At 40.8% G+C, this 72,089-nt stretch overlaps 2 long non-coding RNA genes across 2 annotated transcripts; one reads left to right on the top strand and one right to left on the bottom strand.

Moving 5' to 3' along the window:
- Positions 1-2,139: 2,139 nt before the first annotated feature.
- On the bottom strand, positions 2,140-27,018 carry LOC311437641. Its single transcript, XR_014693602.1, has 6 exons — positions 26,932-27,018; positions 25,163-25,492; positions 20,347-20,425; positions 16,816-17,487; positions 14,925-14,963; positions 2,140-2,285 (listed from the first exon to the last, which is right to left on the bottom strand). It is a non-coding gene; the product is annotated as an uncharacterized lncRNA (long non-coding RNA).
- A 5,910-nt stretch (positions 27,019-32,928) lies between these two features.
- Positions 32,929-46,626, top strand: LOC311437642. Its single transcript, XR_014693603.1, has 5 exons — positions 32,929-33,011; positions 35,926-36,003; positions 36,413-36,557; positions 44,681-44,847; positions 45,062-46,626. It is a non-coding gene; the product is annotated as an uncharacterized lncRNA (long non-coding RNA).
- Positions 46,627-72,089: the final 25,463 nt, after the last annotated feature.

The raw sequence follows: 72,089 nt of genomic DNA, 5'->3' as shown, positions 1-72,089 counted from the left end.
CAGTTTGGCCACAACCACCCCATGCAGTGTTACGGGCTTGGGGCAGAGTGGCTGGGAAGCTGCGCAGAGGAAAGGATCTGGGGGTGCTGATGGATGCTCGCCTGAACATAAGCCAGCAGTGAGCCCAGCAGTGAGCCCAGGTGGCCAAGAGGTCAGCGGCATCCTGGCTGTGTCAGGAATGGTGCAGCCAGCAGGAGCAGGGAGGTGATCGTCCCCCTGTGCTCTGCTCTGGTGAGGCCACACCTTGAGTACTGTATTCAGCTTTGGGCCCCTCACTACAAGAAGAACATTGAGGCCTTGGAGCACACCCAGAGAAGGGCTATGAAGGTGGTAAATGGCCTGAAGCACAAGTCCTGTAGGGAGCAGCTGAGGGAACTGGGGGTGTTTAGTCTGGAGGAGGCTCAGGGGAGACCTTACTGCTCTCTGCAACTACCTTAAAGAAAGATGTGGGGAGCCAGGGGTTGGCCTCATCTCACAGATAACCAGTGATAAGACTAGAGGGAATGGCCTCAAGGTGTGCCAGGGGAGGCTTACGTTGGAAATTAGGAGACATTTCTTCTCAGAAAGAGCAGTCAGGTGTTGGGACAGGTTGCCCAGGGAGGTGGTGGAGTCACCGCCCTGGGGGTGCTTGAGGAAAGGTTGTATGTAGTACTTAGGGACATGGTTTAGTGGGTGACGTTGGTAGTAGGGGGATGGTTGGACCAGATGGTCTTGGAGGTCTTTTCCAATTTTAATGATTCTGTGATTGCTGTGCTTTGGAAATGGGACAATTTCTAGTGCTCTCCAGGAAGGAAGAGTTCCAGGCTCTCACTTCATTCAGCAACCACCATCTCTTGGAACTTCTGCTCACCCTCATATGGCAACCACCATGGTTGGTTTTGGAGACCTATTCTGATCCTGCTGCAAATTCTGCTGCTTCCATTGCCATCCAGCAATGGGAACTCAATCAGGGAAGCTGCAATGCTCCCAGTCACAGAGTAGCAGGAGCAAAGGCTGCTTTACACCATTTGTCCTTAAGACTTGGTAAGATGAGAGAGAATAGGAAGAGAACCTTGTTGCCTACCCAGCTCCTAACTGAAGCACATCCTCAGATCTCAACCATTAGAAAAAAAAAATCCACTATTATCCCATGTCCTCCACAGGCACAGGCATCACTTCCAGGTGCAAGATCACTACAAGAGTCTGTCTAAAGCAACTTGATTCGTGGCTGTCAGACTTCTCAGGAAAGCATCTGTATCAAATGGCTTTATCAGAGCCTTCAGTTTGCCTAACCTGTTATTTTCCACACACACAGCAGCCTGCGCCAGTTAAAATTAAAGGAAGTCTCACAGCATATCACACCAGCTGCTATTCAGATCCAAACAGATCAGCTCCCCTCACACAGTATCACACCACAGTGTCCATGCAAAGCATGATTTTGAAGGCATACTATACAGCTGACATGTTGACCTTTCCCTGAACACAGTACAGTGCTTTTCTCTCTCACCCTGCCCAACTTAAAAATAAATCCTACAGAAGATGCAGTGAGTTTGGTGGGCTTTATTTCTATCACTCTTTCCATTCAAATCTCAGTGTGATAAAGTAACTATACCTTTTCCCAGTTCTACATGTGGGCTTAGGATGAGAAGCAGAGCTTCTGTTAAGCTCATTTATCCTATTCCTTCTCCTTTTGCTCAGAGGAGTTCTTAGTGGAATGTAGCTATTTGGAGGTCAAATCAATTATTGTAGTCTAGGATGCCATTTCTAGACTGGAAGTGAGAGCACTTTCAGTTTAACAAGGCTTAATAGAGGTTGTTAAGGGTATCTGACATTTTTTGACCTTTGCTCTTCCATCTCAGAGTTTGAATAGGTCTGATTTAATTAGACAAAATCAGTATAAGAATGAATGCAAGTGCAGAGGCTCAGAAGAAAACAAGCATAGGGAAAAAAATAAAAAATAAAATCACTACTTCAGTAACTTCAGACTGCAGCCAAACAAATCATGGTTCACACTGATGAGGACACAGAGCCAAGAGGAGAACTTTAACTGGTTAGAAAGCATGAAGAAGATCATGCTAGCACGATGGTTTTGAGAACATTGACAACCCTCACCGCAAATTTACCTCCTGGAATTAAGGTTAAGCAAAGTCTAAAAGTGGATCCAGTCTATGCATTTATTTATTTATTCCCAAATACAGTCAGTCCTTGGAAGCGTCCATACAGTAGTGCAAAAGTTTTTTCTCTGCTTGGCCATCTCCTCTGCCTGTGCTCGGGGATTATTTTCCTTCTGAAGGTGTAAGCATTTCCTTTGAGGGGAAGAAAGGACAGAAATCCAAATAGTCAGAAGTTCCCAGACTAGCAGAAAGCCTTGGGGTCCCACACATGATCTCTGTTTGGATAGGAGGCAGAAAGACAGGCACTGACATTAGGTTAAGATGCATTTTCGGAAGTTCATGATTCGTGCAACTCCCTGAGTAACTGACTGGTAACTGACTGAGTATCAGCTGGGGTGGAGGGGTTCAAAAACCATGTTATTTTCTTACTGTTCCTTATTGGAGTATTAAGTGGGTAGTTTACTCCCAAATGCCACATTTAGCTCCCGCATAGAACTGGTGCACTCTGTCATGACCCTAACTTTTATTATTTTCACCTGCCCTTCTTCCACACATTATTGCTACTTCTATTGTCTCATGTCCTAAAAATAAAGGGACTCTGACATTAGAAATAAAACTAAAAAAAATAATCCTTTCTCTGCACCTCCGGAAATATATATATATATCATAAATAGAGCTTCCAAAGTTTTATAATGTCAAAGCTATGATAGGAAAATTATACCGTAGTCCAGGTCTAGGTTATTCTAACAAACGTTAACAAGACATTGCAACTGGTAAAGTCAACACAGCAGCAGCCCACATTCTACCATTAAATAGCTTATTTATCTGTATTACTGTCAATACATTCTTATTCAGAGCAACGTTCATTCTGTAATATTAAGGTCAATATCTTGGGAAAGAAAAATAAATGATAGAGGACTCGGTTCTAATATTATTTTCAACAGTTTTCTGGAAATCATTACATCATTTTGGGCTATAGGCTTGAATTGTCTAACCTAATGACAGTTCTGTCTCTCAGACCTAAGCTGTAGGTGTGCTCACGTAACATGAATCATTCAGGATATATTGCAGCAAAGTTGTGCAGGTGGGGACAGATGAACATATAGATCCACATTGTAACTGGAGGCAAAAAAAAATAAACAATGAACTGGTAATACTGAAAAAAAAGAAAATGTATTAGAAAATATGAATTTCAGTTTGGTAAAGAGGTGGGTTTTTGGAATGAGCAGAATACAGCACACAGCATGAGTTAGTGTATCAGACACTTCATAACGTTTTCACAAGATTCTTCTTCACAGATGCCCAGGACAAAAGTCAGACTGCAGACTGTCAGTGACAGTTGTAATGAGATGTCTACTGCACAGATGAGGGAAATAAGAGTGAAAAATAAACAGAGGAGCTTGGCAACGGATCATATATTTGTAAGCCAAATAATAGCCTTTGGGCCACTAACAAAAAAAAAAAAAAAAAAAAAAAAGGGGGGGGAGTTTGTATTGGGCGAGGGCTCTGCAAGCAATGTGGTTAAACTAAAAGAAAATTCAAACACCTTTCGCCTGGTTTTGTGCCAAGAACCAAAAATACCTGCAGCTCTTTTTTTATGAAGCCACATATAGGCCAGATTTATTCCAATGGGATGACAACTCAGTCCACATTTTTTGAAAGAAAGTAAAATAGGGACTTGGCCTTGATGTTTGCCAGGAACAAAACTGAGTTTTAGACAGATCCTTCCTTACCTCTTCTGAAGAAACATCAAGGTTTTGCTGCCAGCAAATTACAGCTCAGGGACCTGGGACTTTGTTTGGCCCACACAGAAGAAGTGCACTAAAGCTACTGAAACCAAATATTTGTTTTTTTACAACATTCATAGGAAGCCTGGACTCTTCAAAGGAAGCATAGGTCTCAGATGCATCTCCAGCACTATTTGAAAATTCAGCATTGCTCAATACCAACAATTGCTGAGTATTCAGTTTGATATGCTAAAGAATTAATTGTCATCCATGACTAACTCCTGAAACCTCATGCCTGAGACCAAGTTTCTCCTGTGGTTTTTTTGATGCTTTGTCTGAATATTTTCACTGTTTTCCTATTGTAGCAATGAATACAGTACTAATATTTTTCATTTCCCAAGACACTGCATCAGAGCCACACAGTAAATACAGACCTTAATTCACATTTATTCTCATGGGCCTCAAGAGAGAAGGTTTTTCAATTCAGGGGGATTTGACAGTCCAGCAGGAATACCTAATAGAAATTTTGGTTTAATAGCTTCCATAGCTCTAAGGCATCTTGCAGTAGTTTATTTGTGTTTACCACAAGCTCACTCATTAGCCAAACCCTCTGGCCATCAACCAAATTATTCCGCACTCTTGGGAAATATGGACATTCACTTCCATTTAATCTTTAGATGGAAATTAATGAACTCATTTCAGCAATGGAACTCTTAAACCACTGCTTATTTCCTCCAGAAAGGCCAAAATACAAATATTGAACCATAAAATAATCTGAAATTTGTGATGTTATGTCCCTCCTGGAGCAAAGGAGCAAAGTAAAGCCTCCTTCTATGTGTCTCAGGGAAGAATCTCAGACTCACAGAATGGCTGAGGCTGGCAGGGACCTCTGGGGGTCATCTGGTCCAGCCCCCTGCTCAAGTAGAGCCACCTATGGCAGGTTGCCCAGGATCACGTCCATGTGGCTTTTGAATATCTCCAAAAGGTGAGAGATTCCACCACCTCTCTGGCCAACCTATGCCAGTGCTCAGTCATCCTCATAGTAAAGACATGTTTCCTGATGTTCAGACAGAACCTCCAGTCTTCCAGTTTGTGCCCAGTACCTCTTGTCCTGTCACTGGGCACCACTGAAAAGAGCCTGGCTCCACCCATTGAACCCTCCCTTTGGATATGTACATACATTAACAAGATCCCCCTCAAACTTTCTTATTTCTAGGCTGATCAGTCCCCGCTCTCTCAGCCAGATCACAGGTTTTCATGTTCTGAAGCATCCCGAGAATCAGTCACACAGAATACAAGTGGAAGATCAAAATAATAAGCTTTAAAAATAAATTAAACTCCACCTTCAGGCCATAACTTCAGACCAAACACCTCCTTTTATCCATGCACACACTATATATACCCATATAACAGTGGCTGTTGAAGCAAAAAGGCCTTTCTCAAACTTCTTGCAATTGCTTATACTCCTAAGAAACTATAGAATTAGAACTCAGTATTTTGAAAATGCTGGCATTTCATGGCTTGACCAGAGAGTCATCTAGCATCCCTAGATCTGCAAGCCAGTCATTTTGACACCTGAAGTGTTTCTGTCCTCTTGAGGTAGGCAGTATCTCCAGCTGGAGATTTGCACTTTGGACTTCTAGTTTACACACAGAACTACCAAAATACTGACTGTCGGGACCTCCAGGTACAACCTTGGAAGGAAAAAGGCAACAAAACATTCTGTATCCTGAGAGATATCATAAATTGGCTTTTAAGCCACTTAATGCCATTTGTGATTATATAATAAAAGGGTAAAATAATTATACCATCCTTTCTTCTACTGCAGGATTTAGCCCTTTGGCATATTTATACATACAAGCTGTGTCCAAGATAGCCAGCAAGCAACTGGCAAACAAAGATGATATCTTCTACATAATTAAGTTCATTATGTACATGTACAGAACTCCAGTGTCGTCACTTTTCCTACATGTCTGTGCTTTCTCAATCTAGATGAACATTTTATACTGGTGTTACCCTTACCAAAAGCTATTCAACTCACCTGGAGTCACACCTAATCTTGATTTTGCTCTCGCCCTTCCTGAGAAACAAGATTTCCTCCTTCGAGCTTCACAAATAGCAACTGTAGGCCAACTTTGCAACACCCACCAACGCAGCATCAAAGGAGATAAGTGTCTATTGAAATATTTACAACTCAACTTCCATGCCACAACACAAGACCAATTTTTAAGAAACTTCCTTCTTCTATGTGAAGAAGATAAACACCTATTTGATGGAAAACATACCTAAGCTTTTCTGTGAGGTATGAAATGGGAGTGTGAATGATTCAGAACTCTAACTTCAGAGCTGTAATAAAGGCAATGGTAAGAATACAGAGCTAACAATTTCAGTCAGCAAACTCCATCTCTTGATAGAAACGCACCAACAGGCTAATGGCTGCTTTGTCTAGAGAGCTAAATTTGCTAGGACTTCAAAAACAAGGTCCCACTCATCCCTGCAGAGAAAGCAGAGAGAAATTTGTACCAACTCCATTCACACTATAGACAAAGTGCACCAGTTCTTAAGCATGTTGCTCTGGGACCTTTCAGTAACCCTTACATAAACATCTACTTATTTATTAAACTACTGCAGGAAAGTTTTGCAATCTAGTTCTTTAATTCTTGTCTATACCAGAGAGTCAGGACTTGCTGAGACAGGTAATGAGATAGACCAACATGAACGACCTGCTTGGGAGACATGTACAAGTACTCCACTGGAGGAATTTTGAAGGCACATTTAGTGAGGTGAAGAGTATCCTCTCTGTCAGCCAGCATATTACATGCAGAGTGCCTGCATTTGTCTTGAAAACACATCATCCCTCAACGTTGCCATCAACACTGCAGCTACATCCAGATTCTCTGGAACTGGGTTCCAGAAGATCACCTATGTTGACAGTTTTGCTTAGTGTCAGATTAAGGCCATGTATGCACTCCTCAGCTCAGATGTTGTGGATATGGCCCACAGTGTGTTAAGCAAATAAGGCCTATATACCTCCAAAAAGTTGAGGATGAGCTTAGGTGTCCTTGGCATAAAAAAAGCAATATTCCAGTCAGCTTTCCCTTCAGTGGGGGGCATAAAATCCTTTGCTGTACTGTACCAGCTTCAGAACCAGTTTTATAAAGTAAAGCCAGGATTAACAGCATGAATAATTGCTATTTCCAGTTACTTTTCAATTTTCTGTGCTGCGTATATCTAGCTAAACTAGTATACTCAGTTCTCTGGAAGAAGAACAGAACAATTTTCACCTACTGGAATGACTGAAAAGGGTAAAATGCAAGTCAAGATAATCTGGAACCTCATAAAAAATGCCCAGAGGCATATACTTGTTTCCACACCCTTATGCTTCTTTTGCCTCTCCTCCTTTGGCACTCACAATTTAAGCCTTCAAGTTTACTCTACCTTCTTTGCTGCTAAATAAGCATTGTTTAGGAAAAAGTAATTTTGACATCTTCCTAGACTTATGCACCCATCCTGGGAAAACAATTATATCAAATCAAATCAAATCCCCTAATGATAACAGGGCTACCTACCTGGGACAAGAACCCAGTTTTTAAATACAGTAATTTTATCAGCAATGGAAGAAATCTGAGAGTGATGCACTCTTTTATATTTAAAAAAAAAAAAAAAAAAAAAAAAAAAAAAAGGTAAAAAGTAGTCATTGCATTGGTCAGACTAAACCAGAGTTCTAGTACAGCTTTCAGAAGTGCCTTAGACAAATGTCAATGTGTTTTAGGGACAAAAAGTTTTAAATTTAGCTTGGGTATCACAGAAAGGCGCAGCTTCCTAGTGACAACAAGTAATTCCACAGTAGATATCAATCCCTATGTTTAAGGCTCAGAACATATCTGACTACTGAATGGATAAGAAGCAGCCAGGTATTTGCATCAGGCAAGGAAACAGAGATTATATAATACTTATACAGTATTTAACAGACAGAACATTAACATTTGCAAAATAGTATGGTCATATATCATCTTATTAATGTGTACAGAAAAATAGGCTGCTGCTCCTCAGACATCTGGCATGCTTCAAGACAGCCATGAAAAGTTCTAAAGATCCTAGTGGAATGAGATAACAACCCCAGAAGAAAGAGGATACTACTTATACATGAAAGAGATTTCAAAAGTCTCCATATGGAAGCTACTTACCTTTAACTCTGTCCAGTCGTTGGGAAGCCTTCTAGCTAGAAAGGGGTTTGGACAATATCTGAGGAAAAAAGCTGCTTGATTTTACAAGAGCAAATGCAGTGAAGAAGGTATGAGAAAGGTGGTGATGAAAGGAGGGGTATGTGCGTGTCAGAAAAACAGGGACTGACAACTCAGATCACCTTATATAAAAATTAGTGCGTGATATCACTAGAACCTTGTCCAAGAAAGCATCTCAATGCTGGCCTCAAAGATGCCTTCTCATATGGAGCAGCTACCATTTTAGAGCTTCTCAGAGCAGGACCCCAAGGTAGAAAAAGAAAAACAAGGTAAGGAAAGAGACTGAAGCTCCATGAGAAAGGAGATGAATGTTAGAAAAGCACTTTTAGAAGTGGAAAAACTGAGTACCATCTCAGAAATAGGATCAGGAAACTAATTCACCTGAGGAGAGCCTTCCTAAAGATTCCTCTTGATGCTGCTGCATCCTCTTGTTGAAGGATTTTCAGATAAGGCATTTTTCTTTTATTCCTCTCACTAAAGCATTAATTGAGAGGTATGATGTTGAGGCAACGAGATAGTGTATGTTGGCTTATTAGCATCCATGATAATCACACATAAGGGCAATTTTTGAAGCCCAGTTTCAACAGTTCTGCACTATAAAGAGCTGATATAGAACCTTAGAGTACAAATAACAGAAGCAAAAAAAATCCCTCAGGGATAAGGAAGAAAAGAGATCAAGATAATGAGTACTTATCATCCAGAGAATTGTTTATGCTAAGCCATTTATGCTACAAATGTTGATTAAGCATTTCAAGCAAAAGCAGCAGAGGGAACTCATTCTCAGCCATGGACTGCAAAAGTGAGCAGAGGAGGGTTTAGGGCAGCCCCCCTTCTTCCCTCAGGTGAGAAGGGAGATTGGAGGAGATATGGTGCAGATGCAGTGTAAACAAGTACTTTGGATTAGGCACAGAACTGTGCAATCACTCAGAGTGATTTATTTGCTGAGAAACACAGGAGGTGCAAGAGTTCAAGTCCCTTAAGCATGGGCGATGCATGCACAGAAGCTTGTAGAAGCTTTACTTTTTGTGCCTCAAAATTCTTCCTAGCATTTACTACTCTACTGAAAGAATACTACTGGGTTTCCAGAATAGAGCTACTGTTGCAGAGTAAGGAGGAATCCTTTCTTCATTAAGAGAAGTTCATATAATACCATTCCCTTACAGATAATTCAAGAATCCCACAGATGGTCCAGAATATTTTTATTGTGCATTCCCTAACTAGATTGTTCCAGTGCTTCTACCACAGCTCTGCTTTTGTCCCTCTTCTTCACAGTGCTGAACAGTTCTGTTTTCTGATGTATAATATGTCCACAACTTGATAAAGTGAGATGTATAAGTTTAAATAACACTTTTGGAAGTTAATAAAAACATTTCAAGTAAGGGGCAAGAATCTAATTAAATGCATTTCCCAGAGGTAGGTGTTTCTAAATATTTATTTCCTTAAAACATCAGACAGTTTTGTATGACTCGTGACAGTAGTATATACAGGAAATATGATGTTAAGGAAATACTGCATGGTTAATTAAAGAAATATCATAGATGTTCACCTCACTGGAGGAGGTTGAAGACTTGACTGGAGGAAGCAAGGAAGGCTGATTCTCCACACAGAAGAGAGCATCCAGTCCAGCCAGCCAATTTTTGAGAACACAAATACACACACACAAAAAAAAAAAAAAAAGAAAAAAAAAGAAACAAGAAAAAAAAAAAACACTACACAAGGATGTTAACAAGGACTCGGATTTTCTAGTGAAACAGTTACAGCAGGGGCTGCCAAATGCAAGGGTCCCATACCACACAGCAGAACCTCTCCCTGCTGACCTCAGGCAAACCCAGAGAAGGAGAAGCCATATCAGTCCTTCTCCTAAGCTAATCCTTTGATTTCTTCCAAAGATTTATCCAAAAAGGACAATTAATGCTAATTGCAGGGTTTGATTTTTGAAATGAAGTGCACTAGCTTCTGTGTCTACAAAACTGGCCCTTATTAAATGCTAAAATAAAGAAATGAAAGACTCCAGATTTTATTACTCATCCTGAGCCATTAAATACATCACGTTGTTTTTAGAATTGTTTTTAAATATTGATTCAAATTATTTTTAAAATAGCAGTGCTCTAATGCTAATGAACATCTATCAGGGTTCACAAAGACAAGCAGAAAAAAAATGCAAGAGAAATACATTGCTCACTTTGAGAAGACTTGCGTTTATAAAATGTTTTGGATTGCTCTAAGCCAGTAATCAAAACATGAAATATGATCATTCTTTAAAACAAGAGAAGTCTCAAAGTCGAATCAACTACTAACTTTTATTTGTATGACATTTTCAAATACAACATTTTATTTACTTATTCTAATTCTATACCACACCTTCATTCCCTTTTTATTTATGCAACATTCATAAACATTTTGCCTCATTCTCTGACAGCATATTTTCTGTTTCCTCCCTTCTGATGGAGGTCTCATGTATTAATCTTTACTCTGCACTGTGCAACACCTCTAGACTCAGCTACAGCCTCGTGGGGCCACCCAGGGCTAGGATTTGGTATATCCTGGCCATAGACTTTAAGTGTTCCTGCAGGTAGTAACAGTGGGTAAATAGTGGGTAAATAGTGGGTAAATAGTGGGTAAATAGTGGGTAAATAGTGGGTAAATAGTGGGTAAATAGTGGGTAAATAGTGGGTATTGCTATTCCTCCTACTTATTATTTGCATTGTGGTAGCTTCCAAATACCTCAGTCAGGCAGAAGCATCCTATTGTGGTAAACACTAAGGACACGTGATGAAGAGATGCTCCTGAGTTTAAAAAAAAAAAAAGTCTGTGGTGTAAGATTGTGATGGGAGTAAGAGTCATGCTTAAATAAGTCAGAATCCACAGACTTGCCTTCAGTCAAAGATACAAGAAAAGTACAGTAGGTGGTACTACATAGAGTTGGAAGAGTCTGATGGGGGGGGGGTATCCACTCAATAAAAGTTGTGCTGCAACAACAAGTTTTCCAAGTCCACTATACGAGAGAAAGAAGAAAAAAAAAATTAAGAAGGCCTGCACTGAATTTATTATAATACTTCAATTCAGTCTCTTGCCCTAAAAAAAGAATAACCTAATAACCTGTTGATTGGACCTTTCTGTGGACAGTTTGTTTCCAATAGTCCAAGCTCCATTTAAACTAAACACATTACCTAAATCGTGTACTAGGCAAAACAGCAGCTGATGTCAATGGAATTAAACTGAAGTAGTACTGGATTAAATGATACCAGAAACAGATCCATGAATTACACTGCATTTTCTTTTGTCACACACTCCTCAAATGATTCTGTCCACCGGCTGCCAATGCCAAACCTGGCATTTGAGTGCTGTGGATCCAACAGAAGTGAGCCGAACTAGCCCTGAGACAGCCCAAACCCAAAACAGGGTTGGGCCAGATCCTGACATGACTATGCATCTTAGCTGGACATGGAGACTCAGACATCCCTTCATACATAGCATCTCTTCATTTGGAAAATGAAGAAGGAAAACAGACAGAACACTTCTTTACATGTTTTTCCCCTTATCATAGCCATTTTAGATGGTACTTAAGCATACAACCCTTTGTCGTTCTTCCCTTTTTATACAGAATGTTCACCATAAAAAAAAGTAAGCAGTTTTAACGACTGACACCTGAGCATTCATTTCACATGTTCGGAGCTGAGGGGTGCGATCATGTTTATGCATTTGCATGAGTCACTTTGAAATACTGAGAGAGCAAACAGGAATTTTTCCAGTTACTCAGAACAGCAAGAAATGCAATGGACAATACTGCTTCAGTGATATAAGAAAGCCGTTCAGCTTCAGCTGAATTCCATTCATTTCTGAAGGTATGATTCTTGGGAACCTCTCTTTGTACAACAATCTCATTTACAAGGTTTCCTCAATAATATTAATTTCTGGGTTTGCACACGCATTCAGGCTCAAAAGCAAACTTATTCTGTTCTTAATGTGGCCCTCATTTTTCTCCTCCCTACAAGCTCTTTAGCACATCCCTAAATATCCACATTTACACCCAGTTCCTTGGCTGGTCTTTCACAGCTTTTGCACTTACACCAAGTGAAGGCAACACAGATGGAAAACTTGACTGCTGATTTGAGAACATGTTCACACCAGCACCTTTATGTGACAAGAGGGACAAAAGCCAACATTAAAAAAAATGACTGGTCCATTTCAGTCATTGGAATGCTTCCACAGCCTCTTGACTACCTCCCATACTTCCCTGTAGATGAAATTCATTCCTCTCCCTAACCCTGGCAACTGCCTTGCCTCCTTCATCTTGCATAAGTTCAGATCGCCTTGAGCTGCTTCTGTTTTGCAGCTTTCCTGCAAGAGTACACATAAATCATGGAGACAGCAAGGGTCAGATTTGTACCTTTTTCCCACCCCCAAGAAAGTGGTTTGCTTTTCAGATTTTTACTCACAGCTGCAAGAGGCCAACCTAATCCTGCTTTTCATCTCAGTTCTCTAAATGCATGCAAAAAAAAACAACAGAAGTCTAAGGCTGGCATTTTTGCATAGTCCAGTCTTCTGCGTGATATTCACTACTGCACGCATTCTCAGTTTCTTTTCTGTTTTCTTTTTCCCCATGCTGTACACCTGACCCTTGACCAGATCATTTCTCCAACATTATAAAACCTTTATATGTAATGTATCTAGTCCTTTCAAATCAATCTTCAATCATGCCCAAAGGGTCACTAATGCTATATTTTTAAATGTTACTTCTTCTCTGCTATCTATTTTATTATTATCAAGTTTCAGAAGCCAGTCCATGAACTTAGATAACTTTGTTACTCCCCAACATGATTAATGAGGTGATCTTAAATACTGATAGCTCAACACCAACATTTTGAAAAATTGTTTATATTACAGAGCAACAAAGCAATTTGTAATCTCCATAGAAAGAAACTCCAAAATGGGCTTCATCCAGAGATGTTTTCTCCAGTTAGGTCTTTGTTTATCCTGATGATGATGAAAGCAGACCCTTCACTCAAGTTGCATGCTGTAGACTTCCAACATGGAGTGCTTTATGTCCACTGGTTTCAGTAAATAAACACAGAATATTTTACTATTAAGTGAAGATGCTCTTTGGATTTAGCTTCTGTATTTATAAAATAAGCTTCCAAATGAAGCAATTTTCCTGGAAGAGTTCAAGATGCAGGACCATTCCTTTTCTAAACATAGTGAGATACTGTACAAGTCAAAGCTGGTTTATTATTAATGGGTTGTAATGTAATGAAGCCAAAGACAAGTTGATTGCATTGAAGTCTGCTTTTAACAGCTACCATCCTAATAGTGACAGCACACTGTACAACACTGAGTCATATTTCCTCCTCCAGCTATTCATATTTTACTAAATATATACGCAAATTTCTTTGCACAAAGAGGGAATTATGCTGGAACTTCACCTGTCCAATGTTTTAAAAGAATAGAGTCAGCAGGTCTAAAAAGCTAGGGTTAAGAGCATTTAATAGCTTCATTTTCTGTTTTGTGTTGCAGTTTCTTTGCTTGCATCTTTCCAGGTCAGGCTATGACCAGAAATAGAAATTCACATACCATAAAAATTAGATATTTACAGCAATTCCAACTATATCAAAAGCAGCAAGCACCAAAACTACAGTGAGAGACTCTCTTGTGAGCATCTCAGCTCCAAGACCTTGGGCAGTTCACATAAGGTTTACCAAGGCCTCTGGATATAAATTTTAATGCCTCTATGATGGTGCACTGTCAAATATGTGCATGACCCTAAGTTGTTCAGCAGTCATTTCCGATTCTTTTTGCTGGGAGAAGTTACACAGACAGTCCAGTTTCATGGTGCCAACCCACAGTTTCCCAGGAGCTTCCCAGGAGAAATTCTGCCTCTCCAATCTGGCACCCAGGCCAGACTCACCTTTATCCTTGCCCAAGAATTTGGGGGACAACAGTGCCAGGATGCCTGAACAGTCAAATTTCCAAAGAACTTGCAAATTACCAAGTTCTTTGGCACTCAATTCTTCCCTTTTGTGAACAGCTATGGTACCTGTCCCACCTAGCTGCCTCACCTCTTCCCCTCTCCCCCAGCACTGCTACTATCAAACAATCTTGTGAGATAAGAAAGCTGGGAGACACAGATAGAAGGAATTGGACTTAGATCTACAAAGGGAATTAAGGTATTTAAGTGACACCTGAGCAGCCTCGGAGTTTCTCAGGAGTTTCACACATTTCCATGAAACTTTAAGTAAATTTCTCAGATACAAACATTTATGCATGCAAACTTTTGTAGAAGGAATTTGCATGCCTCCTTTTACTCCTTCCAGCACAGATACTGCATGAAAGTCCCAGCAATCAAAGAAAGGAAATACAGTATATATGTGTTGATCTTCACTGTCCAGACTGTTTTGGGAAGTAAAAAATCCTTATTAGAATATGCACATCTATTCCCACCAACAGAAATAGCATTTTCCAAATTTGAAATATCTGTTTATGAAAGATTGTACAAGCTCATCAGAGGAGAAATGGATGAGAGGTGAAGTGAACAGGAGTTTAGTGATGTTCATTGTCCTAATTACAGTGAATAATGTTTTGGCAGAGTGACTAGAGTTCTGATTGTTCCAGGAACTTCTAACAATCAACAGACTATTATCCCACTTAGTCATACCAAAGACCTGATCTTCCAGTCCAGCGAAGCACGTAGGATGGGCTTAACTTTAAACACTTGAACAGTCTAATTGACTTGTTTGGCATGACTGCGGTGCTGAGGAATGAAGCTGAGACTTGGGTGCAGGTGCTCCTGCATAATGCAAACACTCCAACCTCCATTTCTTTTTCCCCAGGCCTCTGTGGTATACTCCCTGCTGCACACTTACCTGAGCTATCAGCCTGTGGGGACACTCGTCAGGGTTAATCTGAAGAAGAGGGAGGCAGCTTCAGTTGGCAGCAGCATGTAAGAAAACAGACACCCAGCAAAGGCTATGGAAGACTCCCAGCACTTTGGTTCTAGGGGACTGCCTGTCATTTGTTAATACATTTCAACCTCCAAGATTTCTATCGATAACTTGACTATTTAGCAGTTACCTTTCCACGTCTACATTTGGATGAAGGGATGTGACTGCAGTCACAAGCATCATCTCCAGGTGGCAATAATGCAGCTCACTCAATGCAAGCGCTCAGCTGCAAGTCACCAGTAAACATCAACCACTGCAGACCAGGCTGTCCTTATGTGACTCCCTCTCAAGCACTGTAGTCAGCCTCATTTCCTTGAACAGAGCTGGCGGGACACGCTGCCACTCATGGGACTAGTATGTCTTCGTTTGAAATTTCACAATTTACTTATGGTTACTTGCCCAAGAGCACAGTGGAGCAAGGAACCACAAGAACCCATCACTTAGGAATGGTCAGAGAAGGTTGGGAGAGGTAGAGCACTGGCGTTATTTGCAGTACTCATAAAGCTGATAGATAGATGAAAGTAGACTCATAAGGTTCACCCCACGCTTTTGCTTGCACTGAGAACCTGTAGTCAAATGCAAGCTTCACGAAAGGGTAGAAAAACTAAAAAAAAAAAATCCAAGTCTTCACAAAAAAAGTTCCCTACCCCCTCTCACAACTTCCTTCAATTGATGGGTCTTTTAGGGCAGAGAAAGCTAACAAGGAATAAACCTAGAATTGGAAATCAAATAATCCTATTTAATTTTATAGTTGTTGACACAACTTGTTACATGTGTTTCGTACCAGAATAAATGAAATCACAGTCATCTGATTTCCAAATTACCATATCTATTGTTTCAGAAATACAGGGTGTAAATAATTGCAGTGCAATCGCCTATGTCTGGACCTCTCTCATCCGGAACCGTTATCAGGATTAGCATAAATTACAGTGCCATCTAATAATGAAATCACAGAACACTGATTGTGCCAACTATTTAAACCTGTAATTATTGCTCATTAGAAACGTGTTTCATGTTATTTGCCCCTTACAGGCCCAAAGTTGTTGTCAAAAGGCTCCTGCAAAGGATTCTATAGAGAAAAGCATAGAAAATTTTTAGGTGATAGGCATGAATTTCATCTGCAAAGTCTGTCTGCATGTAAGAAACATGCTCTGGACACCATTCATTCACCCCTGAAATATGTTTGTATCTGCTACCAGAAAGAAGATGCCATAGGTGAGAACAGGAAACCTCCAATATAATTCAGATATGTACTAACAGTATGTGGTTTTCTACATAAGTGGACAGTGATTAGCTCACAGCATTCATTCTTGTAGTACAACTAGTCATCATGCAGCTGACAGACTCCAAAGGAAATAAGCTCCTGACCTAGCCAGAAGGAAGGCTCTCAGCAGATCTTATCATAGCTGGATAAGGCTCAGGTGGGGTAAGCAGCTACCCACATCAAAGGCAATAAAGGACAGATGCCAGAAGCAAAATAAAAATAACTATCACCTTTGCATGCTCCTCTGTTAAGGATTTGCCAAAGACAGTTGTTTAGGATTCATCTGCACCTCTGTAGATCAAGCTCTTTAAAAGATGAGCTGGCTAAAACAGCACTCAAATAAGTGCTCTTTAGGTCTAATAGATATTTTAATAATTTTTCCTTAACAGAGGGAAAGTGATTAATTTTTTGCCATCTTCCTCCGACCACATACGCAAAAACTTTTGCTACAGAGTGGAGGGGGGGGGAAAAAGTAATTTCTACCACTTCAAAAAGCAAGAAAGATAGAAAAATAAAAGAGAGAAGTCTAATACATTTGGAAAAACTCACCTTGATGTAGAGATAGCAGCTGATATCCATCAGCCTATCCATTTCCCTGATAAGTTCTTCCAATAGTTGATTCAAATCAGAGTTTAAATTTTCATTCCTGTGATGAGGTGGTTCAGCAGATAGACACACAAGAAACCCAACTACTAAAGTGCACATCCCTCCTAAGAGACATGGGTCCTAAATACAGCTGCAGATACTGTTAAAGCTAGCATACTCCCAGAAGTTTAGCTTATATTAACTCTTCACAAAGTTATAGAAGTCAATCCCCACCCCAGGATCCCAAAGACTCAAAGTCTATCCTTTCTCAAACCAAGAGGTCCTTATATTACTTACTATGGCTCCTGGGGCAGGGAGATTCTCTGGCCTCCTGATAATGGAGTGATCCTGCCCAGCTGTCAGGCATTTGCACCACTACGTATCTGTGTGATAATGTTCTGACGCAAGGTCAGCAAACCTAACCACTGTATGGGGTGTTTAACTAATTGGTTCTTTATCCTTTATTTTCTATCGGCTCTAAGGTATTACAAAACCTTGCCAGAGATTGCAATTTGACAGGAGTTAACTATAAAACAATTGTTGACACTAGGTTCAGGTGAAAAATAAAGAATGAAACTTTATCCTTAAGTGATATGAAAGCAGTTCTTCTTTCTGCATCCCAAAACCAAGCAGGTTCTAAAATAAAAATAAATAAATAAAATAAATAAAAATAATTTTAAAAAATCTCTTAAATGGGTGGGAAATTATGCATCCAGTAAACCAGCCACAACTCTTCTGTTAGAAGTTTACAAATAAAGTTAAATAAACTAGGCAAAGCTAATATAAGCCTCTCTGTCCCATTATGCTACCTGCAGGCATTTACCCTCTGACAGAGCTTTGCATGCCTGAATATTGCCTTGCTTATGACTGTAGTCTACGGTATTACTACTACAAGTACTACGATATTTCCACATATTTGGAAGTCAGTGTCTGATGGAAGTAACATGTTGACTTGAAGTAAAAAAAAAAATGTATTAGAAAGTTCTGATGTATGACTCAGCTCAAGATGTCTGCATCAGTAAGCTATGGTGAATATTTTTACAGAACTGTTAGTTAACAGAACAACTCCCCAAAAAGAGCCGTGCTTGGACAATCTTGTCTGTATCTTTGAATGATGTAGAGACCAAGCATATGTCCATTTTTATTACTAAATAATCTTCAGTAGTTTGCTGGGCACTAAGATGATGTAATTTGGCCTTTCCCACCAACTGTTAGGCTTTGCCAGATCTTGCAGGTTTATTACTTAAGTTTCTGGAGTGGAAAACAAACAAACAAATAAAAAACACACAGGAGGTTGTATATTAAAAAGAAAATTAGCACTTTGATCATTTATCAGTATCTGTTACTTTCATCCTAGGCTACTCTGCTCTGTGGACTACCCTGGTTTCTGTTGCTTAGTATAATGGATATGCCAAATGAAGAAAACAATATCCATTTTACAAAAAAATTGTTAAACTGTTAAAACTGTTGAAGCCTTCAAATGACTCGCAGTTTATGAAATAAATTGGTTTTCTTTAACACCTAACAAGGTAAACAGCAATTCTATTGAAGTCATTGTTCTGCCTTTCCTCTCTGACAGTAGAAACCACGAATTTTCTTTGCATTTTACTGCAATATTATATTTGGTGTTTTTATTCTATTTTGTACAAATAGAAGTGGTGACGTGTTGTGACAAGAAGACAGACCTCATATCACCATATATTTATACTTTGCAGAAGAAAGGATGGTACATGAATAGGTATATTAAAGAAAGTAGTTGTCCTTTATGCACATGAGAGGATAAGGCATCAACCAGCTTCACAATTATCTACCCACTACCTATTTGTTTACCCAATTTAACATACAGAGAACTAATCAGAAAGGAGAGACTAGGAAGAGAGTCTCAAATAGAAACAGCTTGCAAGTATGTCACTGGAGAACTAAGAGTTTTGCACATATTGGAGAAGACACAATGTCTCTGAAGTGATTTCATCATTTTAATGTGGATTAATTGCCTTGCTCATATTTCATTGCAAGGGTTGTTTTTTAAACTTTTGATTAAGAGTTATCTAAGTACACCTCTAAATAAGGTAGAAAAAGAGCACTGCTATTCCTGTTGGTACAAGAGCAAACCAACAGTAAGTCAAAGGAACTGTGTTAATGATACAAAGCACAGGACTTGTACTATTTTGGAGTGTGTTTTATATCTCATTTAATCTCATTGGCATCTCATACAGGCTAATAGCCACAGAAAATTCTAAAGAAAAATTAGGTAAAAATTCCCCTGTTCCCTACTCATTCAGATACAGATGGAAGAAAGGCTACTAGTATCTCCTAGGGCTAGAAGCAAATACTACTTTATTATAAACGTGGCTGGAAAGCCAGTAAGTCTTAAAATAGTCAGAGATACCAGACCTTAAATACATCACTTTTCAATAGTCTGAACTACTGGAAAAAAAACTCAATAGAGGTAGAACAGAGAGCTGAGTGCAGCTGTGTAGTTACTAGTACACATTGAAAACTGTGTAACACAGATAAGATAAAAATGTTATCATTATAGTTAATATGTGTGAGTACATTTTGAGTTTATTGAGAGATGTATAAATATATGTCTATTACAGTGCATACATTCACACTCAGGTGTATTTAAATACGATATAATATACTCATATAAAAAAAATGGGAGTTGAAATCTTAGTGTAGTTAAGTCTCCATAAAGGCCTGCCTACAAGCTCCATGCCAGCAACAGATGGCCTACTTCCAGACAGGTAGGAAAGCAATATGATTCTAGCCTTAAAGAGAAAAAGAGGGGGAAAAAAGAAAAAAGAAAAAAAAAAAAAAAAGAAAAAAGAAAAAAAAGGCAAAAATTACAGCATGAAAATTGGCTTTATAAATAAAGGAGATCACACTCTGGATGATTAGAAGTAATTTCTCTCCACAAAAGAGGGTAAGATCTTCTTGGTATTTCCACAAGTAAATTCTGAGTCTTAACCTCTCTGGGAGAGATAAATGTGATATCAGACTCTAAAGCATTACATATTCTCTCTGTCTCTGTCCCCTTCTCTCTGTATGTATTAATTTTATAGATCTTTTTATTGTCTCAACTATACTGGTTGCGTGAGGAGCAGAACAATAGGCCAAGTACTTCCATTTCACACATGCCACCTCTATAATTCAACAAAGAATAGTAAAAAAGATCTATAAACTTGTTATAAATCAGTGCCCTAAACTAAATTAACCATTGAAATGGATTACCATAAAAATAATGTCATAAAAATATTCTTCACCTCTGTACTCCAGGTGTGTGTGTGTGTGTATGTGCTTGCGAAAGCCCACGCATGCAATGCTTTGTGTGTGCCAAGGCCAGTGGCAGTGCTAATGGTGTGGCTGGCTCAGCTTCTGCAGCCTTGGAGGAGATGGCACCCAGGGCTGTGAGGATGAGCTTTAATATCTCTGTGTCTGGGAAAGTAACTCATAAACAGATCCACTAAAATATAATTACTCTACATAACTCACCTTTAGTAGTAGTGAGTCATCTCTGCTTTCTTATTAGCAGTAAAGCACTAGTCATTTTGGTTATGTTTCTGAGGCGCTGCTGGAAAAAAAAAAAAAAAAAAAAAAAAAAAAAAAAAAAAAAGATTAAAAATAAAAGAAGACCAAGAAGACCAAAAAAATAAAAAATAAAAAATAATAATAAAAAAAAAAACAATCCAGATGCAGGCTAAAGGAGATGGCAACTTAAGCAATACACAGCTTGGCCAAAGCTGGGTTCTGTTCTGCACTCCCTAAACACCAGCTCCCCCAGCATTTGATCAATATATATACTAAGCTCCATGAGAAAGGCACATAGGAGTATCAGGAGAGACGACTGTGAAATTCAGTATTGGACTGATAGGATGGTGGTTCAAGAGCTGGTAAATTCTTTCACTCTGGAGGAAGACATCAGAACAGCAGAGCTGGAGGTGGCTCTCCTGGAGATGACACTTTCCTTGCCCACTTCCCTGAGCTCACATTACCATCGTTTACTTCACAGCCATCACCCAAGAACTCACAAGTACTACTCAAAGGTTTTCTAACTCCAAGTGAGACTTGTCTCAGTTTGGAAGTGCCATACTTCCAGATATAGCAAAAGCCACTTTTGAGAACCAGCAGCACGAAGGTAAGAGTAACCAGGGTGCAACATTGGCCTCCTCCTGCAGTCTACCAGTTTCATTAGACTTTAGATCTCAGTTTCTCAATCTGTATTTTTACAAGGGGATTCTTTCAACAAAAGTGAACTGTGAAATCTTCCAGAAAGGGAATTCAGCTGCTGAATTGGTAGAGTTGGGCCACAGCCATCTTGCATCAACAGGATCTCAGTGTTGAGAAGAATCATCTTTGGTTAAATATATATGTGTGTGTGTATATATATACACACACATGCAAAGGGTGCCACTATGCCCAGGCAATAAGATGGGCTAAAAAACTAGAAAGCTGCTTTTCATTCCACCTGGTGGGATAGAGAGGGTAATGTGAAGAGCAACAACTACCACCTCCTGAATTAGAAAGAGAAAGCCTAGGAAAAACATATAGGGCTGAACTGGAGAAGAGGGAGTTTTCACGCATGAGATAAATGAAAAATAGCCATTTTGTATGCATAGGTGGTTGTCTTTCCCTGATTTAAAGGCCTGGTCACCACAAGCCATTCTAGGCTATCTCTAGCCTGTGAGATAATTCCTAACTGAGTATTTTAGTGCTGGTCAGGAAACAGGTATCACACTGAGAAAACCAAATTATTTACTTCTGCTCACTGGATTCACATGTATAGGAGCAGCTTGTTTTTTCCACAAACCAAATGTTGGTGTGCTCTGTGTACGAGTCTTTATTTTGTTCTGATGCATGACATAGTGGTACTATAAAAGGCAGACAGTTCACTGTCAAATAACATTTGCTTTGCTTAAAACTAGCTATATATTTATCTCAAAATAGGAAAGCACAGACAACTGTTATTGAGGCTAGAAGTGAGACAGTAGGTGCCACACTATGATGGAAGTAAATTAAAGCAGCTCTACAGAGTTGTAACATGAATCTGCTAATACAATTGGCACTGAAGTTAATCCAACCTGTGCAGCAGCTCCCTTTTTCATACACTGCAGGAAACAATGGGATTCAAAGCATCATTGCCCCCAAAGAGGAAGGACTGTGTATTTTGCTTTTAAATGTCTCAGTCCGGTATAAAAGATAAACTCACCCTTCAAAATAGAACAGTCATCACGTCATTGCAAATAATCATTGTTAGAAATGCGCCGAACTGCTAGGCCAGTTAATAACGACACCACATTTTATTTATATGGCTCCCATCTGCTGAAGCCTTCTAGGCAGCTCACAATGGGTTTGATTTTCAGCCAGACCTTAGCATAGCTTCTGTTTATATGGATGCAAATAACAGTGGTTGGATGGCTGTGTGCATAAACAGGTCTAACAACTAATCTTTGTGACTATAATGCATGGTTTTATTCCTTCATGCAACAAAATCTCCATCTGAAAAATCCCTCTGACAAAGTACACAAAGCGTGACAAAGAACTAAGTTTCTCTGTGAGTTTTTAATGTTTTCAAGTGATTCAGCATTTGACTTGCCAGAGGGGACCATGAAACGTGCATCACCACTGTGCCCATCACTTAGTGAGGTCCCCCTGACTCCACGCTCCCCAGTACTAGGCACAGCCCTGAAAAGGTAAAAGAACTGGATATACGAACAAAAGCTGCTCCTTTTCTCATCATCTCCTCTCTTGCACCCCACAACCTCCCTCTCCTTTGGCTAGGCCTAATATTCTTTCCTACCCAATGCTCCTCACCGATCTCTTTTCTCTCTTCTTTGCCTCCTTTCTGAGCTCTGTTTCAGCTGATAGCATTTTCCTCACAATGCTCCACACAACCTGTTTTCTGATGCAGGGCACTGACTTCTCCCATGGCCTCTGCATGCTGCAGCCACAACTCCAGCCACTGCGCTTCACCAGCGTACATGCTTGAGCTGTGCCTCCATGCATCCACCTGCTGCTGCTTCCTTTCCATTTGGCCTTCACCAGCACGTTTCAGCAATGGGTGACTGGCCTCTCTCTTAGGTGTCTGTTAGGATAGGTTTCATCTTTTTCTTTTTTGTGACGAAAAAAAAAAAGAAAAAAAAAAAAGACAAAAATCTGAATACCTTGTCAAGAACAGTGCTTATTGTTTGGAGCACTTCTATCAACTTCATGGCAGTAAGTGCTGTGCTTGGCAGTGCTTGCAGATCTGGGCCTTTGGATAATGGGTATATTTATAGTATGTGCATTGCTTATGTACCGATAGCTGCCAAAGCAGTAAACAAACAAATGCTCTCCATAAAACAATGAGAAAGTAGGATCATAATCTTTGATCGATGAACAGGGATGACAGGTTTAAAAAGGCTTCCTCGCTCTTTTATGCAGATTGCTTTTCCAACTGCCTGAATCTCAGCCAGCGTGAGGAGGCTGGAAGCCTGGAAGGGAGGTTTTCCATGGCTCTTCAGCACTGACAGCACCTCCGCAAGGCGTAGACCCTGAAAAGAGAGTGATGCTGGTGTGAGGAGGCCCCACATCACTCAGCAGGAGCAGGCAGTGAACAATAGTCCTCTCCCTCACACTGACCCCACAGGCAGGAGATGGAAGAGAAGGGTGGGCCTGGGCACGCAGAGGGATGGCTCAGAGCCGTGCACCAGCCAACCTGCACCTGCAGGAGCAAGGTCACTGCCCAGGACATGGCATGAAGTCTGCCAGGCCCTTTGAGATAGGTCTGATGCCCAACAGGGGGACTTAGAGACTAGTGGAGACATCAGTGGATGTGAGAATGGTCTTCCAGCTCTTCGTCAGAACTGCTGCTTTGAGGTTCCCAGCCTGAACCTACTTCCTGAGGAAGAGTTCGTGCTTGGTGCATTCAACAAGCTCCTCGAGGGGATGCTCTGGAGAGACACACTAAAACTAAGGTCCATATATTGATCTGCAATGTGAAGTTTTCTGGATCTAAGTTTTAAACCAGTATCAAATCTACCTGCAAACTCTAAGCCTACATTTGTGCTTCCCTCCATACACCCATATCAAAATTAAGATGAACACAGTGCAACATCTTTCTTTCTTTTTTTTTTTTAAATTTATTTTTTATTATTATATACAACCTAACAAATCTATTAGTCTGATCTTGGCTCCATATATGTTCCTGGGAGTCCAGAGAGCTCTAAAAGCAATGACCTTGACCAAGACATTAAAAAACTGATTAAGTTCTATTTACATCTTTGTTTATTTAAGTACTACTTTCTTAGCAAATTGAAATATATGTAATTTAAGCAGCAGGTTAACTTAATTTGAAAATGAAAACAAAGGAACATTTTTAACACGGTAATACAGGTCAGTTCATGATGTTTCTGAACTACTCAATGTGAATGGCCTGATTTTTAGATTGTTGTGTAGTAACAGCTGCACGTTAAGTCAGTGTGTGTTCACATCTTTGAAACTCAGACCATAAGAAACACTCTCATTGAAATGCACAAACTGCATTATTAGCATGGATCCACTAAAATAATATTATTATGAAGGGTCTGTACTACCTGAATAAGAACCATTATTTGTTGATTGAAATACAGAATAAAATTAATGTTGATGACTCAACTAATAACTTAATATTTAAACAGCAAGTTTCAAGCAAAGAATCCTCAGGCGTTTCAGAGCTGGGAAGCATAAACACACCATTACAATTTTAGGTAGGCAGAATGCAATTATCCAAGTTGGATTCTGGCCAGAACAATGGGCACTACCCCCTCCTATTCTTATTTTTAAAGAAGTTCCACTACAAAAGTGATGGCAGCTGTTGCAAGCGATGAATCCATCAGTTACTCACACAACCCATCTAGTTGATTCCAAGCAGCCCTGATTCCTACCAAAACAGCCTTCATTCCTACCACAGTGAAACAAAGACACTGGCCAGCCACCTACATGTGGAAAGCTACGTGCTAATTTTCTCCTTCCTTTTGGATTTTCTGCTGGGGAAAGAAAAAAATAAAAAATCCTACTTCAAGAAATGCTTTATTTTTTACTGGAAGAAGTGACTTCAGAGCTGCTTCAAGTGGGTTGGACCTGCTGGGAGAATCCACCCTGTCAGCCAACACATACAAGGGAAAAAATGGGTGTCTCCTCAGACATCCTTTAACCCTCCCACCCTCCTGCATACTTAGCATTTTTAAGAAATGTGCTGCTATATCTCTGCCATTTCCCTTTGCACCTTTCTTCTCAAAGTCACCAGGACCTTTTGCAAAGGGGGGCTTTGGAGGTACAGATGGTAACTAACCCTGGGCTCACTGAGATTAGCATCAGGACCGGAGGGCACAGGAACGCTCTCTGTGCTTAGATGAGGCTGAAGAGCAGAGTTCACCCCCTGTATCTCCATCTTTCACCACTTCAGCATCCCAAAATAAATGTCCTCAAAAGACAAGTGTTCTCCCTATAGTTTCTCCTTAAATTTCTGGGCATTACATAGTCTCTCCAGGATTCAAGTATCATCTCAATCTCAGAACAACCTCCAATGGCCATTTAGGATTCACATAAGCCCTGTTTCAGCAGAGCACTTGAGCTTGGCTCCAGAATGCCAAAAATTGCAGGTCAGGAGAACACTTACATCCTGGAAAAATGGGTCAAACTTAGGCACATGCCTAAATGCTTGCTGAACACAGAGATTACTCACACACAAAATACATATTTACATGTTTTACTGGTTTCGGACTCAAGACCCACAGAAGAATTGCATTGAACCAGTAATGAACCCTGCCAGAAAACAATTATCTCTGTCCCTTTCCCCCTTAAATGTGTCCAGAGCTGTTACCAGATCAAGGCTATTCTAGAACTAAAAAGGGAAATTTATTCAACAAGCACTATAGCAGGTGGCAGCTGCTAAACAATCTGCCACCAATCAGCAGTTTATGAAAGAGAGTAAAGAATCCAATAATAACTCACAGTCAGGGAGGGAGACACCGAGCCTGCAGTTACTGAGGGAGGCTCATAATTAGACAGAGCCAACTCTTTGGCAAAATTATTTCTCCTAAAATCTGCTTAACTGGTAAACTTGGCACTCCACAAATCCTGCAGGCAGTATACCCACAGCTGAGCCCGGTGCAATGTAACCTGCAGGGTAAAGCTGAGCAGCTTCTTGGGAGTGCTGGGTGGGTAAAAATGAGGCTGGTGGAAAACCCAGATCATTTTGTCTGTCTTCCTCTATTCATTTGCTTCTCCTGGAGAAAGTCTATCGTTATGCAAGAGCCCTGAATTTTTATGACATTCAGCCTGTTCCCAGATTAAAGTATGTAGATGAGTCAATGGCACAATTCTCAGAAATCTTCCATGGTGCCATTCTGGTGAGGTTGGGCTCAGAGCTGGAAAGCCCCTAAATCTATCTGCAGGTTCTATATCTGTTCATCTTAAGTGATCCGAGTTTGCTATGATTTCTTAAAGCTCCACGTATGAAATTAGACAAAATAGAGTTTAATTTCCAAGAAGAACTAAGAAAACTCCAGCCAGCCTCATGGTATGCCTATTTTTTCAGCTAGATTACAGCACCATCTACAGGCCTTTCCTGATTTAAGACTAGCGTCAGGCAGGTTGTTCCACTATCTATATATAAATATCTTTTGGCTTCAGCGGCATGTCTAGTGCCGTGACATACTGTATAGTCCAGCTTAGTTTTAACAGGGCAAAATCCCTTTAGACCAGGCTGAGAAAAGTTTGGTAACAGATGACGGACAGGTTTGCTTCTTCATAAGAAGCAGCAAATCTGTGAAGTGCCCTTGGATTTTATTAGCTTGATTCTAAACCACAGAGGGTCTATCATTTCAGTTTGATTTTAAATATTCAATCAAAAGTTCATTTTTGTTATGCAGTTCTGCTTAGCACAGTTAAATCAGAGCTGCAGGAGAGAAAAGTAAAATGCAGAAAATAGATGTCAGCTAAAACTGCACAACAGATTTCTACCACAGTAGCACAAGCTTAAAATACTTCTGCTCATTTTGGACCACATATGTAGAAGCAGTAAGCACAGTTGATCCACCAGAATTCATTATACTTAACCTCAGCTGGTTGACACAGATATGAGAACTCTCTACAACACAAGACCAAGGTCATCTCTGTCTGGAAACTGTTATTTGCTAAATTACTTGCCAAACCAAAAGAAATTTAATTGCTTCTATGCATGTAGGAGATCCTGGGATAAACACTGGTTTGGTGTGAAGAGGGCTGTGGTGAAACAACCTACAGTATAGCAATCAAATGTAGTAAAATATCAACCCTCCTGTAATAAATAAAGTCATTCATCTGAACATCAGGCTGAAGTATCAAACCACAAACAAAAATGTAAGCTGGCCATACACACTTCTTCCTTACACCAAACCAAGTTACTTGAAATCCAGAATCAGGCTCCAAATAATAAGCTTGATGGGCTTCAAAAAATCCAGAGGCTGGGTTAAAAAAAAAAAAAAAAAAAAACACAAGTGTTTAGGAAAACTTTACCTGCTTCCTGATGTTGTGGCTCTTAGGAGGTGAAATGTTATTTTAAGCATTTCTCTGAGGCTAGGAGAGAGCCCCCCCGCCCTTCTTCTTTTTTTTAATGAAGGTTGAGATTCAAACAATCCCATGATGAGAGGGCCTGAAGTTTTATAACAATACCAAATATCACAAAACTTATGATAATATCACAAGAGCTGACAGCACTGTGAATCAGCACACTAAGTCTACTGGAAATTTTCTTTTCTTGAATCTCTGCCATGAAAATAATTTAGCTCTATACTATACCTATGTAATGCAGGGAGAGCCACAGTAACCACAGATGGTGTCAGTGTTAAATGCCTTTAAAATAAGAAATTCTCCCCCCTCATTCCAAAACTAAAGAGTAAATGGACAGGGGGATATGCACATGCCACAGTTACCACCTATGTGAGGATTTCGTTATCTTAAAAGCTGTTGTCTAAAACGCTACCCACCCTATGGAATTCAAAGCCATAAAGCTGCTGTCTTACTGATGTGTAACAGTACATACTGCACACCGACTGCTTGGGATTAATTGCACATATAAAAACAGATTTCTTTTTAAAAAGTCTGCGTGCAGAGAAGAATCATTAATTTCACTTGAAGTGATTCCCAAACAGGATATGGAGCCTCTAACAGCCCTTTGGGTTGTGCCAATTGTTTTGTGCAGGTGTTTAATCCAAGTGCTCAACCACACGTAGGGAACAGTCATTCTGCAAGTACCGGGTGGAGTGGGAGCTGCATGGTGGTGTCACATAGCTGCAAGGGGTTGATTCCTCAAAATCAGCAGAAACCTTGGGAAGCTGCTAATTCTTGTAAACAAGAGCCTGGGTTTTATGGAGCAAAACAGAGCAGAAAACACTGAAGTACACGAGAAACAAATCCCTTCTGCTAAAGCCTCTTTTATTATACTAGAGGAGCACTAAAACCTGCCATAAACAAGCTGATTGCTCATTTCAGCCTCTGTATCTGCAGCCAGGAAAAGCAGCAGCCGCCGCAGACTGAGTTGAGCTGCTGGGGTAGGAAACATCTCCTGAAGGTCAACGCTACTCATATTTTTAGTTTTCATTAGAACTTCCTCATTCACATGGACTTGAAAACAATATATTCATATTTGGGATAAAAGCTGAGCTGCAGTTGCTGTACATACAATACCACCCAACCTTTGCTATGCTTTGTAATGCAGCACTTTGATATGAGGCTGCAGAAAGATTGGATGGCTCTGAGGTGAAGGAAGGGAGAGGTCCCAAGGCATTGCAAAGGGCTTTTGAACCTACCACATCTGATCACGAGGAGCTTGATGAAAAGAGAGGCTCCCATAACAGCCAAGTGGCATCTGTGAAACAGATTGTGTGCCCACCTTTGGCTTCCAGGAAAGCAGCTCTGCTGCAGGAGCCAGTGTGAGGCAGCATAGCAGGGTTTTGGGAGGAGGAGGAGGAAGAGGAGGAAGCAAGGAGAAGCTGCACCCCACAGCCTTGCAAAACAGCAATTTTTTTCCAGGGGGACAGCTATTGCAGGGCTCTACAAGGGGCTGAGCACAGAGGTCAGGTCAGACCTCTCCTGACTTTTCTCTTCCCAGTCTTTCATTCCAGGACATGCCCTGCTCTAGGGAACTCAAGCAACTCTCCAGAGTGGGTCCCGTGGGACAGACCTGAAACCCACTCCAGGCAGTGGAAGCAGAGTAGCTTCTAGAGAACTGAGATCAGGGCCTCAAGCAAAAAACCAGTGGAAAGTCGTAAATGGGTGTAAAGGCTAGAGATGACATTGCTGATCAAAACAAAGAGGTCAGCCCCAAAAGATGGGATACATTCTCCGGAGATTCTGCACTCCAGCCCACCCTGATCCAGGGTTGCTTTTAATAGATTCTATTGAAAATCTGTGTTGTACTACATGTGGAGAAGCAGAATAAGTGAACTTACTGTAGCAGCTGAAACACAGAAGCTAGCACATGGCAGCCAGCACTTGAAATGCCTGGCATGCCTGCAACACACGACCGCAGAGAAACCCAATGAGCGCCTTCCAGCCCACCTTTGAAACTCCACACCAGACAGCACCTGCTCGGTGCCCGCCACCCTCCGTAGCGGCAGTCCCCTCCATGTACTGATATAATTGAATCTTTCCCCAATGCATGGGCTGGAAAACAATTTCTTCCTCTGAACAAAGAGGTTAGCGCCATGAGCAGGGGCCATGGCTGGAAAGGAGCACACAAGCCCAGCCTGGCTTTCACCAATGAAACGTAGCTGGCAGAAAGCAGGCACGTTCACTAATGAATTATTCCAAGACAATTAACAGTCTGAGGGAGACGCTTGCAACAGCTTAATGCTTACTGTCAAGGGAAGCCAGTACCAAGCTCAGCACTGCCTCACCAACTCACAAAGGGAAACAAGGCAAAAATAGAGGGGAGGGAAACATCAAGGAAGAAAATACAGCATCTGTGAGCTGTTAATTACAAAGGTGCACACGCTGGAGTAACAAGGATGCTAATAGAGTTTTATTAGAAGACAAGAGAACCATTTTCAGGAGCTTTGTGGAAGAGCCAGAGCCCAGTGGGCCCAATGTTGGGCTGGTATAAACAGCAGTCTGATCAGCACTCACTGGTATCTATGTGGTGCTCTGGGAGCTACAGGGGTTCGTGGCTTTCCACACACTCTGTGGTCATACACCTGGTCTTTGAAATATATTTGCATGTTTTGAGATATAGCAAGTGCTTGTTCTACAGCCTGAGTACTAAGTGTGAAACTCAGCCACCTGAGGTGGGGAGCCACAGCCCCATTCCCACAAAGAGTGGCAGCCTCTGTGCTAAAACACCTGCGTGAGATCAGTAGCTTACCCATGAATAACAGAAAAATAAATGGTGAAGAATCTGATATCAATCTTACCCTGTTTTTTTTTTCCTAACTTGCTCAAGGCAACATAATTCAAATGCTTCTGTGCAGTCATTACACATACAGCCAAGCTGAGCTCCCACTTAATAAGGAATATTTAGCACCCTTACTCTGAAGCTCCCCGATCAATGGAGTCCACACTCTTAATCTCACACCTTGCTCTTGCTAACAATGTGGTTACTGTAATGTTGGCCCTGATCCTCAAAGGAAAGAGGATATTAGAGCCGAAACCTCTGGTAATGAAATCTCATGTAATGAAAGCGTGTTTACAGTGAACTGTTTGTATGTCGCCATCAAATCAGAGCCTCACAATGCAATTTCCAAAAGCCTCTGTAATTATACAAGCACCACAAAGTGGGACTGGGTGGCAGGCAGGTTATTTAACATTTATTGCTACTACATAACGCACTGTAACTCTGCAAGCAAAAAGGGTGTGAAGGATAGCAGTATTTCACAAAATACACACAGCACAATTAAGAATCACAGGCTCGGAACATTTATAAGTGCTTTCAGTATATGTTACTCCTTATTAAAAATGAATTGCATGCAGCTCAAGAGAAAGTCTTATACTTGTAAATACCAATAAACCATAAGGGAGAAATCTTTTAAATGGATGGCAAGAGAGTGAAATAGACAGATTAATGAAGAGAGAGCATGTGAAAACATTTAAGCATGGCAAGGAGAAAGCACATGTTCTATGAAAGTGCTGCCCCTATGGAACAAGGCATTTTAGCCCACCTCATACATGGTGATAGGCGAATCAAAGCAGTCTTGTCACCAGTAGTATCAAAAGTCTGTGTATGGAGTCCACACAGATAAGTATAAACAGAGTCTTTGCATCTGCAAATCTTCTGCATGTGATGCTCTCAGTACAGATAATGAGTTATCTGTTAGGAAGCCCTCAAGACAGGAGTCAAAGGATGACTTGTGTGCACAGGTGCTTCCATTTGTGTCAAGAAACACACTTAGGATATTTCCTTCTGGCTTATCCTCTGAGTTAAAACTCAACATTAATAAAAACAGCTTCACCTTTTGCATGGATGTCTAATGAGCATCATGACACACAGCAGCTTCGTTCTATATTCTCAGCTTAAATTACACTGAAACTTCTTTACCATAATAAATGCTGAAATCCTAATGCAATTCCAGTTCCTTGAGCAGCAACCGTATACATTAATGCACTGACTGAGGAAAGGCTCAGAACAAGGCTGCAAGGAGGGACAGAGAATACCCTGGCACAGGATGCGTGGATGACAAACGCAGCATCTGAAAATGCATATAGACTCAAAGAAGATTCTCTTCAGTGTTTTACTATGTGTAAATGGTGAAAATCCCACGCTGCTTACTCTCTCTTTAAAAAGGACATCCATAAAAAGCCACTGGTGTTTGGCTCTTGGTCATCATCCGGTTGTCAGAGGCAGTGCAGGGCATAGTAGGTCAGATACTAAGCCAGCCAGGAAGCCTGGTGTCTCCTTCAACATCAGACCCTGTGCCAGACGCACACCCATCAGTTCAGCCAGCTTCTGCCAAGGTCATCTTTCATCAAGGTCACTCTTTCGGGATAGCATAGGAGCAGCCTACAAATCCAATATATTCAACAGCAGAGCCTGGAACCTACATTATAAACTGGTGCTTGTTTGATCTAAACACTAATACAGATATATCAGAGACAGTTCCTGACATGGGGTATTCACAGCCTGAACAAATAAGGCAGATAAAGACTGGGAGGGAAAGAGGCAGCACAACTCCCCCATGATCACAAAACAAATAAAGAATGGGGAACAAAAGTGCTGCAGCCCAACCTGTCTGCTGTGTCGTTCAAGGACCTTTTATTTTTTGTTAATTGTTCAGTAATTACTTCTGAATGCTGGAGAAAGCAAAAAGCTGAAGACAAACAAGCCCCCACAGAGTTAGAAAACATCCCTGCTGTAACACAGACTCAAACAGGTTGAGTCTGCAGCCAAAAGAGTTCCCAGGAGAGGGAGCAGAGCTTGCTGCTACAAGAAAAGGGTCAGCTGGTTTCTGAAGCAACCAAGAAGCCTGTGGATGCATGAAAAGAGGTAACGCCTGAGACAAACTTGGAGAAAATTGCACTAGGGAAAGTGTGCCCATAGGAGCAGGAATGAGCAAGCTGTGCACTAGCAGGCCACCACGTGCAAGCACAGGATGACTGAGACACAACTGTCCAGTTGTAAACTCAACAGCTTCAGGGTAGGGTTGCCGCTGGTCCCACACACTGGGTTGCAGCTCCACAGCTTTTTAAAATCAGAACAGTTTGACTTGGTTTAGGTTAATCTAACCCTTTGTCCTTGTAAACTAACCAGCAAACCTAACTCCTCTTGTTACCGCTGTTTTCTATCATATTTTTCTACTGAATGCTTCTTGGACTGGTATCTGAACAGCTTCACACTGCACTTTGTGCTCACTGACATCTTATATTTTTACAACATTCATATACTTGGGAGTCAACAGCAAGGAAAGAGAGCTAGGTCCTCATAAAACTGTGAATAATGAGGACGCTCCTGTAATTAACTTTGTTCACTGCAGTTTTTGGTTTATAATGGAATAATCCGCTCCACTTTATTGTCATAACAACATGTTAATATGTTCCTATGTCCTGGTTCCACTGAGGTAATCTCCATTTTTAGCCTGATTATTTACAGTCTCTGGAATACCATTTTGGATACCACTGAAATCCCACTTTTCTGTACAGAGCAGTAAGTGGATGGGGTGTGCACTTTGGTGGGTAGCATTCAAAATGTTTTAAAGACTTTGTGAACTATTTGTGAACTATTATCAAAGCTACTCTGGTTCACTGTAGATACTGATTTAATTTTGATGCTAAGCTCAACTCAGACACCAAACTCCAGAAAATATCCTCTGAGTTTTTCTGTCACCACAAGTCACAAGTCAATAAAAGAAATGCAACCTCAAAATTAAAAAGTAAGAAAGACAGCTGTACAAGATTTTATAGCAACAACCTAAAAAGTGTAATTTCCACAAACAAATGGCTTTCTTTTTCTGTAGACTGAACAAGAGAGCCAATCATTTGTCTGAAAATAAAAACCCCTCAATTCAAGACTTCATAAAGATTTTAAAATCTTAATAACAATAAACACCAAGGTTTTAAGTTTTGTGTACTTGCAATACCTGTGCCTCTGCACATATCTACCAATATGGCTTTGGCCAACTTATCTTTCCTCCTTTATTTTTCCCCCCTCAACAAAATTCTCAGGTAAATATCCAATACATATCCATAGCTATTTTAATATAAATTTGTTTTTAAAAGCATTCATGGTAGCTAATTGCTGAGCACAGAAGATCTGAGCAACAGTTTTGTTTGTCAGAGTTAACACTAACATTATGTCAAGTAGAACCCAACATTACAGCCTTTTGCAGTATTTGTTAGAACAGTACTCTCCAGTGTATGAATAAGGAATCTGAAACTGTCTGTGTTTACTTCTTGAATAAACTCTGCCCTTTATGCCATTAATTTGATTGTGAACTATGGGAAGAGATAGCAAGTCCTTACCCATGTGAACCACGACCTGTTCAGCACAGAGGAAGCACACAGTCTGACACAAACACCACTGATGGCAGGTCCTCAAGCAAGGACAATGCCGATGGGGCAGGCTGCAGCCAGCTCCTCAGCCACCATCTCTGCCCTTGGGGGATCCCAGTTGGGGATCAGTACTCAGGTACTTCACTTAGAAGCTGCACTGGTCTCACTGTGCTTAATAACTACCAACTGACCTGCTCCTCCAAAAGGGTATCTAATCCTGGCTTGTCTTTGTTTCCACCAAACTCCTAGGTAAAAATAAATAAATGAATAAAAATCAGCAATTCAATTAGGAACTGTGCAAAACAAAAGGTTACTTTTATTTTCTGCTGGTAAAGTTCACAGATTACTCAAATTAAACTACAGCACTGCTGAGCATTTTCATCTCCCACAAGCTTCAAACAGCTCCAGGAGCTCTTAGCAACTATCAAAAAGTAAGCCTAGTATGAGCACATACCTGAATTAGGCAAACATTTCCTTTCTTGTTCATGTTTCTCAGTTCTACAGGCACATTGACTTTTATAATGGCATTTTAGACACATTGGGAAAGTATGTAATCTATTACATAGCCATAAATAAAGCTAGGAAATTACACTGATTTTCTGATCTTCTAAAGAATTAAGAGGGATATGAGTGTCCCAGCTTGCAAAATCAATTCACATACGCAACTTGTTTATCAGTCAAAACTTTTTACATTTAAATTTCAAATTAAATGAACTGCTATCACAAATGTTGTTGTGATCTTCCTGCAACAGATCTAGCAAGGAACTAAAATAAGAGGAAGGTAAAAAATCAGAAAGTGAAGCATCTGCGATGAGAAGGACAAATATTGTTTAAATTGGAAGCAAAGGAAGTTGCGTTTATGCCAATACAGAGTTTGTATTATTTAATGCTTTTCCACAGCTGGGTAGCTATGCTAAGTAGTATTTCTGCTGGCTCTCTGCTATGCTTGTATTAGAAACTGCTCCACAGATATAAGAAACAGAGCCACAACAGCAGGAGTAATATGCATTGTGCTCCTATACTATTCATTCAGTTGCAGAGCCATAATAGTTGCTATGTCACCACTAATTCTGTTTTCTGGTCAGCTTCTTTATGTTATGGCTGAGACTGTACTTATTTATTTTTTGTGACTTGGTAAGGTAGATAATACTTCACATAGGTCTCTTGCTCATACACATACAAGCAGAGAACAACCGGGCTTTGAAAATATCACTGTTGTTTTCTCAGAGTGCAAATGACTGAAATGCAATTCATGACCACTGTAAGGTGCAGGCAAAGTGGTGACAGAGAGGTTCCACTAGGTAAAACGCAGCCCAAATAAAATTCAGAAAGGTTTAACATACTCATTGCAGATGACAAGGATCCTGAAAAATTGCTCTACCGAGTGTGGGTGGTATGCAGACACTTCAGTGTACTAAATCAGAGCTGGGATTTGGTTTGAATTAATGTCGTCCTACCACCACTCCTGCATTGCTCATGCTGCCAGAGCCAAGACAAAATGTCTGTCGACAGCCTCAAGAAGCCAGAAAGAGCTCAGTAGCTGCTGGCCACCAGTAGGGTGGGAGGTTTCCCTCTCCACAGCAATGCCCTGTAGGAACACAAATGTGAATAAGGGATAAGTAGGTTGTTTGCAGGCAACACGCAATGTATCTGTACAAGCACGGTCCAGGACCTCAATGAATTTACAGGTCAATCTTCCATTTCAAGACCCCCTTTGGTTCCACCTGGGTGGCTTTCTAACAAGTCTTAGTGTATCAGCTGCATAGTTAAGTCTCACTAGCATGGGAGACTAGCACCATGACATAACCTCACTATTAGAATAATCCATTTCTTGTTCTTTTGTATCTCTTCTACATGGAAAAAGCACAAGATTAAATAAAAACACAAGGTCAAATTAATTCTGGTGCCTATCTTCATTTTAATTTGTTGTATAAGAATTGTGAACGTGATGTGTTGATGGAGAGATATGAACAAAGGAATAGAATGGGTAGAAATAAGATCTGAAATCAATCAGTATGTGATTCAGCTTGTATTTGTGCTTGTTAACGGCCACAGTAATGTGGCAGGTTTTAAACAGTTTCTGCTCTGTTTTAGAGACCTGGAAAACATCATCATTGGAATCAACTTTGATGGACTTAATACTAGGACACAACATTTTTGAGGGGAGTTGATGTGAGTTGTGTTGCTTTCTGTGCACTAGCGCTCATGTAGGACACAAAAGACTCTGATCTATCTTAGTATAATATTCTCCAGTCATACCTTTTACAGTTTATTTGTAGAAGGCTGATTCCTATGCACTAAATCTTAAGCAGAAAAGAAAGAAGCTTGAATTTGTTCCGTCAGACATCTGATAAATATCTCATAAAGCCATATTCCCCAAACACTTTGTCCTACCTGCTACCTTCCTCTGCCCTATAACTCTGTTTGAGGGGTTCTTTTTTTTTTTTTTCTTTGCCAGGGGAGTGGAATATAGGAGGGAGGGAGAAATAATTTTTTGAAGACACAGTTGCACCTGCTGTAAATTCAATATGCTTATAGAGAGAGACTAAACTAAATCCTCTTTACCTGCTATTTTTCCTAGGTTACATCCATGCTCCTTGCAGCATGAGATGTATTTTCAGCTCGAAGGATCCAGATACCATTCTCCGAATTTCCAGAGGTGCTCAGTGTTGATTTGGCAGTGTTTCCTTTAAAAGCAAACTTCCACTTGCCATCAGTGTGGATGGGTAAGCTATTACTAAATGCTTGTTAATGCACCCTTAGCACACCAAATGTAAAATTACTTCTTTTCTGTTTTCTTTCACAGTTCTTAGCCACTCTTGCTCTTCTGCTTATCTGTGGTCATGCATATGGGCCTCATATCTTCAGAAATGGGTCACTTTTCTCAATCCTAGCCACTGCTGTTTGACTTAATGTAAGATCCAAGCAGTTTACATTTGTTTCCCTTTCTTACCTTCATCACATTTTTGTCCTCGCAATGAGCTTCACAAAATAACTTACCTAGCTGTGCCATATAAAGTGTATTCCCTCTGAAGCCACATTGGTAACTTTTATCAGAGCACACTTCCCCATATATTTTGTGATCTGAGCTCTTAAAATCTCCAGGAACTTGCCTGCAACCAAAGTCAAATTTAGTAGCCTATTATTTCCTATTACTGTAGTGCTTCTTTCATAGACTAAGATAATGTTAGTTTCCTTCATGCCACTTATATCCCTCTGTCTCCCTACAGAACTATTAAATATCGTAATTCATTCAGTATTCTCCTACGGTGGCAAAACCCAGCACACTGCTATCCCTCCCACTTGTCAAAGACAGCACAGCAAACAACTAATCTGAGATCATGGATTCTAAATTTTATAGATATGGCCTTTTTCTTGATGTCCCAAAATAACACAGGCCTCTTACAGGTTTTCTCGGGATTCCATTTAAGCTAAATAAGAGTGTTTTAGAAATAGACACAATATACACTCTAGGTATGAAGAATTTCCACCGACAGGAAATCCATTATGACATACATGAACTGCTTTTTTTTTTTTAATATTATTACTATTTGAATTTGGCTAACTTCGGTTTGGTCATGTAGGCTGTGATCAAGTCAACCCTAAACTTTCCTCCAGCGTAGCTAAACAGACGCTTGCACATGTGGCTCATTTCTGAACCTATTTCCCTTTTTACATCCTTTCTGGGTGGCATCGCTCAGTAGGGGACATGTCCTCCATCACAGCAGGGCTCACAGAGGGGCAGTGCCACCACCCTGCTCTCACCCTGACTTCTGCTGCATAAGCACAGAGGTATGGCACAGCATCGCTTTCGGAGTTCACATTACAGAGTATTCATCACTATTCCTGAGCCCCTGCCAGCAATTCAAGCCAAAAGAAAGTGAATAAAAAATCCATTAATTCAGTAACCAATCCTTCTTGCTGGGTTTTTCTTTTAGGCTTCCACTATAGGTTTACACAATCCAGTAAAACCTTCCTTCCTACCAGCAAGAGACCACCTTTCCATTTAAAGAAAGTTTCAGTAAATAATGTTAATACTATAGTGCTATTAGTAATTATTGATGCCTATTACCCTGATGCCACTTGGCTCTGGTTAATGTAAGCTTTTACCATTTACACAGATGAAGGCAGGATCAGGGTCTTCCTCGTGTAACCCCGGTCCAGCATCACAGTACACTCATTTATATGGCAGACCTGTTTAAACAGGTGGCAAATACAGTTCCAAAGCTCAGGAATAGATACTGTATCGCACCATTTTTACCCAAAGTTTATATAAACCTCCAAAGTCTGTATACTTATGTTTAAGGCATCCTATATTACGTGGCAAGACTTTTTGGATTCTTAGAGACCTATTCCTGCCAAACCTAAAGTTCAGAAGTACACGAAAATGTTTAGGAGCACGTACACCAACTCACACACATAATGCTGTAAGCTACATTTTCAGTTAAAAGATTTTACTTAAAACAGTGGAGTGTGGACTTGAGGGGGGCAGGTTTTCTTTGTGGAGCCCAGAGGATGGCACAACTGCTCAGTGAGAAGTAACCTGCTCTAGCACTTCTCAGGTACTTGTGCAGGGGATGCTCAAGGTTTTCTGTCCCCTATGGCAGAGGGACGGTGCAGGTAGCCCTATCTGGCCAGCCAGATGTTCAGAGGTAAAGCACAGGAAAAGGGGAACCTGAATGAGAGATAATTTACAAAGTGCTGGCTTTGAAGCACGCTCCTCAGGAGGGTATGGGAAGTACAAAGACCTTTGTACCTAACCTGTTCTCTCCAGCTCCGTAATGTCAGTATGAGGATTTCTAAGTTCAAAAACCAGTCTGCCAATCCTGAGTCAATCTTGAAATGCTGGGACTTTTTCAGACCAAAAAATGTATAAATAAACTGAAAATAAAGCAAAGCCTTCATGGGCAAAACCACAGACAACGTCTCAATCCTTCCCTGCTTATTTTAACCCTAGCAAATCTAGACAGTACTTTCCATAGCCAAAAGAGAATGAAGAAGTATTAAATTAACCATTAGCTTCAATTTATGACAAATCCTTTACTGAACTTTAATACTTTACGCAAAGAGAGAGATGTTTGCTCATGGGCTTTATGTGCATGTGTCTTTTGTTTTTTTTTTAATTAGTGGCTGTTTTTGCTAACTCACATGCCTGCTAGGAAGCCTGGCTTTTACCCATCTTTCTCCTCAAGCACAACCACCGTAACAGGCGTCACACAATCAACTGCAATGGATCTGATCCTTAAAATAACATTTGAGAAAGCAGGTGTCTTCCGGCGAGACTAGCGCTCCACAGATGGGCGAGACGATTAAGTGTAACAGGACGTGCTATCTTGCACCACAGAAACCGTACAGACAGATTGATAATTGTGCTGTTCTCATGAGAAAAGCAAGGTCATTATTAAATGGATGAAAACTGTTGTTCATAAACGACATACGTACAAATGTAAACCCTTTTTTTACTGCCACGCTAAATTTATCATGAAACAATTGTCAGTAAGAGATAGTTCGTTCTCCCTCCACCACCACAAAGCCATTTAAAGCAGGTATGTTCATCACTGGTGTGTTAATTCAAAACTATATATACATATATATATACACTCAAAGAGTGATCAAAATATTCCTCCTCCTCAATTCCTTTGCAATAGTCCCTGAGTCCAACTGGAATCCCTTGCATGCCAGTGCAACATAGCTACTTACTGCATGAGGAGCTGGGAGCAATGTCTCCCAGCATAAAATGTGGGGTGCTTAATACCTTTCCTTATAAAAGAGAGACAGAGTGACAAAATTTTTCCTCCTGCAGAAATCTGCATACAGCTATTGCTTGCAGTAGCCCTATGATACCTGGTTTGAAGAAAAACACTTTTACTTTCTCCCATAAAATGTCCTTGTGGTTTGTTCGGACAGCAACTGAAAAAATAACAATAAATAATAATAATAATAATAATAATAAAGAAACCTTCTCTCTTCTGTCTTCCATTTTTGAAGAATAGCAGCAACAAACAAGCACCTCAATTTTGCTGGAAATGCCAAGAAGCTGCTGCAGCACCTGAAAAAATCAAAATGTTGATGAAGAGGCTGGCTCTGCTACCCAGCTACAAGGTCTGTGCTGGCACTCCCAGAAACATGGGAAAACAGAAAAAAAAAAGACTGTACTAATCTTCCCTCACCCTGCTGAACATCACCAAAATGCAACATGTAACCCTTGCAGTCCTATCCATCACTGGGACAACAGGATTTCCTGCTGTCATTAATTTTTCACTCCAAGTGGTAGTAGTCTCTGCTGAAATGCTTAAGGAGATGGATGAGATTCCTATAGATGACAGGGAAAAGGGAACTCATAGATCCACACAGTACTTAGGGTTTAACTTTTTTTTTTTTTTTTTTTTTTAAACAAACCCAGAAAGTTCTGTTTTAAAACCAATGTTAAAACAATGTTTTCAGATTCAAGTATCAGGAAATATTAGTTCCAGTTGCTATGCATCTGGAAATGCATCCCCTTTCCCACAGGGACACACATACGAGGACTTGCTCTTGGACTTGCATTTCTCCACGGGAACGTGCCTCAGTCAATGTACAGACTGAGGAATGAAAATCAAAGCAGCAACTAAATCCCTCTTTGACAAAGGCCGTCTGGTTTTCAAATGTAAAATTAGCAAAGACATAAGTTCCTCAATTAACAAGAAAAAACAGGAACAATCATCAAAACACTGAAAGTCTGGGTGTTTTGAAGATTGTACTAGGCAAAGGGACTTGGGGAAAGGAAAAGATCCTAGGCATGGTGAGAAGACAGCAGCTCTCATTTATAGATCCATATGCGCTTGTCAAAACTTGCCTACCCCTCCTTCAGGCTTCCAGACAGCTACCTTCCCAGTCCTTGCTGTGCATTACACTTAATTCAGTGTTTTGTAATGAATTTAGGATACCGAATTGACAGTTTAGAGTTGGAACATATTTTCTTTCTCTACAAGACAGGAAAGGGAGAGGTACACGCAGTCTGGCTGACACAGCACTACATTCCCACCCTGAAAAGATCTTGATTAGCAGAAAACCATCCCCCATACCTTGCTCCCAATACGAGCTGATTATAGAGGCCTCAAAACTCGCAGGTGTCGAGTGTGCGGAGTGCTCCAATCCCTAAAAGGGAAGCTGAAGCAGACGCCCAAGACAGGATTGCCACACACTTGCCATGTACTCCTACTTCTTTCTGCAAGTATCCCTTACAAGCCACACCAGAGAACAGACAGCAGACTAGATGACCCGCAACTCTCACCCACCATGGCCATTCCTGTGTTTAAAATGGTTTCAGGTTGACCACGGCTAGTGGCTCTGTGCAGAGCTTTAAAGCTGACTTTCCATCACACGCTATTTGTCACATAAAATAATACTCTGTTGTAAAATATCTTAAGCTATCTAGACACACACACAGGAGAAAAAAAAAAAAAAATGACTGGCTTACTTATAATCACAAATATGTTGGTAAAGTAATAGGCAAAAATAAGAATAAAGTCAACTCATCATTGTTTTTATTCAAGGGTTCCTCTTCTCTAAGGAGAAATAGACCCCTCTCAACTGCCTGAGATTGCATCACTAAAACACTTACCTGTTTTCAATATTAGCCACGCAAACAGTGATTGTAGGGAACTTTCTCTTTTGAAACTAGATCTGAATTAATTTTTTATTCAACACCGATGTTGTGGGGAACTACAAGAAAGTATAACTTCTTTAAGCCCTAAGGAAACCTCTAACTTGATTTTATCATTCTATTTCTGCCTCTGTGGCTTCTCCCATAACACAATATGGGGAAATTTTTCTTTCTATGTGCTTTAAACTGGTACTGATAAGGACAGGGTCTGTCATGGGAAGAAAGGTAACTGCAAGGGAAATGAATTTTAGTTAGTTAGTAGTTAGTTGTGTATTTTAGTTAGCTATATAAAAAACAAATCCCCCAAAAGAGATGAATGGATAGAAACAGACTGACCTTGAAGTATTACATCATTATCCACTGTGATATCCAGTAGAAAAAAAAAAAATGTATATATTTTATGGGCACCTGGCTTATTATGCCTTACAAATTAAATCCTCATTTATCTATATGCACCAAACAGTACCTATTCATCGCCTTCACTTAAGAACACATTGCCCTTCTTTCTATTCTTGCTAATTTCCAGATGCTAATTAAATTTATACTCATAAATGTATCTGTTTAGCATGCATGACTAGATCATCCCTCCATATCCATTATCCATTGTATATTCCAACATGTTTACTTAATGCTTTTGTTTTGCTTTGTTTTGTTTGGATCTATTTCCATCAGTTTAAAGGAGTAAGCTTATGAATTTAAGTTTCCCATTTTGATTCTATGTGGCTGGACTGTCAGGCTTAGTGCTTTTGTAAACACCTTTCTCTCAACCTGCCGGGAAACAGAAATGTTTTTAGGTTATGGCAGAAGAATGAGAAAAAATACTCTGAAAGTCAGCATTTAAGGCCCTTTATGGGGCCTCTCCCCAAAGGCAGAGAATCTTTTCCTCCCCATCCCCTGCTCTTCTCCCACAGGGTGTGGTAGCATTTGCCCTTCCCTGTCCAGACTCAGCGCTGCGCAGCAGCCCGGCTGGCACTGTCTATCCCTACAGGTATTTCCTGAATTTCCCCAGCCACTATGGGGCTTTTAGGGGAGGGACAATGAAAGGCAAGTATTTACTCTTCCTTGTTTCCCAACTTCCAGTCTCAGAGCATGGTTTTCTCACCACACACTCCACTTTTTGGTATTTTGCCCTCTTCTGATGTCAGTTAAGGCCATTAACTTAGGTCTGAAAAATTGCAGTTGGGATTTGTTGCCATGAAGGACACTCACCCCATGAAAAACCCTGAGATTCTGACAATTGTTTCTATTTCAAAATAGGGTTAAAAAAGAATTAAGAAAAAGAAAAGAAACAACCTGGTTTTAACAGTAGAGAGCATTTTGAAAGAACCTGCAAGTGTTGTTCCTGCTCCCTCTCCCTTACTAAAATTTCCGTACTGAAATCTCTAATTTTGCCGTACTGAGTTAAATCAGCCTAGGGGGTTCAACTCAGTTTGACATTTCACAGCGCATGCTACCTATCAGCATGCTCCTACCCCATCTCCCTGAAGTTAAATCTTAGGCTTACCTTAGGCTCCTGAACATCTCCGGTCTGTCCCTTCCTGCGCTCAGTCCCCCGGCAGTACACACCACCAAAAACCCATGGCAGTGGCTTCCAGCATGACAATTTCAATCAGAGAGCTCCGTGCAGAACAGGAAAAGCACCTGGCCACAGGGTCTAGGTTCAGAGCAACACTGGTGCATGATACCCACAAATTTCCACTACCAGAGGTCCTTGCAGCTGCTCTGTGGGATACAGATAAAAGCTGACTTGATCCCAAAGCTACTCAATTTGATTGGCATCAAGCCTATTTTGAATTAGACCAATTCAGCTGAATGAGAAACAGAACCTGCCCTCCATTTTCTCTATAAAAAAATCTGACTATGCAAAACCTGCAATTTTCTATTGAGAAAATATAAACGAAAAATTCCCCGTGAGGAACCAGTAGACTTGAAAATGTGATGCTTACTCAGGGAAAACTCCAAGTTCTACTTTTAATGTACATCCCCCAAACTAACAAAATAGATCAATGCCCATAAACAATTAAAAAGATTTAAAAATATATATTTCACAGAGGATCGCTTGATTGATTTATTTAGCTTTTTAAGGGTTACAGAAATGGCCTAGTAGGAAGAAAAGAGCAAAGACAGCTCACGTCACTGGGGCTCATTTTACTGCCAGTAAAGAGGGGAGACTCCCACCCAGTGTAAGAAGCACCTAAGGCTTTATATGCTGCACAATGCAAAGGCAAACAATGCAGGCTGCTGGTTAGCTTACACGCCACCGACTCAATGATTTGCTTCGGCGTGGGATCTGCAGTGATATTTCATTCACTCTAACACAGACAATCATTATCTGCATGTGGGTGCTGAGAGGACAAGGTGTGAGCATGGAAATCAAGGTCAAGGAAGCAAGAAAAACTCCCTCATTTATCCCATAGAACAGTTATTCTATTCTGCAATAACTTGGGTTAACAAATAACGTAATAAAGATTGGCGTGCTGCCAGGATAACTGAATTGATTCCTACACTGCACAGCACAAATCTTTTGATCTCCCCATAAAGAATGGGAAATTATAGCCACAGTGGATACCTCACAGGAAAAGCAAATAAAAATGAAATGAACATTTCTAGCAGTTTTGACCTTGCTTTGGGGAATACTGCTTTAAATTTGGTTGCCCTGCCCACTTATTATTTCACGAGAAGACACAAGCAAGTCACAAAGACAGTTTTTAGTATTCTCTTTGATGAACTAGAAAACTGTATAGTCTTCTCCCACCCACTTTTTTTTTTTTTTTTTTTTTCCCTTTTTGGTTCATATCCTCAACAGAAAAGATTTTATCCAGGCTTTGATTTGATTTTCAAGATTTCTGGTGGGAAATTCTTACAGCAGATATTTTGCTTCCATTGGGGTTTATGGTGCTATTCTGTCTAATTATTTCTGGCATTTTGCCCATCAAATTGTGAGTTTCTTCAAAGGAACGAAATGACAGGAGGCCTCCTTTAGAGCAATCATGGACGGGGTTTGAATTTTGTTGTCTTGGAAACAAGCTAGTTCTTGTCATTGAATATATTCATAAAATAATGGTTGAAACATCACTGATAATAATGGGCTCTTTCCTTGTCAAAATTCATGTTCTGGGGACTTTACTGCAAGAGGCTCTGTCAAAGAGTTTTTGCACATGTTGAAGCTAATTTCAATGTGTCTGTGTAAAATCACCCATACAGATGATTGTGACCCCATGGCTCACACCGCACCTGTGGCCAGCTCTGCCCATGCAAGTGGACAGCAGGGATGGGGAAAGCCCCAGAACCCACATCCCAGCTGGTGAGGATGCATCGACCACGGCACCTTGGGCACCAGCTCACTGCCTCCCTGCAGCAGAGACCCCAAGGCACGTACCTCTCCAGCCCCCGTTTGTCTGTGCCAGATGGCTCTGAATCACGAGCCCGGCACCCAGCGAGGATAACTTTGTCTGTGTTGTGCCGATTAGGTAGAAAATATATTTTTCTCCCTGACGGCTGATATAAATCCCAAGGTTCAGGGTATTTACACTCTGTGCCAGGAGTCTTACCAGCTTCTCAGCAGGTGCTTCACTTTTCAAACAGATGGGTATTGATTGATGAGTAAAATCCAGAGACAGAGGTGCGGTTTTTGAGGAAGGCTATTCAAATCAGGACCCGCTATCACTCTTTGAGCTCCTGTATCAATCAATCCACCTTTGGTTTTGTTCTTTTTTTTTTCATATATATTTAAAACCAAGAAAAAAGACCCTGCGTCAAGCTGCTGCTGGCTTCTGAATCATGTGAATTAAGCTGGGAGCTACACGGGGCTTGACAACCTCATACTGCTCCCTGAAACTCCTTGTGTGTGCCTGTGCATGCGTGTGCATCCATGTGCACACACGTATCGGGGAGGAAGCTGTAAAAAGCCACCAGTGGGGACAAGTCATAAAAAGCTGCCATGCTGCCAACTTTTCCAAGAACCGTTTGGCTGGATATAGTAAACCTGAGGGACACTTGAAAAAATTAAAACTCTAAATTATTACTGGTGAGACTAGCCATAATGGATCTGCCGTGAGAATCTTACTAGCAGTTTTACAATTTTTTTCTGCTCTTCTCAAATCACTACATAATGATACTCAATACTCAAATGTCTAACAAGGCCATTTAACATAGCCTGCAGAAGAGGATTCTCCTGTGAAATTTTACTACAGCCTCTTTAGCACAAAGCTTTCTCAGATTATTAGTAATTTGCATTAGGTCTATTTAATTTTGAAGAGTGCCAGTTCAGTGACCACATGCATATTAGAGCTTAGCAAGTGCATGTGTCTAAAAAGTTACCAAAAGGTCACAGGAATTCTACAAGGCATTTGGGATTTTCAAATTTTCTCTTCATTGCAGCAAGCAAAACTAGCACGAACCCCTTCCTGAGGCCAAAACCTTTCACCTGAGGCACAGTGGGTGCAAGTATTAGCCATGTAATGTGCATGTCCCTGCTAGCAGCATCCTTTCTGCTACATATGAGATTCTTTTAGAACAATTTTCCAGTTTCACCTGTAAAAGAATAGCCTGATGACTGCAGAATTCTTTCCAGCAACTGAAGGGAAAACACAGTTCTTCTTGTAAGCAGTGGCAAACATCTAGAGGCACCCCTTTGCAGACAAGGAACATGTGGATAGCTGGCGTGACACGTACGCTGCTACAAAATTATGAGTCACTGGAGAAACTCTGTAGTGCTTGAAGACAATGCTGCCATAGCAATCAAAAAACAAAGGACAGCAAATAAAGATGACACAAAGAAATAACAGTTTTCTTTCAAGAAGTCTTTCCTACCTTCCTTTCCTTCCAAAACATACAGCTTCATGCTCTGAACACTCCCAAAGCATGCTACCAGCATAACACGCAAGGGAACAGATGTGACAAATCCCGGACATCACCTGGGCATTTTGGAAACCCCAGTTGCTTGATGCCTGTTTCAGCAGAAGAGCCACACCCTGCACTTAACTTTAAAGTCATGCCTCAGTGGATGTAAAAACCAGTCTCAGAGCCATGTAGCCTCCTAACACAAAAGCCGGGCAATGACCTGCTTCTTCCCACTGGTGAGACAGAAAAATGCCCTCACTATGTCTGCTCCCGTGTACCAAGGGCAAGTAAACTGTTCATAGCCTAAACATTTTATGAGTATATTTTTATGCTGTGACTATTTTACACACATGCAATATTTCAGACTCCTATCACAGCCACCCAAGCACCAGAAAAAATATGATTGTCCTGGCTCAGGAAAGCAGGATCTTGCCAACAAAATTAGCTCATCCTTGTGAGTCAGACACTCCAATCAAGACTGATAGAGACTACAGCAGGTCTGAGAGGGAAACGCATCCTTACAAGGACAGAGCATTGCTGGCTGTCCCACACCGAGACTCAAAAGGGATCCGTGTTATCCGCCGTGCCATTGTATTAGCGGAAGCATGGAGCATGGGAAGGTGAGGAGCAGACAGAGGGCGGGGGGGAACTCTCTGCAATCTGTTCTTCATAAGTCAATGATTATGAATCAGATATGTAATGAAGCAGTAATAGGAATGATGACTAAGTAAAGTAGCTAATAAAGCTAATTTATGTGAAGTCGAAATTTTTAGTACTGTGCATTAAAGCAAGCATGATGTTTCAGCATAGTAGGGGCAATGTTAGTGCTATATATACCAAGCATTTGCAATGCTTCAAGATGATAATACAACTAGATATGCTGAGCTTCTGCATTTCCGATTAAAAGCTTTGTTCTTCAGCACAGACCAGCCCTCACTGGCCTTTTCATGCCACCTACTCACTTCCTGGGAAACACACCCTGCCTGGCAGCCTTGGGAGCTGGCCTATCTGCCCTGCTCCAATTTCCTAAGAAACAAATGAATGAAAGGCCTAATAAGGCAGAGGCTTTTCCTCTTTTCCTATTACTGGTGTCTCCATTTTTCTTTTTTTTCTTTTTTTTTGGTTATACGTAAAACCAAACACAAATGTCTGACTAACCTTGACTGGAACGAACCTGATATTCTGCAATGTGTAGAGTGGGCAATAAACTATGGCAAATATAGCTTCTCAACACTACATTTCCATTTTAACTGCTCAGCTATGAGAGTATTTCACTCATACTGTAACTCAAATGATTACAGATTACTTTAATGCAATTTGCTCTTTTTTTTTGCTTTCATGAATTTTAGAAAATTAATAGACATGAGCAAGCTTGCCAGGAAGTTTGAAGGCAGAGACAAATGAAGGTCTTGGGAGCCCAAAACACAAGCTACTTAACTACTCAAACTATGCCCTTCTGAGAAAGGAAATATATAGTGTGATATATTTGTTTGCTGTCACCAGCAGGAAGTCCTGCCAGGATAACCTCACTGCTTTGGCTTGTGGTCAAGTTCTCTCCCCATACACAAAGTCAAACCAAAGCCAGGGACACAGGGACACCCCAGGGCTCTCACTGCCTTTGGTCTGAGAATACTTTTCCTGATGAAAAGATAGCTCAGGTGATTCAAATCTAAACATCTGGGAGAAGCCTTCACAGTTCAGGTTCCAAGGTGAGGATTTGAAGGCATGAAGCCATCAATGTCCCACCACAGAGGCAGAGAGCTCAGCAGTGGATGCCTGAGTGGGACCCAAAAGAGGCATAAGTGGCTGGCAACTCCCAACACCAAAACCCTGAGGAGTGTTCAAGAGCCCTGATCAGACAAAATAGCCCATATCATCCATAAGGTACATCTCAGCTGAAGGCCACCACTTGCTTGGGAGGACTGCCATTCAGCATATTTTGCCAGAAACAGGATATCCGTGATATGGGGAACACCACAGTGCTCATGCACAGCTGTCTACAGCCTAGTGCTGCTCACCACCCACAAATGAGAGGACAGACTTTAAAAGTTATTTTTTCATGCTGGTATCAAAAACCATGATACTTTATTAAGATGTAATTCAGGGGCAACAACAGTGAACCAAAGGCACTAGCCAGAGGGCTAATATTTCTGAACACAGGCATTTTATTGCTTATCATTTCTCCTAACCATTCTCTCCCCCCCTCTGAGCCTCCGCCCATGAAATTGAAAGATTTCTAGTAGAAATGCCTTTGTTGTATCAGCTTTGGAAATATGGATTACAGTATTCTGTGAAAAACATTTATTACTCTGAACTGTGACTCGGACATTGTTGCATTTCTAGGGTTATAGATTTTCTTTCAGCTAAACTAAGGCTGTAAGTCACAGTGACAGTTGTAATGTGTGTAATACCACAGTACCAGATTCTATTACATACATATTTTTGCTAGAGGTTTACGATGTTAAAAATATTTCTTCTTTTCCCAATACCTTTCTGTACCTGTTGTGTAAATATATTGGAACCTATAACACTGAATTTTCAGATGAATGTGCATGGGAACAAGTAGTTTGTCCTTTTTCAAATAAAAAAAAAGGGGGGGGGGAAGGGAACACTGCATACAAACTAATTATATTCAAGCACAATATTGAATTGTAATAAAAGATGAATGAGAGAAAGTGTGTGTCATTGTGAGGAATGGGGAAGGTTACAGAAAGCTGAGACTAGGGAAGGATTTATCATGTGTGATGCTTCAGGCATTGTGTTGAAAGATCTGCAGACTTATTTGCAAGAGTGTTTTACGGGAAAAATAGAGCAGTCTACATAGGAAAGAATTACTATAGATTTTTATCTTTTATACAAGACAAAGATACAAAGATAAAACACTGTTTCTATTAAAAAAAAAAAAAAGAAAAGAAAGAAAGAAAGAAAAAAAAAAGAAAAAAAAAAAAAGAAATCTATGGAAGAAATCCCAGTTGTAATACAGAGGGGGAAAACCTTTCAAACTGAGCTCAGAGGCCATCAACTGCATAAATTCAGGGAGCAGACATTTGTTAAAATACAGCTGATCCATAATTTTTAATGTAAGCACAAAAGTGTGCTGGGTTTCAAAAAAAAAAAAAAAAAAAAAAAAAAACACCTCCACAACTGCGACAACTAGAAAGCTTTCCAGTTTTGCTTGCAAAACCTCAGTGCACATATACATGCAAACAAACCTTTTGGCTGGTTTTTAGAATTCAGATCTAGTACAGTCATAACACAGCTGTGGAAGCTGGAAAAATAATGGCATTCGGGGTGTATTAGTATGCAAACGGGCATGCCAACACTTCCACTTTGCTTCCAGAATTCCTCCGCCTGCACATGTCGTGTTTCAAACCAAATAGGGCTGGAAATCAGTAGGGTCAAGTACAGCTGACATTTTGTCTTCCGTTGTTCCTCCTTAGCATGATGCCTAACAGGGGCAAAGCAGTTCCGCTTTGCTGTAGATCCAAGCAGAGGTGAGATCAAGATATTCTAGCACAACTCCTAGCAAGTACAAACCTCTTGTTGGTGTTTTGTTTAATGGCTACAGTAAGGCTCTGCTTCAGCTGGGATGTGCGCTCAATGCACAGAGCGGGCCAGGACACAAAGCTCCCAACCAAGAAGCTTGCTTTGCACTTCCATCATGCTTCTAGCCACAGAGCTCAAAGCCCTTTAAAAATAGGCATATCTGAATTAAGCTTCAGGACATATTTACCCAGCTCACAAGGGTATTCTGTTCTTTGTTTTACAAATGGAAAAACTGGGGCACCAAGAGGTTAAGTAACTTGCCCAAGGTCATTGAGCTGAATCAATTTCAAAACTAGGATTAGACTGAAATTCACTCTGAGCATCTGATCACAGAAACACAGACAGTGTTGACTTTTTTTCAAAAAGAAGCTACTTATATGCTAAGCTATTTAGGGTTGAAAGGCAGAAGTAAAGAGCTTATTTAGGGAGTGAAGGGATTTGTTTTGAGGAGTTTAAATTTGAGGCTGAAAGAAACAGGAAGCCAATTTTACAGCATCCCTTCAGAGCTGGAACCTCTCCATCCATTCCCAGCCACTTAACCAAGTCCTCATCCCTGAGGACCTCACACCAAACAGTAGCATCCCAAACAGAGCCAACCAGAAGGGGACCTTACCAGAACTCAGCCCCGAGGAAGAGGACACCAAGACAAAGGACAGGTACTCACATGCTCTGCCAGCCCCATCGCAGCCCATATGAATGGCACTGAGGCACTGATGTTTCAGCCCCTTCCTGGGAACTCCACTGCGTTCAGATTTCTGTTTGTGGCATTAACAACAACATTAGGAGAGAAGGCTTACAAACCACAAAACTCAATTAATGTGGCTGTCAAAGCTCCCGCAGACATCAGTGCCACCAGGATTTCAGGCACAATCCCCATGACAACCTTAGCTTGACCCTTTCACACACATGAGATATGATAATGTCTACACAGCTTTAAAAATATTTCCTTTTTTAACCACAGGAAAGTGCATCTGGGCCCATCCCCACGATGGATCACATGAAAGGGGATATAACACACCCCTCCAGGCTGCTGCACAGCCTTTTATCTTCTCTGCAGTCTTGGAGGATCCAAAGCTACAGCCAGGGTCGTATGTGCTATTAGGGAAGAGAAGACAAGGGTCACCAGAACAGCAAATGCCCCCTATGTTCTGCTGCTAATAAATTCATGTCTATTAATTGCAATAAATTATCAGGTTATACCGGCAAACTGACATGCAAGAAGTTCTCAGAGAAATAGATAATGACAGGAAAAAGAATCAGGCTACAGGTTTTGTTTGCGGTCCCTCCAGAGACTATGTAAATTAAAGCATTTTTTCTTATGCAAAGAGCAGTATCACATAAAGAGCAGTATTTGTAAAACTGCTGATAGTCATATGGAGTACGAATACACATTAAAATCACAAAACCAGTTTTTAACTGCCAGCATCCAACAGCAACAAGAGCAACTCCAGCAGCTATACCGTCTAACACAGCGAAGCCTCAAGGCCTGGCTGGGGCAGGCAGCATTGTACCAATGGGTGTATGACCACAGAAGGAAATCCTTAACCCAAAGAGCAGAGCACCTTGTCCAAAGATACGTTTAGAGATCTACCCTTTTCTGCTGGAGGGGTTTGAGAAACACAAGTGTGCAAATGGACATTTACTGAGCAGGGCTGTCTGTCTGTCCATATTCTGGAAAACATGTGGGAGCTTTCTGAAAATTTCAGTTTCTAAAGTGAGAATTCCCAAATATTTCATTTATCCTGGGACAAATTCTATTTAATGTTTCGCAAAACTCTCTTGGAGGTACAGAAAAGCAAAGTACCTCACTATTTTTCTGTATAAATAATGTTTCAGATACTGGCCTGGGCAGAGTTCAAAAAGGGGCCGTGAGATTACAGACTGAGCCTCACAGGTTAACTAGCAGGTTTAAAAGCTCGGCTGTAATGTTGCATTAACATTGATTTTTGTACTTAGCCTGCTGAAGTCTAGAGCAGCAGCCCAAATCCATTCAATTTTCCTTTCATCACAGAAAACCTCCTATTTCATCCCCTTCCCATGGGTACACCCATACGGCACAATACGCTACTTTCCTGTGGGGGAAGCCCAGTGGTACTGGGTGCAGCTGGGACCCATTGGCCAGGTCAGCGCAGCTGAGGTGCTGCCCCTATAAATTCAGTGCAAATGTATTCAAAGTCCTTGGGTCCATCCTTTGTGCAGTGCCTGAGCATTGCACATGGGGAACGGGCTGGCTCGCTTGAGATCAACTGGAAAATGGTGACATAGCCAGTAATTCAGGAGGCTGTAACTCAGGGCTTCAGAGGCTCCCTCCAAAGCTGCACGCCACCTTTACGCTGCCCTTCAAAGTGCCCACCTGGTCCAGGCTCCCCCTTCACCCATACATTTAGAGAACAAATGGCAAAGAGGATGCTTTTGCAAACCAGGCTCCTTGAAAAGAGTTTTCTTTTGGATCCTAGGAGCCAGCCCCAGGAGTCTATCCAATACGCATAACAAGCTTTGGGAAGCATTTCCTCCTAACAAAAAGCTTTTGGGGCTGGGGGACACAGCACACGCAAAACCAGCACAGAAGTCATCCGTGCTCAATAGGAAGGAGCAGAAAGTCGTTCCACGGCACTAGACAAGAGACTGATTGTTAGGAGATCACAGCGTGCCGCGGCGCTCGCCAGCAGCAGTGCACTGCGGTACTGGTTTAATTCACTTTCTGAGAGCAAGGGTGTTATTTGTTAGAGCTTTCAGCAGGGAGTGATCTGCAGACACCTTATTATAAACTTCTGCAGAGGTGAAGTCAGTGCTGAAAAGCACTTCTAGTTCTGTCTCTTCCTGCCTGCCTTGCTCCTCACACATCATTTTCTTTTATCAGAATGGATGGCAGTATCAAAATTGAAAGGAAGTAGAAGCTGTGAAAATAACAGGCCCAGGAAAAGAATTTTTAATTTTGCCTCAATTTCTTTGATGATGAAACTAGTGTTGAATATTAAGCGAGTCCTAAGAGTTGAACGTCAAGAATAGCTGAAAGTTTTGCGTCTGTTGGAAATGTGAGCAGAATTCCTCTACGACCCATTTCATCTTGTTAGCCAGATGCAGATAACTCTCAGCTTCACGGGGCACATCTGACCGTGCTGTAGCCGTACCCCCACCCTTGGACTACCCTGTGGCATCACAGTTAAAAAGCTCACTTGCATTTTTGCCAGAAGGGTTTTCTTTCTTCCCATTTAAAACTAGGGTAGATTTCTTTTTTAATATGCAAAAAGTAATTTTCACAAATTTGTCCCATAAATGAAAACACTTTTTTGTATTCTATGGTAATGATCATTCCATGGTTCTTGTTTGGTTTATGAAAATGTTAAATTACACCTTAAGGCTTAAGGGCATGGGAAAACAAATACCATTTTTCTTTTTGACAAAACCCAAAAACACCGTGGAAGAAATTTTCCAAACTAGATTACAGTAATGGTCTCTTCTAGCCCTAAAAACCTATGAGCCTCCCTTGATGTGATTAATAATAAAATTGTATCTAGAGCAGCTACACAAACAGAAAGCTCCATTTTGCCAGCCCTGTGCAGGGAGAGCAGTAATTTATAAAACCTGAAGCAGAAACACCACTGAAGCCTGAGTTACTGCTTCCCAGGAGAAGGGTGGCAGACGCCAGCCAGAGGGGTGAGCTGTACCTCCCGGGTTGGGGTAGGCATGTGGTGAGGGGACAGGAGGTGGGGCAGGAGAGGACCTAGCTGCATGAGATGTCCCAGACTGCAAATGCTTCCAACATAAGCAGTTTGAAATTACACATCCTTTCTAAAAGGCTTTTTTTTTATGCTGGAAGTTTTACAGTAATATCATTGAATCATTACAGAATCGAACTGTGGAACTCTAACACTTTCTCCTTTACAGGAGCTTCTGAAGACTTGAGAAAAGTTTAGATGAGAGCAGTGGACTCCTCATAAGTTTTTTCAATGTCAAGGGCCCAGCAACCTGGCTTTCTGGTGGATGTTACAAATGAGCTGCCTGGGAAATCCAAGGTTATCCTAGTTCTAAGTGTCACTTCTTTTTTTTTCCTCTTCATACACAAGAAACAAATAAATCCATCTTCTGACTTTAAAAAACAGTTTTTGTTATTCATTAGACAAGCTTTACACTGTAAAGAGTTCCACAAATCTTAAATTTTAATTTTCTACATTACTTGATTATTGCAAATAACCAGACAAAATTGCTAGGCTCCTACCTGCTCAAATATTAGATTTCATCTTTGCTAATATTTTGGTTTGCATTGCGTATTAAGGATCCTAATAAGAACATCAGCTACTATTTTTTAATCCAGTTTTCCAAGGCGTTGTGGTTGACATGTTGTGCTGTCTGTATCTGCCAGTTCTGCTTCCTGCCAGCAATACCAAATCTGTTGTCTGTTTTTAACCAAATCTGATACAAATTTACTGTTTAGTGGGAACAAAACTGCATCATTACATGTTAGAGAAACTGTATCAGAGATACTTTTTACGTACCATAACTGCAGATCAAGCTTTGGATCAGTCTTTGCACTTTGATAAGAAATAACCTCACCATGAGACACAAATCCATAGCAAATTAAGTGCAATAAACTCCACTGTTCACTGAACTCACTGTGCAAGAGGTGCTAGAGAGTCCCAAACCATGCCCTCGCACAGCAGAGAAGCACCCAAATGGCATGGCGTCCTCCTTGCCCCACCATCCAGCCTGTGTGGATTCAAAGCACCTGTCTTAGCAGCATCCTCTCCATCACCATCAGAAAAGATAGTCTCATGCAGAGCTTTTCAAGTGATAACTTTATAAAATATTGACACCAAAGGCCATACAGTGACTTTTATGGACATCAAAATTCAGCCACTTTTTCTTGCTTCTTGCTCACCTGTAGGACCAGTGGTGAGCTGAGCTCCCGGTGCTCTCTCCCAAGAGTCTAGACATCAGAGCGTACCTAAGAAACATCTACATCCCTCAGAAAAAAAATACAAGCAATAATAATCTGAGTATCGTGCCACTGGGGGAACCACAAGGGCCAGCTGCAGGCATGCAGGCTGGGCCTGGCTCAAGACCAGAGCAGGGTCAGTCTCTCTGCAGTGCAATCCAGAGCAGCTGATGTCATGGAGGCAGAGAAGCCAGACCCAGCAGGCTAATACAAGCCTTTCTGACCACCTCCCACATGCCATTTTCAGTCTCTACTCAATGGACATTAACCCACAGCCAAACCATCAGCTCACAGCCCGCACCACACTTCCCACCCCTACATCCAACATCCAACACTAGCTTCCTCTCCCTCCCTGTTTTTGGCTTTTCTGTGGGTAGAATAACTAACCTGCTAACCCATCTGCCACACACTGCAGACAGAGGAGACACAAAAGCAGCATAGCCACTGCCCTTCACCACTACTTTGTCCCTGAGCACCAATAAATCACCCAAACTACAAATGCTTCATACCTGGAGCACATGATGATTCTTCTGTACTGTATCAAGCATGTCAGGTACTAAATGGAAAAAAACAGGACTCTTGGAGCTCCCTGCTATTCCTCTCTGCACCAACTCTTACACTGCTACTCCTGCACGAGTTTCCCACCATCCTGAACCACCCCTCAGCTTTGACCAATTTGGGGGACCCATCCAACAACAGCACTTATACATATAAGTTTGTGTGCCAAATACCTCTACTTTTGGCTGTGAAAGAACTCGTGTTTAAAGAAGAAAATGGCACACTAGATTCCTGAGCCCTCCTTTTTCATTACTACTTGCTACTGCTGGTGCTGCACGGGAGCCTCGGCATGGCAGCATCTCCCCAGGAGCAGCACCTTAGTGCTGGCACCAGTTGTTCACCTGAACGAGCCCACGTACTGCAGATAACGCAGACATCTCTGCTCCACGCAGCAAGTGGACATGTCTCAGGGGCTGATGAAGGATTTTTTGTACAATGTGTAATCACCACACAAAGGAGCCTGATCCTTGCACTAGAATTCAGCGTCGCAGTCCCCAAACCGCAAGCACAATTTTGGCCTTTGTTGTCAGAAATAGTTGATTATAGCAAAGGCTGGAGAAGCAGATTGGGTTGGGCTGCATTGCCCCCTGCAGCTGAAGGGTCGCATCGTCTCCGGCACAGCAGCTCTCGGGGGCTTGTATATCGCAGGACGGCTGGGGCATAAAATCTGCAGTGTGAGCAGTGCTTGCAAACACCCATCCCTGAGAAAAGACTCTGTGATGATTTTAATAACATTTTGTTTGCCAGCCATGACCAGAGAAAGCTGGTTTGCTTGTTTGCTTCCAGATGTTCCTATCTGATTACAAGGGCAGCTTGGCAAAAGAAATTACCTTTTAAAAAACACTGCAGCCTACCTTATTCTTTTCTTCTGCTTGGGAATGGCAAACATCTTTTTCTAGGTATTTCCTCTCTTTTTGTGATGTGACAAGTTGGGGAGAGAGAGAAGGAGAGAGGAAAGGGACAGGGAATAGGTGATGAAATATTTCTCTAGTCCTCCCAAGCAAAGGAAAGCCGCATAACAAAGGAGATGTCAAGAAAAGGCTTTTTCCTCCACTCCATACACTTCAAAGAGATGCACCCTTGTATAAAAGATACAGCGCAGAAGGCCAGCCAGAGACAACTCTAAGGAGAGCACAGTGCAGAGATGCAGAGAGAACAAGGCTGGGCCCCATTTTGTTTAGCAGCAAAGGCAGCACCAGATAATCAGTTATTTTACTCGTGTACTTATGTCTCTGCCTCGCCACACTGCTGTAAAACTTTTGAAGTATCTCAGTTTACTTGCTAGTAAATGCTGGACTTCAAAGGAATAGGAAATGGATGCTGAATGGCAAAGTGACCTTTTATTACTCCAGCTACAGTTTGTAACCTGGAACGTGACAGGACATTTTTCATTCCCTTTTTTTTTTTTTTTTTTTTTTTAATCCCACTAAGGACTGCACTTTCAAAACAGATTCAATAGAAGTGTTACATGAGAATTTTGACAAGATACTGAACTGTATTTCCCAGTTCCAGCCTTCTAACATGGACTGGGGTAGCAGGAGGTTATAGTTGTGTCTCCTTGCAGAAGGCAATTTCTGGCTTCATTAGTTGTTATTACAGGCCCTTAGCTGGCCTCAGATGTTGCCCTCTCACTCTGCCTCCAAATGTTTTCACTGTCAAAAACAATCTTCAGTTTCTGTAGGTAAGTGGGTGCCCCTGTGCAATCCAGGTAACTGAGGTCTCCCCATTGCACACACTCTACTGCAAATCTTTCTGCACCCAGAGCTATGGGTCAAAACTTGGTGGTCATTTTGGAAACATACCTACTTGCTTGATATTGTCTCTGTTCTCACCATAAGAATAGCCACTATACAGCATCTTTTATTAATGTGCTTTGTGAATTTGCCTTCAGCTAGGGTAATGAGAAAGGAGTTTTATAAAGACAAGCAGCTGCCATTTGAGGCTTCAGAATCCCATCAGATGAAAGCAAAAGTAGCTTCTGACTTCAAAACATGGTGCATATGATACACTTACCCTTCTTTCCACTGCTTAATATACTTATATTACCTTAGGCACTGCCAAGCCTGAAAATTAATAGGGAGTTTATCAGTACATCAATTTACAGAAATCAAAGTGACCCAGGAAGGACTTCTGCTGCTACACTCAACCCGTGCCACTTAAGAAGCATAAATAGTGAAGACCCCATTGCTACTGGGACCTTGGTCCCTGGCTCTAAGTCTTGGCAGAATTTCTAAGCTAGGCAATACAACATGACCAGAGGTGATGCTTATCATATCACCAGCACCCATATTACATTCAACTGCAGCATCCATGCCCTGTGTCAGCATGTTTGGGCATCCCGAGGCAGTGAGGGCTAAAGAAAGACAGGGGATACAGCTCCCCAGCTCATACCCAGCACAGTAAATCCTGGCATTGCTCCCAGTGGGTCATTGCCCACAAAGACTGGCACTCTCTAGTGTTCCCAGGCTTTGATCCACCTTCCCCTCACTGTTCCTTTTCTCTTTAAGATGAAGGCTGCAGGGTCAGACCAACTCCTTTTACGTAAAGGATACAGAGAGGATGAAAATAGGGCATTTAGCAGCAAGCATAACATGGAGGGACTTTGGAAAACTGGAAGACTGAGCCACAGCACCCATATGATAACAACTAAGATCAAGCTGATAAAATACTTTGGCAAAGAGGTGTCAGGACACAGGAAGAGAAAGAGACGTCTGGAAAGGACGAGGAAAAAAAAAAAAAAGAAAGAAAAAAAAAAAAACATTAGAATTAAAGGGGAAAATATTCATCAGTTTCAAAATTATGAGGAGTCTAGCTGTAGAGGAACATATGCTAGGAACAGGTGGGGAAGATAGGAAAAACGGATAAAAGGTCACAATTAGAAATTCATATAAATTAGATAGCAAAGTGAGAGACTGAATAAAATGCTCAACAAGCAAACACTAGCAAGACTGGCACCATTTGCTACAACCATTTTAGGTGTGTTATGATGCAACTGGACAAGGGACTCCTTCCTTTTTGTTCCTCCAGAAATTGAGAGGTAAATATAATGGCCTTCACAGGTACTCTTGCTCAGGCAGAAAAGAAAAACCAATGGTTAGGAGGCTAAGCCAGGACTTACAAGATCTACCATTTTCTTGTTCTGATCCAGAACAAATCAACTAGAGCACAGAAAAGGATTAAAAGAGTTAAGAAATGATGGAGTAAAAAGGAGAAAAAAATACTGCCACAAGAATAGAGCAGGAAGTACTGAGCATGCATCATCATGGATTTTAAATCCTTCCAATTTTTCAATAACACACTTCAGGGGAAAAAAAAAAAAAAGAAAAAAAAAAAAAAGTACTCAGTTTAACAATTGCACCTGTGAATTTCATTTCCCTTAGTTTAGTTTAAGAGGTGTCAAAAATTCTTCAGCTAAGGGGTTGCTCCAGTTACATCCTTGCTGGATCAAGGAATGGTTGCAAGCACCAAGTCTGCGAGATTCCTCCAAAGGGGCCTAAGGGTCTCCACCATCCCTGCCAGGGAGGTGGGTACCTATCTAGTTACAAAAAGTTGCTCAGACAGTTTTAAAAAATCCAGATGAGTTATTCAAAGGGACTAGAGAGAAATCCACCTCCTCAACTGAAGAAACAGAAGAATGTCACACTGGCTGCATTCCACCAGCTGAAATCAGCAATCAGAAACTCCACTTCCCACTTGTTCTATGTTGTTGGTATTTTTTTTAGGGAAATCATTTTAAAAGTGTATTTGTCTCAGCCTGGTGAGGAATAAAGCCAGCCTTTTGGCTGAACATCAGAAGACTTGTGCAAGCGAGCATGGAACCTCCATAAACAGCTTAAATCAAGGTTTTCTTCCAAGCATGCTGATACTGAGAGAGCGTGGGAGGCAAATTTAGACACCAAACAGGGGCCTCCACAGTAGAAATCCATCTGGCTATGCTCAAAAATGGGCATTCACCAACTCAGACATGCTTTTACATTATGTACTAAAGCATTTGTATGACAGTAAAACTGAGGCAGTCAGGAATATCATCGTGTTTATATCTGCCAGTCCTGCCAGGATAAAGTTGGTACATCATTTATGAGTGCTCAGCATTCCACGAGGCTCACAATATGGGAAATTTATCTACGGCTTCCTGTACATAAATAAATATTGCATTATCTCTTATGCTGGTACTACTGATATTGTGTGGGAACAGATTTTGTCTTCCATCAGCAGACTGGTGGAATTTAATAACATTTGTGGTCATCCTGTCCAACTGGAAAGACACATCACACCCATCATACTGAATGGCTCATCATCAGCTGAATATATAAATCTGAAAGAGCTGCAGACAGCAATAGAGTGACAGAATCTTTTATTGAACATGGATGCGTTTTTCTCTGACAAATGGGAGTCTCCAGGGAGTTATAATTTATTGGTTGTGCCCCAGCAGTGTACTCAGTATTGTACATGGCTCAATGAGAAGATGGCCCTGAAGAGTTTGCACTCCAAGGTACTGATTTTTGTAAATGCTCTAGTTTAAATATTCACATGCATAAAATTAACCTGAGGTGTCTAGTGGATCATGTAGTGTCTACTGACGATGGAGGAACAAAGCAAGTGGAACATGAAATATGGAAGAGCAACCATCACAGGTACACAGTTTGGAGGTTTCTTTAACAGCAAAGGATACCAGTACCAGCTAACTTCTCACAAATGAACACACAGATGTACTGGGTTTCTCTGGGGCTTTCTTTTAGTGCATATGCAGACTTTTCTCTCTCACTAACTCACAAGTCCTTCCTCTCCAGGATAAATTATATCAGTCAAAAGACACTGCAAACCAGTTCACAGCCTACTGAGTCCTGCAGCCCTCTGCCTAGGAGTATGGGGCCATTAGATGTTACTTAAAGGTTGCAGGAGGTTCCTGCTTTCCCTATACAGGTTCAAACTGGTCTTCAAACTGGAGCTTCCCTGTAAGTACTCTTTCATCTGTGGTATTTCCCCATCACTTCCAGGTGGCATCATAAGATAGCTCAGATACTCGTGACATCATATTCTGTTTCAGATGGCAGTTGCCTACTTTTGCCTTTACTTACTGTTTTTCCTCGGCCTGTCTTCCCCAGCTTCTGCCTCAGACATTCTCAGAAAGGAACAGTACAGGCTGTGAACAGCTGTACTAGGCTTCCCTCTTACCAGGAACCAAATTTGGTTTGAACCCAGGTCTGGAACTGCTGGGAAACCCACAGTTACTATTCTGTGACACCCCACCAAGGTACTCCTACGTAGATTCAGCCAAAGAACTTCTCTTTTTTCTTCCTAATGCTTTGCTGTAGGCTGGCCACCTTCACCTAGTAGGACAATCAGAGGGCAGAAAATGAGGCAGAGCTGCTACAGCAGAGCTTGCAAGGAAGATGTGGGTTCCCCACAGAGCAGCAAGAGTGTGCATCAAGAAGCTGCCTGGGTGCAGCAAACAAAAACCAGAATGAGAGGAGACAAAGATATAACAATGGTGATGGCAGCTAAAGGAAAAGGCTAGTCCTGTGAACATCCATGCAAGGTATCTTTTGAGTTCAGTGGAATTATGATTTCACTCTCATTGTTGCTCCAGCACATGCATGCAGATTTCATTGCTTTTAATTCCTCTCCAGTGAAGTCTCATATACTCTAACTACTCCAAAGTACTGCTCTATTAACCTTGCTCTGGGCACTGTGCCTTATTTTGATCCGTGTTCTTTGCATGAATAGAAGAGAATAAAGTCTGTGTAAAGTCTAGCGCTTTATAATAAAATCAGAGAATACTCTGGGTATAAGAACACACTCTAAGCTGATGTGAACTAACAAAAACCACTGAAACTTTTCCCTGTTTCACCACAGTCCTTTGACTCTTGCCTTTTCAATAAGGTGAAAACGTCAGAAATGCTGCTGAATTTTGATAATACAGTAAATCTGTTCTAAAAAGAGGCTGAGTGCTGGGACCATCCCCACTTCGTTTGGAAATCCCATGTGTTATTTCCTCAACCTGCAGACACCATTATGTTTTTTTAATTTAATTAACTTCCAATAAAGCTGCTTATACAAGAAACAATAAAAGTCTTTCTACCATGTCAGTCTTCCTTCTTTAACACACACACAGCATGCACAGAAGCCTCAAGAAAGCTCCAGGCATTCTAAGGAAAGAAATAACCAAATACCGCCAAATATTTAATTTTCTATGCCGGAAATGAGAAACAGGTGTAATTAAAATAACACTTTTTAAATTAAGTGACCTCTCTTGACCAACCATCTGTGAATAATTCAGATTTTTTTTTCCCATTATTACTGTAAAATTAAAACTAGGGCATATAAATGACGAGATCCTCTTTAACTATCTTTAAGCACCAGCAATATATATTTTCCACCAGTTAAAATCCTTAATGATACCAAAAATCTGTCAAGCATAACTCCCCCAATTCATTTGCCTGAAACCATCAATATTTTATCATGCATTTGCAGTTGGCTTTAATTTAACAGTCCAGGTTACTAATCAAACAAAACACCCAAGTCATTAAAAGTTAGCGTGCCATTTAGAAAGTGCATTTCACGTTTATTAAAATATCTTTCATGGAGCCATTAGAAGGCTAAAGTTTTAATTACAATCAGATATTTAGTTCTACTTCAGTTATGCTTTTGGCACTCTCTTGCAACTGCCTTGATTAATCTTCCAGACAGAGCTCATCCATTACCTCCTGAAATTATTTTCCTCTTAACTTCTTCATAATTCATCTTTTTTCTTCCCCCCTCCAAACATGTAAAATGCATTAAAAAGGTGTGCACAATACCTGCCTGAAAGATAAGTCATTAGAAAGATTCCATTTCAAATGCAATTTATTCTCAAAAGTACCAAATAGCCATAATTCAAACAGATGTATTGAAATTGAAATGTAGGTTTTCTTGTCTTTGTTGTCATTTTAACTATTTTCCTACAGATGAGAGACTAATATGTGCTGCTCTTTTTCCTGTCTCAGGTTTTGAAATATACAGTTCAGCTGAATTTTGCCCAGGTAATTCTGAGGGCACCTCAAGCTCACACACAGCCTCTGTCATAGAAAATTTCCTGTCTTTTTCCTCCTTAATATAATGGTCATATTGCAACATATTTTACCAAACTTCTGTGATCAGACCATTTCAGTGGCTTTTTTCCATCTATTTTAACAAACCTGTGTATAACCTCAGTCAGTAGTAATGAGAAAATATTCTCATTTGATTGATGTTTTAGATCTTCAGTGTAGCGTAAGCATCTGCTGCTAAAGTTATGTTGTGCAAAGATCCATCCTAATAGAAATAAGACCAAGGAAGAAAAATTGAAGGAATTAAATCTGGCCCCCCAAAACCTTCACATCTCAAAACGAGCTTTCACATTTTTTCTGGATTCGGAGTAGAGACATATTCAGAAGCTCCAAACTCTGCACCTGAGACCAATATCTCACCTTGCATGCTTGTTGGCTGGAGCTATAGCCAACTTTAGATTGCATACACAAAAGCAAAACTTGTAAGAAACCCTAGAAGGAACAACATTAGATTCTTAGATACATTGGGTGTTTTTTGGTGAAAAGACCCTTCTTCAAAGCTCAATCTCATCCTCAGATAGAATGGGATCAGAGAATTGACTTCCCTGTTTCTGTTCTGAGGGTTTGGACGAGGTAAAGGACGATGCTGCAGAAAGCCTACTGAGAAACAGGCTTGACAGATTCCACTGACCCTTTCCACCCAGCTGGTAAGCCCTGCTCCACACCTGCCTCTGCACACCCTCCATGAGTTCCCACCTGTGTAATTCCCAGATGTATCCTGGGGGAGGATGGACTCCCCAGGCTGCCCCGTGCCCCCATCCCACCCACATAAGGACAGCTCATGAACCAGCACCTCTCCTACAGTGACATCTCAGTGCAACAGCAAACCTGGCATTTCAAACTAGCAAAAACTGTATGGGGGGGAGGCTGGGTAGCGACTGTGTCAATTACAGCCCTCTATTCTCACTGATACGATCAGCAGAACTGGCTCCAGGCAAGTTCAGGAGGAGAAATGCAGACACATTTCAAGACAAAGCTCAATTACTTAAGCAGCAAAATGGGAGATGCCTGAAAAGCCTGCCTGCACTGTCCTTGTACAGTACTCAATGCATTGTGCTGAGAAGCCTTCCTGTACTCTCTTGTGCAGTAGACAATATGGATTTTTTTTTTTCTTTTGAACCTATTCACTCCACCTTTTAATTTATGTTGTTATTGTTGAAAAAATAGAGCAAATTGTATTAAACAGAGCTGTTTGTTTTTTTCTTCATGTTCTAAACAACATTTGAAGAAGTAAGTTAACAGAAGCGGAGAGAGGAGAGAGAGAGTTGAAGAATTACAGGAAGAGATTAAAGAAATATATGGGATATTGTGATTATTACCAACCTTGGGTCTCCGATGAGAGTCACATACTCCACAAGGACCAAGGAAATACAGTAACAGCAGCTCCGTTTTTAATAGAAAAGAAAAGAAGCAGACTGGGCTGCAATGCAGTTCAGATTTGGAGCTGGCCCTGCACTGATAAAAGCTCAAGTTTAGTGTTAGGGTCTTTTTATTATATGCACATTTCAAATGTGGGTAGAGAAACCCTATTCTTTTCCATGTGTGAAAAGCAGGGTAAAATTGAATAGTGTTTTCTAAGGAAAAACTCAGTAACATAGCACCATCTAGTGCCTGCTGTGAAAAACTGAGAGGAGAAATGGGGAAATGGTTGAAATTCCTGAAACTACCCTAACAGATCTGTGCTTCCTTACACCAGACCCTGCTGAAGACTGAGTCTTTAGGTCATTTTAAACCTGAAACTTAGTGATAGCAATATTTGTCAAGGGAGATTTCAGCTGTGGAATTCCAGAATGGGGCTGCAACAAGAAATAGAAGTCAACGTGAGACTATTTATATCTCTTCAAAAAAGTGAAGGGCAACAATTGTGGTTCTGATGCTGATGAGGCTGTATGAAACATGCCTTAGGAAAAGGTCTTGTCGCTGAATGTCTTAGACACTCAGCTTTTGAGGAAAAAAAATCTTTCCTTCAATTCTTCAGACATTTCTCTGACCACCATCAGGGTTTAGGATCCTGTTGTTAGCTTTGCTCTTTAGCAGACCAAAATGTCACTGAGCAGTAATAAACAAAAACTACATTTTAGATTCTCTTCACACAGGACATAAGAGAAAATTTCTACAGATGAAACCATCCAAGAGAAGCTAGTGGCGCACACTTGACAATACGTATAGCATGAAATCCTGTCCTCACCAGAGTGAGGTGAGATTTCTCTTTGATTTCAGTAGGACTATGATTTCTTTCTTTCTTCCTACTTTGTATTATGGCAAGTGCCAGATGCTGATACGACAGGAGGCTTTGGGTAAGTCTTGTGTGCTGTGCTTTACTAAATTCATAGGCATACCAAATAATGAAATCTATTGGAGCTACAGGCAGCGTTAGAAATAAGAATATATGAAGAAAACTTATGCTGTTTCATACATGGCTCAAGTATTGCCAGCTGACTGGTGTACTTCAATTAAGTGAAGCAAGATCTTCAGGAAAGGACATAGACTAGACTGTGTATGTAAATTGTTACATATAGCTATAAGCTGGAAAACGTAGGCTTCTCCAGACCAAAGAAATCTGCTGTCCTTTAAGAGGGTTGGGGCTTAAGAAGATAATACTTATTTTAATTATTGAACTTTTTTTTTTTTTTTTTTTTTTTTTTTTTAAGTATATCAATTTTCTTCAGTGTAGCTGAAAAAAGGGCTGCTGAACTGAGAAATGTGCTTATTCCTCTGTTTATAGAGCATCTTTCCAGTATGGTTCTGTCAGTCCTCAGGCACCATAAAAGTAAGAAATAAGATTACTGATGTTAATACTTCTAACAATAATAGATTTTAAGGAAAAATAAATGAACGGCAATAACTAGAGACCAACAAGATGTCAGCTGCTCTTTTGCCATAGGTGAGATACATTAACAGGAGTGGAAAACATCAGCTCTTTCTTTACCTCTTATCTTTGGTGGTAAAAGTAAAGGAATATGACAAGAAAACAAGGGGAAAAGTCTAATGTGGAACTAATGCAACATTTGCTACTTATCATATGATTATTATATTTGCATGGTATTTCCTTTTCTCTAATCTTTAATCTTCTTGCATGCAGATTGAAAGACCTGCAAGGCAAGTTTCTTTCTACATGTCTGTGTAGCATCTAACACAGTGAGACCCTGATCCTCCCTCTGGCCTCCAGGAACACATGAAATTAAAATAATCAAACGATAGGGATCTCTAAGATAGACTCACCAAAGACTTTGGGCAACACAGTACTCAATTTCTCAGCACCCCAGGTCCTTTGCAGCTTGCAGAATTCAGAGCCCAAAAATCAAGTGCCCAGCTTCCCTAATAACACACTGGGTGACGTTTGCCTGGGCAAAAGCAATCACAGTGTGGATAATAGACCCATGCTACACTACAAGGCATGCACTTGTTGGGAAGCATTAATGGGACCCTATGGATCTCCTCACCTCCCTGTACATCTGCAGCTACTTTAGGTGCCCATTTATAAACTCAAAAGAAGCATGAGCATGCATGTTACCCCAAAGCACCTGTACTTTCCAGGCAGTCACAGATTTACCTTGTGTTTTATGTTGGCTCAATCAGTACTGTCACTTAATGTCAAATCAGGTCTAAACAACGCTGCTATGAGCAGTGCTGTTCCACAGCCCAACGGCTTCTGCCTTCCTCAGAGCATACACAGACCTGCAAGTAGGTGTTTCAAGGTGGTCTTCGCAAGATGGAAACAGCAACAGCAAATGCAAACCAGAGACTTGACGATGAAACCAGAGATCTATGATGATGACAATTTGCTGTATGGAGAGGAGCGCCCCTCTCTAATCTGGATTCACAACCTTCAGCTTCCTCCAGAAAGCAGCAGCTAACCAAGCCCTCCACACTTCTCTCAAAAGTTCAGACTCACACGTCTCACACCATAGGTATGCAGTATTTAGGGTTGTGATGCTACCAAAACCACCTTATTGAAGCTGGTCAGTTTCTCAAGGAATACTTAAATATTCCTTGAGCCAAAAAGAAAAAGAAACTGCAGCTATGTCCTTAAAGACTGTACTTGAGAAAGAGGAACAAGTTCCTCTTCCAATTAATGTTTGTATTCTAAGTATTCATTAATATGAACTGTTACACCTAAAGCCATCTAAATAATCACTAAAGCTTTTTAAACATTACTTTCCCACATAAGTAATAGACTACTGTCAAAAGACTTCTGGTAGCAAATGAAAAGATACAAGAACTATGGAAATATAAATAAAAGACATCCACAAAATAATTTCTCTTCTAAAACAGTTTAAATTAGTCTAAGAAAGTTTGAGAAACTTTGATTAGATAATCATGAAATAGTTTATATTTCTCACCACACATTGTAGAAAGAGTTTAAACTACATTCAAACCAGACAGAGGAGCATAGCTTGCTTTCTAAATTTCTATAATATAGTGCCTTTATCTCAGGGCAAGATGTTGCACCTCCTGTGATTTATGAGTGCACCAGTGTATTCAGCTATAAAACATACCATTTTCTTGCAACAACTGAAATTTGTCTTTTTCACCCATATATGGTTACAAGAGCAAATTAACTGAATTAAAAACAATAATAATAATTAAAAAAAAAAAAAAAAAGCAACACAGTGGAGCACAGTGACTTCTGCAATAAAAACTCTGGAAGACAGACGCACACAAGTCCTCCACCACCTATGGAGGCTCATACCTGCTGCACTCTCATCAGTGCATCAGTGCTATGGTACAAAATGAAACCCAGCAAGCCTACAGCAAGCCAGCTGCCAGAAGACAACTCCAGATATAGAAGGCATCAGCCAAAGGAATGGTTCCAGTGCTGACAGTCCTCCATGACAATTGCACAATGCTTTTTCCAGGAGGGCAGCATGACTAATTCATTCAGGCGAGGCTTTTGTGCTAACATCCTAATTCAAACAGACATGGTGTAAGATTGTTCCTAAATGTTCAGTCAAAGGTTTGGGTCCTTATTCTGACTGTTGATATTTTAAAGCAAGAATCACTGCTTCTAAAACCCACGTAACTCACAGAAAAGAGTGTGTCACAGGTCATTGAAAACACAACAGGCCAGAGCACCAAGGCAGCACACCGCCCTAACTCACCTCATGCTGTGGGCTGAGGGACATAAACCCACCCAGACTCCCTCAGGGCTTTCCCACCTCTGATTTCTTTGATCCCAGCAATGATCTCCCAGAGCTGATTGATGCCCAATGGCTATCCAAATATTTAAGAAATATCTGTACTGTTCTGACTACATGCAAGTAAAATGTGTATCTGAAAAAGCAGCATAATGACTACCAGCAGGTGGCCTAGGAAATTGGTTAATTTAATCTCAGCAACTGACTCCTCCAGACTGAATACTCTCTTTTGTTGCTGTTTCTGAGAGGTGGGGGGACATCAGCTGAAAGACTCTGTTGAGCTAACATAGTACAAGGTGTTGACTAAATGTCACAGAAAATGTTATCTTAGAGGTCACAGACCACTTCACAAACTTATAAGGAAGGTACACCAGATGCAAGGACAAAGAAACTGGAAAAAAAAAAAAAATCTCCTCTGAGCAGTGGTCAATAAGGGGTTGTACACAACAGTTGATGGCAGAAAGGAATTCACAGTGAAAGATGGTGAGGAATACTAAGGCTGATAGGGAGTCAAAGGATAAGGAAACAAGAGGAGAGCATTTAATTAGTCTGGAAGATATGTGGAGTAAGAAAGAGAATAGAAGCTCAGGTATATGGACATGCCAGCAATATTGTTTTAACTTGGTTATAAATCATTTCTCATGGTTTTCTCATGTCAAGAAAAGAAACTAGTAATACTACTAGACTGGATAATCAAAGTGAACAGTCAGCTAAGGTGATATTAATTGTATTTGACTGATGAGAAGGGGCGGGAGAGTGAATAGCTGGCAGAGGGAAAATGTAAAATTTGATGCCTGCTAAATGAGGCATGATGAATAATGGTTTTTCTTGTCAAAACCACTGCTAGATTCCCTTCAAGCTGTGAGCGGGTATTCAGGAACACGTGTCTAGTTTTAACCAGGGGTCTGATCCTTTTCCTAATACAGGTAACAGAAATTACTATAACTGATGCAAACAGAAGCTGAAGAAGACCAAGATAATGTCCTACAGCCACAAGCTGAAATTCTGTTTTATTTTACAAAATGTACATCCAAAGCAAGTTAAAAACAATCCAGGGAGGGTATCTATTATCTTGCATGAACAGCTAGCAGTTGTTGACAGGAGTTAATAGCATTTCCCATGAAATTTGGCTTAATCTATTTTTGTTGTTGTTGTTGTTGTTGAAACCTATTTCTTTGTGTGTATTTATTAACTAAGCAGAATTTCTGACAAGATACTCTATAACCAAAGCTTTAAAAGTGAGTCTTAGCTAAACAAAATAATATAGCAACAACATAAGTAATTCAGATTTTAGGATAAGGTTACTCAGCGAGGTAATATCAGTGGTTTGTGTTTATCTTACTTGTTTCATCTTTTCAGAGATTGTTCAGCTGTTAACCTATTCTTTTTATGTGAGTTGTCCCGTTACAATGTGCATGAGGCTGAATTGCACTTTTATTTTTAGGGAAACAGTAGCAATTAAATCTATCTGTTGGCTGCAATCTAATTCATTCTAAAACTGCTCTCAGTTTCATTTAATTTTAGAGAATCAGGGCATTTCCTATCATCATTATACTAAAATGAATTTGTGGCAGGACAACTGATAAATCATTGCTCCCTTTAGTTTTCGTGTTATGCAGAAGAAGACTGTCCAATTATTTGGACAACAGCCCCAGGGGTTATGTACAGTGATTCACTCCACATAAGCCAATAAACATGCTGAAAGTCAGAAGCATAGCAGAGATGTGCTATAAAAGCAGTGACGCCTGAGATTCATTCTCTCTAGCTTCCTTTCAGACATATTTTCTGTATCATTGCTGAAGCAAACTGATGCTGGATGTTTAACAGCAGGCTGCAGAAATTATATCTAGGCATAGAACAAGAAAGCACGTCATGGGGATGGATTGCTTACTGAGCAGAGCTACAGTCCCTGTGAGGTCCTACTGAATCCAATGAAGAACAGGCTGAGAAGCAAGGGCTCTGTGGTAAAAATCCTGCAGGGAGGCCGTGTGGTCTCCACATCCAAAGTTTTAAAATAAAGATCAAAAAGAACCTCAGCCAGTCGTTTCAGCGCAGTTTCTTGCATCTCTCCCAACACATCTGTTACTGGCCACCTCAGATGATTGTGAAACAAATGGACCTGGTGACAGTCTGACTGCAGTGTTCCAGGTACACAGAAGAAAATTAATGTTTTGAGAGATACAGAAGTTGGATTCTCAGTCTACTTAGTTACAGGATTGGAAATGAGACTGCGCCACCAGGATCCAGGTCCAAATTCAAATTTTCCCCAAATTTGGAGGGACTGAGAACCAGCATTCCAATTTCGGTCCATTTTTGACTGGATTAAATTATGATCTCAAGGGACGGCAAGGTCCGTTTACGATTCATCCTGATGGCTTCTAGATTACAACTGTACACCACCACCCATATATATCACCGAAATCAGTAAGCAGGCCTGAAGACGTTATGGAGCCCTTCTAAACCTTGCAAACAAAATGAGACACAAGTAGAGGTCAGGCTGAAAACAGACTTGAGTGCATGTAAGGACTTGAGTCCAGCATCAGCCCACAATGTAAAGTCAGAGGTTACACCAGTTATATTTGAGAGCTGATCAGTTGATCACAGGGAGGCTTGACTTTGATGGCTTACCTTTCACTATCTTTGTGGCCCTTTCATTATGGCTTTCCAGCCAGAGCTCTGCTATGCTGCTGTAGTACTCAGGAGCTGACCTTTGCTGGGATTCATCTCACTGCAGAGGCTCCAGGCTCCTGCTGCTAAGGTCTTGTAACCATCCCTCCCCCTTCACACATGTACAGTGATACCCTCATGCCTCACACACACCTACAGCTACAAGCACTGCCTAAACACTTCGTCATCTCCCTCCCTCGGACACAGCTTGCATGGTGCCTGCTGATATGCTCTGCTGTTCACCCTGCCATCAGGAAAAGCAGCAACAGCAGGTTTGCAGATGACCTGGAAGCACCTACCTCCTGTCCATCCATACTGGGAGAGATGTCAGATCAAGCTCTAGCATGGATGTGTGCCAGAAGAGGAGTCTGCATTTCTGGGCAGCGTTTGAGCAATTGAATAGACAGGAGCATGTGTGGACCACATGCAGTCTGTAGGTTGCCACTCAGACCACACTGTCATGCATAATTCAGAGAGAAGACACTGCATGCTATTAAAGCCTTTTATGTAACAAAGCACATGGTGTGGAAAGGACAAATAAATAGATACTCAGACTCACTACCCAGGTAGTAAATAACTTGAGGTTTTGATTTCTCCTTTTTGATTTCTCATTTGGGAATGTTTTTTGTTTGTTTGTTTTGTTTCATGTCAGTCTTTTTTACATATTCAACTTATGAATTGTAATGCTTATGAAAGTAAAAATACTAGCCCTGGAGTGACATAAGAAAGCTCTACATAAACTTCTAAGCAGCCTTCATCCCAGCCTGAAATACCCCTGCTGATCCTACGCAAAAGCTGCCAGTTCCATACAACTGCCTGCTGTTGATGTGACCTTTCAAAGATGTTACAGTTGAAGCGAATTACAGAAGAGTTCAGTATGCCTCAAACATGCACTAGGAAGAAAGCACAGTTGTGTGAGTTGTTCAGGAAAGAAAAAAGTGCCATTATATATCTGCTTTGCTGGAAACCAGCCCTTCATTTCTCTCTAACAACAGGCTCTCCTATCCGATGTCCGTTCTGCAAGGAGTATGCATTGGTTTGTTTGATAACATCAGCATAAGCAATAACAAAAACCTAAGGAACTTTCACTCCTTTGTTTTCACCATTCCCCCACCATGTGTGAGTGAGAGAGATTTTTTTTTTCTCCTATTGCTTTAATTGATTTTAGCATCATGTCCCTTAATCAAAGAGATGCTGAGGTTGACGGGGACCCTTTGCAGGTCATCTAGTCGACCCCCTGCTTTCCTGCAGGTTTCTAACCTCTGTATTATAAGCACATAAAAGCAGAACACAGGCAGGAGGCGTTCAGCTACTGCACTTTTCAAAGGACACGAGAGTCTTTCTGTCCTATTAAATTTTCCATATGCTTTGTTCTGTTTTTTCACCAAACAGAAAAGGTATGGTGAAACGCCATACAGCCATATGAGGAATGGGAAAAGGTCCATTACAGAGAATGGCCAGAAACACATGGTCAGGAGAAGCCTTTCATGGCAAACATGCAGTGGCTTTGAGAATTACTTTGGCTCCACAAATGAAGCAGACATAAACGAAGCCTTTGTAAATTCAGGTAACTATTAACACAATGTATTGCTAATGGTAAAAATGCAGAGAAGGTCATACTTACACTGGATGTCTTCTCCCAGAAAATACTACATTTGAGGCAGCTTCTGTACACAGAAATTCACAGAATTTGCAGCTCCAATTCCTTCTCCTGAGATTATTTGACACAGCCTGGAAAAAAAAATAAAAATAAAAATAAAAATAAAAATAAAAATAAAAATAAAAATAAAAAATAAAATAAAGTCCCCTATGTAAGAGATGTTCTGTACATATAAGAC

This window comes from Aythya ferina, assembly GCF_964211825.1.
Source record: "Aythya ferina genome assembly, chromosome: 5".
Taxonomy (NCBI): Eukaryota; Metazoa; Chordata; class Aves; order Anseriformes; family Anatidae; genus Aythya; species Aythya ferina.
This window is presented reverse-complemented; position numbering and strand designations above follow the sequence as displayed.